The following is a 72,089-nucleotide window of genomic DNA, read 5'->3' as shown; positions in this document are numbered from 1 at the left end:
TATATCTACTTTTGCAAAGATTCACGCCCAGTCCCTCTAGACAGCCTCTAATCCATGGGGGAGCTGACCAGTGTATTGCTTTGCCAAGGACTTTCAGGGCTGCCTGCAGCCAGGTGCTTTCCAGGCTTGCCTGCAGCCAGGAGCCAGTTCAGGGTTTTTTCCTCAGCAACCCTGGGTTGTCCAATTTTTCCAGGGGTATCATATGCCCCTGTTCCACAAGGAATCCCTCTACAGTTCTTCAAGTATTGGTCTGGGGACTACTCTTGCTAAATACCCTTATTAATGGCCTTGACACAAACTGTAGAAAGCTCTACAGAAATTTGCATATTAAGTTAGAGATCACAGAATTACAAAGTCATTAAGGTTGGAAAAGACCTCTAAGATGAAATCAGTAAAAGGGTTAATGCAGCGTCATTGTGTTCACCACTAACCCATGTCGCCAAGTGCCATATGCAAATGACTTTGGAACACTTCCAGGGATGGTGACTTCACCACTGTCCTGGGCAGCCTGTGCCAGGACTTCACAACCCCTACAAAGAAATTTTCTCTAATATCCATCGAAACCTCCCCTGTTGCAACTTGAGGCCGTTTCCTCTGGTCCTGCAGCTAGTTGACAGGGAGAAGAACCCAACCCAGTCCTTGCTATAACCTTCTGTCTGGGAGTCGTAGAAAATGAGAAGGTCCCCATCAAACCTCGTTTTCCCCAGGCTGAACCCCTCCAGCTCCCTCAGCTGCTCCTCATCAGATTTCTGCTCCAGATTTCTCCCCAGCTCCATTGCCCTTTTCTGGACACAATCCAGCACATCTACAGAATATTCTAAGTTGGAAGGGACCCACTAGGATCATCAAAGTCCAACTCCTGGCCCTGCACAGGACAGTCCCAAGAATCACACCATGTGCCTGAGAGCATTGTCCAAATGCTTCTTGAACTCTTGTCAGTCTTGTGCTGTGACCACTTTCCTGGGGAGCCTGTAAACTGAATCACCTGCAAACTTACTTAGTATGCCTTTGAATCCTGCATCCAAGTTGTTTATGAAGATGTTGAAGAGAACTGGGCCAAGGATGGAACCCTGCAGAACCCCACTAGTGGCCCGTCACTAGCCTGATGTTAGACCATTCACTTCATGCCTGACCCATGAACCAGCTGCTCACCCTGATGATACCATGATAAACGCATAATGTATTTATCCAGCTGTGGGCTGAGCTGTCTAGAAGGACCCTGTGAGAGGCAGTATGTTACAATCTGATTATCAGAGAGAGATGCCTCTACCCAAATTAAGGTGCAAACAAGACCAGTTAATAGTATGGATTTTATTTAACAGTAAATGTGAGTTAGAGACAGATTTTAAAAAAAAGATAGAAAAGAGAGCAGGGGGCAGAGAAAGAGTGAGAGAAAGAGACAGATGAAGTGGAAAGATACTCACCATCCCTGTGGATCCAGACAGCATTCCATCGGTCCTCTTCACCCTGGGCTTCTTAGTTGTAGGGGTCCTGAGGTCGCTCAAAACTTTTCACCATTTATACATATTAGCAACAAAGAAATTAATTCTCATTGACTATGCAGTTCTCTTATTCAATTGCTTAAATTATTCTTTTTCTTCTGCTGCTAATTAGTCTCATGCTCAGTCTTTCTCTTCTTTTGTTTCAGTGGGTTTCTTGTCTTCAGTCAGTGGGCTATGGTATTCCCCTGACAAACCTGTGAGAGCTGATTTTCACCATAGCTGCTGACTGCACTTTCCTTTACAATCTCCCAAAGGCTGGTTTACCTTTCCTTAGGCCTGACATAAACAGACAGTAGTACCACCTTTGTCTTATCTCTAGTTCCCATTAGGTGGCTTAACTCACAATTCAAATTCCAGGCATATTTGGGGTGGGGTAGAATGGGGGAGGGGGAAGGGTGGGTGGGGAAAGGAATGGAAGGAGTGGGTTTTGGTGGTTACAGATGAACAATTGCACAGTTTGCTACAGTAGACAGAGTCTTCAGTGATCTTGGTGTTTGAGGAAATTGTGATCTTTAAGTCTCCTACACAGTATCAAAAGCTTTACTTTATCCAAAAAGATTGTTTCTACTGGCTTCTCTTGATCATCTACGTGGATTACCTTGTCAAGGAAAGGAAATCAGATTTGATAAGCAGGACTTAACTCTCATGAAATCATGCTGGCTGTTACCTATGCCTGTGTTGTCCTTCAGGCGTTTTTTAGTACCTCCCAGAATGATCTTCTCCATAACCTTATCAGGTACTGCAGGGTCATCCTTGCGCTTTTTGAAAATTAGGACAGCTTCTACTCAACTGGGACCTCCCCAGACTTCCAAGATTGTTCAAATATTGAGAGAAGCCTCACAATGACATCAGCCAGCTCTTTGAGTATTCTCAGATGAACCCCATCAGGCCCCATAGATTTATAGGGATCCAGCTGGTGCAGCAGATCCCTACAACTTCAGGATCAACTGTGAGTTTATCATTCTCAAATCATGGTCATTCAGCTCAGGGCACTGGGACTCCCTTAGCCCATGTTGAAGAGATGTAAGGAAAACATTAAATATCCCTGTCTTGTCAAACTCCCTGTCTGTGAGGTGACCATCCTCATTCTGGAATGGGCCAATGTAATTTCTGCACTGCTTTTTGCTGATGTATTTAAAAACCCTCTTTTTATCATCCCCCACAGTTCTGGCAAGTTGCAACTCCAGTTAAGCTTTGGCTGCAAAAATTTTCTCCCTGCAGAGCAGCATCTCCGTGTTCCTGCCACATCACCCAACCTTCTCCTGCTGGGCATACACCTTCCTTTTCTGCTTTATCTCCAATAGAAGATCCCTGCTCAGCCAAGCCACCCTTCTGTCTCATCTGCTTGACTTTCAGCATTCTGGAATTGCCTCTTCCTGTGCTGTTAGGAGGTGATGCCTAAAATGTGACCCATAGTAATGGACCCCAGCACCTTTGGAAGAATTTTCCCAGGGATCTTGCTCACTATTTCCCTGAGCAGCCTAAAGTCTGCTCTCCTCATGTCCAAGGGTGAAAATTTTCTGGCGCTTTTCCTCCTAGCAACAGAGATTTTAAACTCAATCACTTTGTGGCTGCTGTAGCAAAGATGGCCACCAATCATGTCATTCATGCAACCCTCTCTGTAAACAAGCAACAGATCAAGGAGGGCATCTTTCCTAGTCAGCTCTCCTAGTACTTGTATATGAAGTTGTCATCCAGGTGTTTTAGTAATCTTCTGGCCTGGATTGTACCAGCTGTGTGATGCTCCCAGTTGATTTCTGACAGATTGAAGTACAAGGACAGTTCACTTGGACGCATCCCTTAGTTCCTCAAAAAAGGGATGCATCCCTCAGTTCCATTGGTGTTATTGTCTGGGCCGGGAGATCTACAGTAGACTCCCTTAGAGACATCTGAATCATTTGACTGCCCCTTGATTCTTACCCAGAGGCTCTCAACTGTGCCACTGCCAGTTGAGGCCTCCCTACATTCTAACCCTTCTCTTACATACAATGCCTCCCTCAGCCTCATCTGCCCTGCCTGTTCTTCTTAAAGAGTCTGTAATTGTTCAATAGGGCACTTCAATCACAGGACTCATCCCAGTAAGGTTTTACTTATGCCAGTGATGTCAAATCACCTGGACTGGGCCAAGGATTCAAGCTCCTCTTGTTTCTTCCTCATGCTGTGTGTGTTGGAAGAGAAACACTTCAGGTGTGGTTTGTTGTAGCCAACACCTCCCACCAGCACTCAGTTCCTCAAGTTTAGGTGCATCACCGCACTGCCTCTCACTACCCAGCCCAGTTTTGTCCCTTTCCTATTACAGCTGGTGATGGGGGTCAGCGGCTCTGACCCAGGAAGAGGTGACCGGTCGGGGGAGATGGTCCCGAAAGGAATCGCCTTCCCGAGGCCCAGTGTCTTCCCTCAGCTGCTGGGAGGAGGCCCCTTGCAGAGACTGTCAGCTCTTTAGTGATTATCAGCTCGTGATTCCAGCTCAGCTCTGCAAGGCAGCCTCCAGGCCAAGCCAGACCAGAGAGAGAGACGAGAAGGCTCGTGTGGCTGGTTCCGCACAGAGGTAGTTTTATTGTGGGTGCCCTCTGGCAAAGGGGAGAGTCACGGACAAGAACCCTCTCTGAGCCACAGGGGCCCAGAGGGCTTGCTTTTATAGTGATACAGGGGATCAGTAAAGGACCAATGGATTACAGAGGATCTGGGATGGGTACAGGCCAATGGGTTACGAAGAAATCTGCATAGTGTCTCCTAAAGGATTGTGGGTCTGTCTTTTCTCAACGTGACCAAAGTGGTTGCCTTTCCAGGGAGTCCTGCTGGGCGACTGCGAAATCTCTTATCTCAGCAGAGATCCCTCCAGGGCAGGGGCTGGGCATACCCCACACTTTCCCCCTTCCAAACTAGTTTAAAGCTCTATCAACAAGTCCTCCTAGTTCCTATGCTAGAAACCTTTTTCCCCTCTGAAGGTGCATCCCATCAGGTGTCAGAAGACCACGCGTTGAACAGACATCCCATGGTCAAAAAACCAACATTATTCTAATGACTTCAGCCCCAAAGCCCAGTGTTGATCTGATGATATGCCTGATCCTTTGAATATTGTTTCTCTGAGTATTATTCCTTGGTACTGGAAGGTCCGTGGAAAACACTACCTCTGGTCCTGATCTTCCACCAATTATCCCTAGGTCCTGAAATCCCTTTTAACTGCCCTCAGACTTCTCTTTGTTGTCTCATCATTGCTGATTTGAAGAACCAGTAACAGATAATAATCAGAGAGCCTTAGTAGACTGGAGAGTTTTCTAGTAATGTCCCTTACTTGAGCTTCTGGAAAACAGTACACTTTCCTGTAAATTGAGTCTAGTTTCCATATCGAACCCTCTGTTCCCCTTAGAAGGGAGTCATGAGAACTATTCTTCTTTTCCTCTTAACAAATGAGCATGTGACACAGAGGTAGATTGTATTGCCCTAGTTGGCCCCTCCATGCCAGAAGTTCCTTCATCCACCTCAGCAGTTGACTGTCTTTCTGGTTCCAGGCCTTCCTACCCATTGTAAGAAGTGCCAGTCCTATTTGTCCTCGTCATGTTTTCAGGAGGAGGAGCTTTTCTCCTAGATCAGGCAGTGATCAGCTTCCAGCTCTCCTGTTCAACAGATCATTGACTAGCTATGTGACAGCATTCTGAATCCATCTGGCTCTCTACTACAATGAAGTTCAAGACTCCTGACACTGTAGCACCTCTGAGAATTCATTACTCTCTCATTCTCTTGAATACTGTGTATTTACCTCCCCTCATTTCTTCACCTGGTGATGCAGCACATCGACAACAGCACACCCAAAAAAGGAATGGTTGTCAGCCTCAGCCTCACAGAGAGGCATCCAGCACTCCTCATAACCTGAGATGTGGAGAGCTGCATTTAGCATCAGTAGGTCTGGCTGGCTGGAGGCCTCTGATATGGCTGGTGCAGTGACTCCAGCAGCTACAAGGGGCATGCCAAAACTATACCTGAGAAAGGATACATTAATACTGGTGCTGAAAAGATCTCTTTGCATCCTTCACCAACTACTTGGTCTATTTCCTGCCTCTATTGGCTGCTCCCAGACAGCTGAAGAGCAGCCCTTCTGCTCACCTCGTCCATAGAAATTGACATGCCACAACCCCATTTGCTCATGCCTGTTCTGCTGGTTCTGGGTCGTTCACACTCCCTAGAGCCATTTCAAATCTCCCTTGCTGCTTCTGGCACTGCCCCCTCCTTGCTGGTTGGCTGCCAAGGGTTTCCAGGTTTGGATGGGGCTGGGGGCTGCTGCTCAGATATCCCCAATCTCAGGAACCCCCTGATTCTAGAGCTGATTCTAACTCTCACCCCTAGACTTACCTCAGTTGCCACTGATGCTGCCTCATCAACAGACAGGTGTCTTTCTTGTCATGATGGACCCAAACCTGAAGATGATTGGATAGGAACAGAAAGGAGGAACTGAGAATATGTGCAGCAGAAAGAACATGAATATCCATAGCACAAAGTACTAGGAGCAATAGTTATGGTAGAAAGGGAACAAAGAGTGTTGCCATTGCATGAAGTCCATACAGGAACTTACAAGAATAGGGACCACTTGATCACCTGCTTTTAAAGGAAGATGAACCAAGATCACCTCAACACCAGGATGATGAAATGGAGAGTCAAGATAAGACCCCAAAGTTTGGTGAATTCAGTCTTAAAGATCATACACTGGTAAGTTGTAATTACGCATATACTTGGACAAATGGTAGTATCATGAAGAGATAAGACTTAAGCTTAATGGTAACGCCAAGACAACGTCCATGGACAATTATCATGATTTCATCTCAGCTGACAACTCAGCCTCACGCAGCCACTTGCTCACTCCCTCTCAGTGAGAGGGGGGAAAGAAATGGAAGGGTCATAGTTAAAACCCTTGGCTTGAGATCAATACAGTTTAATAGGTGAAGATAAAGCACACAAGCAAAGTAAATCAAGGAATTAATTCCCCACTTTCCATGGGGAGGAAGGTGCTCCGCCAAACCCAGGACAGCAAGACTCCTTCATGCCTAACTGTTGCAGCGGGGATTACTGCAACAAGTATATTTCAAACCAGGAGTCCCGTGGAAACCGAAGTAGATATGGACAGATTCGTGGTAGATGTTTCAGAGATGTTTATTTCTCCAGCCGCATGGCCGGGGCTCCGCTCAGGAACTCCCCGGTCACGGGACCCGAGGGTCCTTGGCCACACCGGGAAACACAAACCAACCAATGGGAAATGAGACTGACCAGGGGCAGGGAAACCCCGTGTCTCCCCCCCAGGGCCCATCTCCCGGGGCTCCATGGCAGGGGAGGAACCCCAACATCTCACCCGTTTTATTTTAATAAAAGGAGAATGAAAACAACTGGATAAACATAACAAGAACAGTTTCAAGACAAAACAAGCCACCCTCCTGAGTCTTTAAATGTCCAAACAGATTCTCTGGAACGTCTTAGGGCTGACAGAAGGGAGACAGAACTCTCCGGGCATGCTTTGTGGGGAAACTGAGGCAGGAGAGGGTTTAATTTCTTCCCTCCCCTTTTTCATCCCCCCCTCGGTAGCGGAGAGGAATTGTAGGGAAATGGAATTGTATAGGGAAGCCATGGGGTGAAAAACGGATTAGGAATAAACTGGGGATAGGGTAAACTTAGGAAGGGGTTCATATTGGGTATAGGGTAAAAGGGGGAAGTAGGCTGTGGGTAGGGAAATTGCTGGGATGGATATTGTTTATAATTTTGTGCATAACGGCTGCCTTTGACTGGAATACCCCCAGGCCCAGTAACATTTGCTGCTTGTAAACCCTTCTTTCCTTGCACTATATCAAACTGTACAACCTCCCCATCTCCTACACTTTGCAGGTAATTTTTAGGGTTATTCCTTTTAATGGCAGTTCTATGGATGAATAAATCTTCGCCTGTATCATCTCGTGTTATAAATCCATAGTTGTTTTTGACATTGTACCATTTCACAGTTCCTGTGACTTTCGTGGCTATAACTCCTCCTATCACGCGCTTGTGTGTTCGTCGTGGCTGCTGGTCCCGCGTGGCCGCCGCCTCGCCGGCTCCGACGTCTCGGCCGGGCCCCCATGCTGTGGCTGCTCTGGCGCGTGTCTGGGCTCTGCACGGCCCCGCGTTGCCATCGCCGCTGGCTCCGTGCCCTGTGAGCGGTTCTGCTCGGCCAACTCCACGCTGCTTTGGGTGCGGCCCCGTTCCGGCTCGGCGCTGCGCTGCGCGGCTTCTCGTGTCGCTGTGGAAAGCGCCGCTTCTCCCTCTGCAGGGCTCTCCGAGCCGTGTGCTCAGAGCTGCCTGCCACGCCGATGCCCCGTTCCTGGCTGCTCGTGGCCCACGGCACCCGCGGCGCCTGCGGCATCGCTCCCTCACTCGCGGCCGCGTGGCCGGGGACCCCGAGGCAGGGATGGGGTCCGTGATAAGGAGCGCCCTCCCGAGGGGGCCGGGTGCATCCAGTGCAGGCACCTCCGCCGGCACGGCTGCAGTCATGTGCTCCCGGGATGGCGGCCGCGCGGCCTCGGCCACGGGATAAGTAGGATCCTCTGCTTTAGGGGTAATGGGACCGTTCAAATGCTCCTCAAGAGCTTCCCTGATTATAAGGTATGCACGGCAAGCTTCTCTTTGATCCCATACTTTATCCCAGATCTCATCCCAGAAACACCCCTCACAAGATACAGGAGGTTCGATATTAAAAAGTAAGTCTCGAGAAATACAGGGGAACCTTTTGAAAAGCCAGATGAAAAAGTGTTCTAGATCTCCCAGTTGCATTATTTTTTTGTTTTGTTGTTCAAGGATTCCTTTTACTTCTAGATACATTTTTCTCTGTGGCTCAGAGAGCCCCATTTCCCACGATTCTTCCATAGTCCAGAGAGAATATCCAAACCAAGATGAGAAGAGAGAGGTCTAGAGTGGTTATTTTACTCACGAATCTTCCTCAGGGATCGGTATCCTGCCCGCATTCGTCCACCAGTTTGTTGCAGCGGGGATTACTGCAACAAGTATATTTCAAACCAGGAGTCCCGTGGAAACCGAAGTAGATATGGACAGATTCGTGGTAGATGTTTCAGAGATGTTTATTTCTCCAGCCGCATGGCCGGGGCTCCGCTCAGGAACTCCCCGGTCACGGGACCCGAGGGTCCTTGGCCACACCGGGAAACACAAACCAACCAATGGGAAATGAGACTGACCAGGGGCAGGGAAACCCCGTGTCTCCCCCCCAGGGCCCATCTCCCGGGGCTCCATGGCAGGGGAGGAACCCCAACACCTAACCATGACTCAAGAAGACAAATGCTGTCCCTCACTTCTTCCTTCTCCCCTGTGTTGGTTTTGCATGGCCTGGTTTTTGGTAGTGGGGGGCCACAGAGGTAGCTTCTGTGAGAAGCTGCTAGAAGCTTCCACCATGTCTGGCAGAGCCAGTCCTTGATGGCTCTGAAGATGGACATGCTGCTGGCCAAGGGTGGGCCAATTAGAGATGATGGTAATGCCTCTGTGATTACATATTTAAGAAATCAAAACCAAAGGTGGTGGCGCAGTTTTAATTCCAGCTAGGGAAGAGGAGGTGAGAACTTGTGAGGGAAAGAACATGGACACACCAAGGTCAGTGGAGAAAGGAGGGGGAGGAGGTGCTCCAGGTGCTGGAGCTGAGATTCCTCTGCAGGCTGTGGTGATGACCATGGTGAAGCAGGTTGTACCCCTGCAGCCCATGGGGATCCACGGATGATGCAGAAATCCACCTGCAGCCTGTGGGGGAGATGCCAACGCCAGAGGAGGCTGTGATGCTGTGGGAGACCTGGTGGAGAGAGGAGGCCCCTGCTTCCAAACTGGAGCAGCCTGTCCTTGAAGGACTGCACCCCATGGAAGAATGTCCCACACCACAGCAGTTTTGGGAGGACCGCTGCTTGTGAGATTCACATAGCTCCTTTATCTGTTAATCCTTGATTTTGCCTTTGAGTTCCACATGAGGTCAGCTGAAATAGATTTCCAGCGATGTGAGTAAAAGAAATTACTGATAGAGTAGCAGCAGTTTGGTGGAAAAAAAACAAAAAAAGGCACACATGATTCTTGTTTCTTGCCTGTTTTCTAATTCCTATCACCAAATGTTATGCATTCACAGCAAGGAATATTAGTAAAAAAATTCAGGACAGTAGCCTATGAAGAACCTTTTTTCACACATCAGACCTTGTAAGACAATGTGAATCATATCAGTGATCTTTAGCTTTAAAAGAATGAACAAGACATCCTAATTACTTCTTGTCTGTTCACAACATCAGTTTTGTCACCATAGGGAGAAGATAGTTACACACAATGTGCTTTTAAGCAGTGGCAGTTTGGGTTTTCCAGGATACTTCTGTAGTTATTCCTGAATGTAAAACACAAGGAATGCAAAGTAAATGTTCCAATTCTGCAGCCCTTGGGCTTTATGTTTGTGATTGGTGATTTAAAACATCATGCTATCAATATGCCCCCTTCTATCAGCCCTTCCATCTTCTACCTTATTTCATTCTGATCAAATTCCGGGCAGAAGCCAAATTCTTGGGGAGAAGTTTGTATTGAAATGAGAAAGCAAGGAAAATCAGAGATCACATGATACTGCAGCACCCCGGAGTCAAATCAGCTACAACCCTTGGCTGCTCCACCAACACTTTTAGCTGATTTCCAGCTGATATCTGATATGTAGCAGGCTCAAATTTCAGCACACAGAAACCAAAAAGGAGTTGTCTTGGAGTGACTTCATGATGTGTATCCCATATCGCTGCCCTATGCCCAGAAATTAATTTTTGTGCCTTTCTATGCCTTTAAACTGAGCCTGAGAGGGGGGAGGAAAAACTGAGCAAAACTTTTTCAAAGCACTTTGCAGCTTGTTCAAAGTCACACAGAGATAGAGACTTTTTTTTTTTTCAACTGCGGGAGGCGAGCGAGAAGGAAGGGAAGCACCCGGCTTGCTTTTCTTTCCAGACAGCTTTCGGCAGTTTTTTTTTCCTCAGCTCCTTTTCCTCCAGAGAGTTGAACTTTTGTTTTCCTGGGACTTCATTTTTTTTCCTTTTCTCTCTGCTGGACTGTTTCAACATCAGAATACATTGGGAGGAATTTCCACCAAGGCCTTGGCCCTGGAGGTGGGCTCACCACGCCATCCCAGCTCCAAGGAGGGGGAGAGATCTACAGAAGGACTCTGAAATTTTCCTAGGTTTCTTTCAGCAGAGCAAAAGGTTTTATTATTTAGCATTATTATTCCTTTTCCTGTGTGTTTGTTAAATAAATAGTTTTTATCTCTCTCACTCTCCTTTGAGGAAAATTTATTTTTTCCCGAACCTGGTGGGGGAGGGGTGGTTATAGCCTGCCTTTTCTCAGAGGATGTATTTCTAGATTTGGCCAAACTGGAACAGGAGTGTTATGTTGCAACTGGGAATACTAGAAGTATTTAAGTGCTGATATGAAGATTTAAGTACCAATTTATTAGAAAAATAAGTTAGCTATGCTTTCAGCAAGACTAATTCATGTGTCAGTCACACACTACATATGAGATCTCCTGCACTGGTATGGGCATCACCATTTACATTTCAGTACTAGCAGTTAATAGATGTCAAAAGCATAGTTACCTACTACAGCAAGGCATGGTCAATGGTACCCCAGAAACCTATTCTGGACCCTAGCCCACTGACCCCATATGGTCCCCTGCTCACCGTCTGGTCCAGCTTGGTGCTCACTGCAAGCATGTACCACTTGCACACTGGCCCATGAGCACACTCCAGGCTTCTGTGTCCCCCTCAAAACCAGCACCCACCCTCTCTGCCTGTGTGACACCCCTGCCCAGACCTGAGGCCTCCTGCTTACTTGCTTATTTGCTGGGGAAAGCTTCTCATTTGCTGGGGAATATATATACACACCTGGGTTGGGGGGGACATAGCCAGCACCAGGCTGAGACCCCTGTGCATTGCCCCATCAGCTGGCACCATTGCACCAGCACTCTCAACACCCCAGACTCTCAAGATTCCAGCCTTACCAAGTGCAAGCTTCCATTTTGATGCGGATTCCCCAGAGCCCCTGCACTTGCTGTGACTGACAGGGTTGTTTTGAAGTCCTTCTGTCACAGACTAGAATCATAAAATGTGTCAAGTTGAAGGGACTCATAATCATCAAGTCTTACTCTTCTCACAGGACTGCCTCCCTGGAGGCATCCAGGGATCCATTTGCATCCCTCCATTTTAATTTCGGACTTTCCCACTTTTCCCTAGTATCCCATTTGACAAGGTCCTTGATTAGATAACCTTTCCAAAGTGAACATGACCACGTTCCACACCCTCTTATCAATTACTGTGACTAACCACCCCTGGCTCTCGTTACTACCTCTCTTACCATCTCTCAGGTGGGTTTGTGTCATTGTTCATGCTGTCCTGCTTTTCCTACTAGTTCCTTCTGCATCTGAAAGGTTCTTGACCAAAAACATTTCAAGGAGCAGCAGTTCTCTGCTCTCCCTCCTTGCAACCATATCTACTTTTTCTTGAAACCTGCTAAAAATGTTCCTGTTCCTTTACCTGTCTATGCAAAGCAAAGAGACAACTTGGCTCTGAAAAAAAAATGGATGGATACCTCTATCTTGATACAGACAAAATAACCCTCCAGTTCCTGAGGTAATCGTCACAGAGAGTAAGCAGCCAGCTTTCATTAGCAGCCATATCTCATGTCTGTCACTGCAAGCTTCCAGCAATACTCAGCTCTCTCATCCACCCAACCCTTGGGTGGATGTGCCACAGACTTTAGTTAAGGGGCAATAACATGGTGTTTACAAGCAGCATATGGCAGTTAACTCCAGTTTAAGAAAAGGCTGCAGCACACCATCAACTTGTCCAAGTGTTGTTGGATGTCTTTGCCTAGAGAAAGGCTTCAACATGTGTCTTCCCACTGCTGTTGCTTGGGCTTAGCCTGGTATGGTTTCTGCTGTAGCACAACTAAAGACAGAAATAAACACTCCACACGACACCCAGCACGAGCATAGGGAGATATGCACCACTTTTAAGGTATGATTGCAACCCCCCAACCAACTCTTAGATGTTGTCGCTCATTCTGCATATTTCAAGTTTTATTTCTGGTGCTTAAGTTCTCTTAAATGTGTCACTGAATTCCTTGTAGACAGTTGGGTTACAAATGTCTTCTCCATTCGCAACAGTTCAAAGGTGGTGTTGTTCTTCAGAGATCCTCATATCATCACATTAACACAAGAGCATCAGAAAGTGCACAGGCTTGTTAAGCATCACTGAGGCTTCATAATGAGATAGCGCAATGCTTTATATGGGATCGGTTTAAATTCTAGTTCTCTTGACTTCACATTTATTGAAGCCCATCCTATTTTGTACAACACTGAGCATATAGTGTAACTCTGGGAACCACAGCTGTGACTTAGTTAATGATCTCAATAAATCCTACTTAAGCAGCGACAGGAAGAGAATTATGCAAATGATTATTACTGTGCACCATGCACTTGATAACTGAAGACATCCCACAATGAGCTTCAGCACATAAACACCAGTACTTTTTTAACCCAGATACGTGAAAAATATGCAAGCGAGGGAACGGCTTACAGAATTCCGCTTCAGAAAAGTTGCAGTTGCAGAACATTTATTACAAACCTAATATTAAAGGAAGCATACGGAAGGAATATGTACAAAGAGGGCTGGTTAAAAACCCAAGATGACAGATTTTTCACATATAGCTGTGACTGTGACAAAGAATTACTTCTCTGAAAAGACCTTTCTAAAACATTGTGATAAAAGACTCTGCCACTCACAGTTGACAGCTAGATAAGATGTCTTCCATCAGTCTCTTGTAAACCCAGGCGTCACCTTTAAGTCGTTGTCGTCGGATACCCACTGCTTCAGGCTTAGTGAGCCAACACACTTCTAACTCAAACTCCATAGTTACTTTACCAAAATCTGACAGTGTTTGACATTTCAGGGTATAACTGTAAAACAGAAGGGAAAACAGAATACTCATTGAACCATTTCATATTTGTTTTGTAATGCAATTTTAAATTAATAAAAGCACATTAAAGAAAATACCCCATTGCTGTTCAGAATACTGTGAAACAATCCACAGTTTAGTCACCTGAGAGCTTTGTGAATACTGTAGTTTCAGGGCACTATATTTATGATTATGCCCTAGAACCAATATGGAGCACCAATGTCCTACTGCACCACAGGAACTTCTGCTAGCCAAAGACCCCCATCCTCAGAGCTGGATTGATGGAAATTTCCCATGTTTTTCCTAGACAAGATAACTCTCATCTGTGCTGAGGTAATCGTCACAGAGAGTAAGCAGCCAGCTTTCATTAGCAGCCATATCTCATGTCTGTCACTGCAAGCTTCCAGCAATACTCAGCTCTCTCATCCACCCAACCCTTGGGTGGATGTGCTGGTTACAGCTCAGCTGGTGTGAAAATAGGAAAAACTGAATGCAGAGTTTGAATTATTGCAACGGGAGCAGGTGCTACTGTGCAACCCAGCATCCTTCCAGATTATGAGTTTGGAAATACATCAGACGTTGATGTATACTCTGATGTTCTACCAAGACCCGTCACTGAAATACTCAAGAACTTGCAAAAATGCATATTGAAAAGTGAGCACAATGGTTATTTCATGCATTGGGAGTTCAGAAAATAGTCATTCAGTTTGATCAAAAATAAGAACCAATCTAACCAATCAGTAGCTTAGTTTAGCTAGTAAACTGTACAAATTCAAATAATCCACAAAAAGGTGTGTGGCTTCTGCACACCTTTTAAAATGCACTGACCTCTTGTCTAAAGGCTAATGTCTTTTAACTGCCAAGAACGAGAGCTAAAAGATATCCACGCTATTTTCCAAAATTATCCCATTTGGTCATGTGACTATAACTAAAACAATTTTTTGTATTTAAAATTTTCCTAAGAGTTACCCTACTACTATTGGTTTACACCTGTTGGTGAAAGAGCTCTGGTAGAACACACTTAACATAGTTTTGCACTGTGTGAGGAGGTTTTATTGTACACATTCATTTCTGAACACTTTCATTCTGTACACTTTCTATAAAGATTATTTCAATAAAGATTATTTTACAGTGGGGTCAAGAAGCGAAGTTTAAATAATTGGCATTTAAAGGACTGGACTAGTGACCATTTAGTCAAATACGAGTTGAAGCCATCACATTTCACACTTACCCCTTCTGAACATATTCCACATGCTTCTTTGAAAGAACAATGATTATTTCATTCAACAGTTCATCTGGATTCAGTAGATGAGTGGTGGTAATGTTACAGTGTGCCTAAAAGTAGTCAGCTTGTTAAAACAATTTAAGGAATAATAATAATAAAAAAAATATCTCTTTTAAAACTGAAGACATTGTAAAAAGTTTTCACTAAGGAAGTTTCAGAACAGCTAACCATAATGACAAATGCTTCAACATCCCCAAACTATCACCCTGCTGTATGCTCGAGTTGGGAAATGGCCTTAAGCTGAGACAGAGTACTTCTGATACCAAGGAATGGGCATAGCACCATGCAACTTTTCATGTATAAAGAAAAGAGGTTACTTACTACTTTTAAATTTACTGTTATAGGGGCTTTCAGTCACATCTAGTACTTCATATAACAGTCTTGTGTACTAAGTGACCTCTTGAACAACTAGCAGATGTCCAGAGGTAGCGGGAGAAAGTGTATGACAATTTTAACATGCCAACATGTCCTGTCTGGTTTCTGAAGTCACAGAAGCAGCCAAGAGAAGACAAGACTGAAAAACAGCTTGAAAAATGAAACATAGGTTGAGGATGCAAAGTCAGTAGAAGAGTGGTTCTTGTGGTCCTTATTCAGATTTAAATGTATGCAATTCCCTGACATACCTGCTGTAACACTGTCTTGCTGTACTGTAATCCAGTGTCTCTAGACATGCCTCAGAAATTTTGCATATACTATAGTCAAGAGAAACTGAGGGTGGAGGCTAAAGGCATTTAGTGACAGAATAGCCAGCTTCCAGTTGCTCAGGTTCCTGAACTATTTGCACAGTCTACACTCCTGTCTGACTGGCTGGTCAGGTTTGTACAACAAACATGACCAACATCGTGTCCTGAACTTGTGCGACTGACAGACAGCTCTCAGTATGTAGTAGTTATCCCAGCAGCCAGCTAGCTGAAGGGACACATCACTGGCTTCTACACAATTGCTTATGCCTTGGTAAACAACCTGCCCTCTTTCATGGTAATTACATTTTTCAAACATGTTGCCTACAGATTCAAGTACAAATATTTCCTTGTATAGCTTCTGAAGTATATAAGTTGCATTTGAGTGATGTATACAGAATTACAGAATCACTAGGGTTGGAAGGCACCTCTGGAGATCAAGCAAACCAATCCCCTTGCCAAGGGTCCCCTAAAGCAGGTGACGTAGAAATGTGTCCAGGTGAACTTGGAATGCCTCCAGAGATGGAGATTCCATGACCACCCTGGGCAGCTTCTTTCAGTGCGCTGCCACCCACAATGTAAAGAAATTCTTCCTCATGTTGAGGTTGAACTTCTTGTGGTTTATTTTATGGACATTGCTTCTCATCCTGTCACAGGACACCATTGAAGAGAGTCTGGCACCATCCTTTGACAACCCTTAGAGGTATTTCTATGGATTGACGAGATCTCCTCTAAGTCTTCTCTTCTTTAGACTAAACAGGCTCAGCTCCCAGTCTCTCCTCATAAGAGATGCTCCAGCCTCTCATCATCTTTATGTCCTCTGCTGGACCCTCTACAGCAACTCATTGTCTTTCTGGAAGTATGGAGCCCAGAACTGAACACAGCATTCCAGATGTAGCCTCACCTGGCCAGGCCAGAGGGGCAGGATCCCCTCCCTGACCTGTTGGCTGTACTCTTCCTGATGCACTCCAGGATCCCACTGGCCCTCCTGGCCCCTAGGGGCACTCTGTCAGCTCACAGTGAACTTGTCATTCACCAGTACCCCCATGTCCTTCTCCACAGAGCTGGTCTCTTGTAGGTCATTCCCAATCTGTTCTGGTACTTGGGGTTATTCCTCCCTTGGTGCAGGACCTGTACTTGCCCTTGTTGAACTTCATTAGGTTTCTCTCTGCCCAACTTTCCAGCCTATCAAGTTCCCACTTGAATGACAGCCTCCAGGTGGATCACCCAGACCCTCAGCTTCAAGACTGAGGCAAAGAAGGCATTCAGTAATTCTGCCTCCTCTGTGTCTTTCATTGCTAGGACACACATCTGATTCAACAGCATCCCCACGTTTTCCCTAATCTTGTATTTGCTGCTGATGTACTTGTAGAATGCCTTCTTGTTTTCATTGGTATCCCTTGCCAGACTCAATTCCAAGTGGGCCTTAACCTTCCTACTTGTATTCCTCCATATTCTGACAATGTTCCTAGTCCTCCCACATGGCCTGTCCCTTTTTTCACATCTTTTACATTTCTTTCTTCCATTTGAGTTTTGCTAGAAGGTCCCTGCTCATTCATGCATATCTCCTGCCCCCTTTGCCTAATTTCTTTGTCACAGGGATATGATGGATTTGAGCTTGGAGGAAGTGATGCCTGAATATTGACCTGCTCTCTTGGACTCCCTTCTCTTCTAGAGCCCCATCCCATGGGATTCCTCTAAGTAGATCTTTGAAGAAGTTGAAGTTAACTCTCTAAAAGTTTGGGATTCTAGTGCTTTTACCACTCTGCTTCCTGCACACAGATCCCATGTTCTATTATCTCATGGTCACTACAGTGAAGGTCACTACAGCCTTCACATCCTCACTCAGTCCCTCCTGGTTCGTTAGTACAAGGTCCAGCAACACACCTTGCCTTGTTGGTTCTTCCACCACTTGCGTCAAAAAGTTATCCTCAGTAATCTGCAGGAATTTCCTGGACTGTGTGTGCTGTGTCGTGTTGTCCCTCCAAGAAGTATCGGGGTGGTTGAAGTCCCCCAGGAAAAATAGGACCTGTGACCACAAGGCTACTTCCATCTGTCCACAGAAAGGTTCATCAACTTCCTCCTCCTGATAAAGTTGACTATAGTAAACATGCACAACAGTGTCACCTATTTAAAACTTTCCCTTAAATTCTCACCTATAAACTCTCAACTCATTCACTTGACCCTGGGTAGAGCTCAATACGTTACAGTTGGTCTCTCACATAATGAGCAACTCCACTACCTCATCATACTGACTTGGCGATCCATGACAACATTTCAGTCACATGATCTATTCCACCATGCTCTGTCATTACAATGAGATCATGACCCTGTGACCATACATAGATTTCTAGTTCTTGTTTATTGCCCGTGCTGTGCATGTTTGTGTCCAGGCATTTCATAGAGATAATCAAGCAACTGGGTTGCACAGAAGGGGTGTAAGAGCAATAACCACAGCCATACATACCCTCAGTGTGGTCTGCCCTTTGATCCTCATCTTGAGAGGTAGCCAAAGAACATCTGCACTGGTTGGTGTCACTTAATCACCAGGAGGAAGCAATGGCACAAGCATTTTGAATCCCACTCCCAAGTCCTTCAGTTTAAAGTCTGTCTCTCCAAACTGGCCAAGGGGCTGCCAAAGATTTTCTTGCCTGCTTTAGACAGGTGGATCCATCCCATCTCTGTTTAACAGGCTACAATCATTAAAGTACAACCCATTGTTATAAAAGGCAAAGCCTTCTCAATGGCACCAGCCATGAAGACAGAAGTTGATCTGCACTATGAATCTGCTTCTGGCTGTCCCCTTTTCTCTAACAATGAGAAGATGACTTGGGCACCAATGTTTTCCACCTGCCTCACCAGGTGTTAATAGTCTTCCTTGATCCTGTCTGTTGTTTGGCTTGCAGCATCATTGGTTAACTCACATGATAAGGGAGTAGGAGGTAGTAGTCCGTGCTCTTGAGAAGTTGGGGTACCCTCTCAGCAACATCATAGATCCTACCACCTGGTAGGCAGCAAAGTTCTTGTGACTATCAGGCCAGCAGATGGGTGTCTCAGTGCCCTTTAACAGAGAGTCACCCACTGCAAGTACTCAATGTTTCCTTTTATGGTAACCTTGCCTGTAGACATCTAAAACCTTTAAAGCATCATATCTGGTTTTGGTCTGAATGTTGGAGTGTGGAAGTTGAATTGGAGCACTGCCTTTGTGGGTCACAAGGGCTCAAGGTGTCTCCTGCTCAGTGGTATCCATTGTAGGTGGAGGGTCCCAAAGCCATGATTATTTTCATTTCAGCCCCTCCAATAAATGCACAGCCTGTTAGTTGTATCTTATTATTCAGCCGCTTGTCACAAGAGGCCATCAACCTGTGTGCACTTCGTGCAGATAGTAGCCTTTTCTCCAGTAGAAAGAAGCCAGGTTTTTATTGGGAGATCTCTATAGAAATAACATAATTTAAAACTGTCAGGTAAGGCTCCTTTAAAACCATGCTGCTTCCTTCACATTTGGTTTAGATGGGCTATAAGCAGCAATGGCCAAACTCCTCCTTGGATCTGTTGCCCGAACCCGGACTAACGGATAATTGAATGTGATAACTGGAGCACTGTCCTGCTATCAGCGATGCTGTTGGAGCACTCTACTATAGAATTCAGGCAAGACAGGTCACAGAAGCTTTCACAAATCCATTTCTGAAGGTATTGGATGTTAATAATAAATTATTGCAACATAATTATTAATATATAATAAATATAATTAATTAATATTATAATAATACTTGTTCTTATGTAAGATCTTTGCAGCAACCATACCTTAAGTTTCCTTGGACAGTGTCTAGTGCATCGTTTCTTCTTGCTTGGTGTAAGCATTGTGATCACTTTATCTAGGCCTCTTTCAAGACTTCCAAGTATTTTTGCTTTTCTCTTCTTTTGGCTGCTATCCACAAGTGCAAGGTTGAGATCTAATTCCACTGACTGACACCTGTTACATGAACAAATTAATCTATTATTTTTCCCTCAGTGTTAAAAACTAATTATTTCAGAGATGTCACTAAAATATTACCAGACGTGGCAGAACAAAGAAAACGAAATCAAGTGCAATGTATTATAGAAGTTTCTGTTTGAAAGTCTGTTGAAGTTCAAACCTAGAGATGTATCTAGAAATGGAAGTCCTTTGGAGATCTGGAATAAGAAGGCAGCTACATTATTAAAAATAGGTGATATTGAGTTACATAGTTTTAAAACTTTTCTCTATCTTCATTGTTTTCTAGTGACTGTAAAAAGAGGTTTTAGAAAGGTTTTCACCAAGAGAATAGGAACAGCAGCTTGCTATTGTAACAAGGCTTCTCAGGCAGCATATGGATTAAGGTAGTCCTGCTCTAAATCAGGAATGTACACAAATAACTGGACACTTACCTTCTTTCGGGAAGAATCTCAGCTGCTGCCAATTCATCTGCATTTGTTGGGTTTGTGAGTTTCTTAATTGGGGTGACTGCAGTGAACGGACTCTCTGAAAGAAAACATCCAAGCCAAACCAGGTATGTCTTTGCATAAAAGGATTTTCTTCAGTGACGATGTCTCATTATTAAGAATTTATTTCTAACACCAGACCCCCTTTTTTATCTCAGGTCTATATTTTGGGAATTATAAAATATGTTTTTAATACTACCTCTACTCTACAAATTAAAACAGTGACTGATTTCCCCAGGGCTCTACAAGTCAAACCTTAAGAGTAAGCAATGCAGTTCAATATTAGAAATTTGAGGATTAGAATTGCTTTCTTGCTCTGCCACTGTCCATGAATAAATACTGAGCAATCCACTGCATCGAGTAGTTGTATTCTTCACTGATCCAATTCCCTTATGTGAAGTGTGTAAGTTTATATAGTCATGTTGAATACACAATGTACATGCTACACAGCAGCCTAAAAAGTGGCTGCAGAGCATGGTTTTAAAGGTGCAGGAGACAGCACCAAGTGAAACAGTCAGCAAAAAAGTTGTCACAATTAAACCCAACTTCAATGTTCAAAGTTTCAGCTCTCTACAGAATTGCATCTGACTCCAGACAAACAACCTCAAAATTTCCAGTGGATACTCCCACTTCCTCATTTCCTGAAACAAAGATCTTTCAAGGCATCAAAGAACTAGCTTTCTTTGTTCAATCCTCAGAAATGTCACTAAATAAATGACCTGAAAGTGTTTCTACATTTCCCATTTCAAGAAGTATCTCTTCTGTTTCTAAATATACACAGACATCAGATGTTACAAGTTATCATATACAATCCTAGGGCAAACTCATAAACTAGTCTTTGTATTGCTATTCTTTATGAATGATCTCATTAAACAGCAGTATGTTCAAGATCCCTTATTCCTTGAAGCCTGCAAAGACTTACTGTTCCTGAACAATGCTCCTTAGTACCTGAAACTTTGTAAAGAGTCTCCTGTTGCAAGGAGCCCTTGGCATTTGAAGGACAGAGTTAGAATTTATAGTATCAACACCAAAACTTTTATGGTAATCATTGAAGCAAATGGTAATGTACATATGGGATATGTACACGACTAGACAGGCTGATTACAGAAATTTCTGGTAACTCAGAAAAGCTGACATAATTTAGACAGATTTCTGTGGTCTATTGCACAGCTGCAAGACCTACATGTTGTTAACAGAAGCATTTTCACTGCTACACTAGACTGTTCCTGTGAAAATGCTGATATGCAACCTTAAGAAATCCAAAAGTTAGATTTCTCTTAGAAGCAGCAGTTAAAGCAGATTTAACTAAAAGTATGCTTTTATTTTCATTCAAGGTAATCACAAAGGAAAAAGAGTGTTGAGGAAACTGTAATCTCAACCTTCATGGAAAACTGGAACCAGGTGCAAGCTTTAAGAACACAGTGCTTTGCTCCATGTTAGGGTGTACCAAAAGGAGTTCACATATGATAATTGAGAACAGCAATGACTCCTGTAAGTAACACACCAGTAACATTCCCTAATGGATGGTTAAAACTCTCGCAGCACCCACCAGATGTACTAGAAGAAACAGAGTGGTACACAGGACAAAAAAAAGTTTAGTGTTCCCGAAACAGATGTATTGGATGAACAAGTATCATGCTCATACTTGAGTTTCAGTGATTCCAAAGCAACATATTTGTTCTTAGCTTTCATTAGTTACATTCTACATACCTTTGAAAGCAGGTGCCCTAAGGGGAACAGCTTGTACCTGCGTCTCAATCTGACTCTTTGCAAAAGGAGTCTTTGGAGTAGGAAGTGCAAAGGGCATTTCATTTCTGAAAGCTGACACTGTCTCAACATTCTCTTTGTTTTTATGCTTCTTTGATGCCACTTTTCTTGTCACTGGAGTTGACACTGTGAATTCTGTATCCTCCAGTTGGGCATCAGGCCTCGAATGCTGTAAGAGATGTAAAGAAAAGAAAAAAGTTATCCCTTGATGTATTCTGATCACATTCAGGAACGTTACAGACAAGGAAATTCTGAAGGTTAAAAATACCGTACAATGCTTGACTATAGAGCAGTAGTTAAAAACTCTTCAATATTTCTGATTCCCACTATAATTTGCTCACAAGGTTTGCAAGTAATTTGCCACTTCTTTACCTGCTCTTCTAAATTCCTTAGCTTGCATATTTAAGACTATTAATCACCAACTCACCTAAGCACAGCTAGGAATTTTCATTTGGCTTAATTGTTAAATTTTAATTGCTTCATTTGATTTTCTTGTCCAATACAGACAGGTTGCACTTCTTCAGATATTTGTCCAGCTCTATCCTAGGTCTGAGACCTTGTTTGTTGCACCTTATTTTTTCCTGTTGGTTTTAAAATCCTTATTTACTCGTTTTCCAGATGCTCAAAGCTTAAGTTTTAGTCAAATTACCTACAGCTAGAGGAAGGCACAATGTATGTTCAGCTATATATTTAAAACACTTCTTTACTCAGTTTGTAACTCCACTAGGCTAGGGTCTACCAAACACTTACATATACAATAATTTTTATGTACAATGAGAATAAGATCTTTTGGATTAAGAACACTGTATTAAACACCTGCTTCATTCCATGAGTATTTATAGTAACTTCTTCTAACAGAGATTCTTCAAACAGTGAAGCTGTATCTGTAAATTCCATTAATACAAATGCACATGGTACTTCGCTACAGTCTAGCATATCTTCACACACCACAGTTTTTTCAGACTGAAAAGAAATATTCAGTTGAGATTCCACTGCACATTTAAAAGTAAGATTTTGTCAGAAAAGACTGCCATTAAAGTCTAAATCTAATTTCTTTCTAAGTTGCTAACAATGGAAGTTCCAATTGACGGTGACCTAAGTTTTATCATACGACTTCTAATATTGTTGTTGATTTGTCATTTGTATCAAAAGCAGATGTGTAACTATTCTCAAAGCACCACTGCCAAATCATCTTTCTTGACCTGCGTCAAGAAGAAAAGCAACTCACAGAAATACCCACGTTTGAATTCAAGGCTTGGACCACAACCTCTTTCTACAAAAAGCCCTAATAATCTGGAAAGAATCCAAGAGAAGAATGGAGTAATGTCCAGAGGGACTGGATAAAGGTAAACACATATATCCAAAATATATGACTACTGAATCCACAACCCTAATTGGAACTTGCATTTGGAACCCCTCATCTGGCTAGCTCTGTCCCCTCAAAAGTTGTCATTTATTAAATCAATGTATTTGTAACTTCAGCCAAGGTTGCTAACCTTCACGGTTCAGACCACATACAAGCAGATATATATCAAAGCATCCTTAGTTTCTAACACCTTCTGTTATTTACAGGAAACTGTTCCCAAGGATTTATTTCATACCATTTCAGTGAAACTGTACATAGTCATTTTAAATTGTCAGTCTTTGGCTGGAATGGATACCGTTTTAGGAAGCTGGAATGACATTTTAGTAACCTGTGTTCTGTGGGCAGGTAAGTTTCTGCTGCCCCATATCGAGGATATCACAATGAACAGATCTCTCATTACTACTGGAATAGAGAGCTCTCTGATAAGCTGCCAGAGGCTTCTATGATGCCTTACTCAAAAGCCCTTACCAGAGGGTTGCTAACTACAAGAAGCTAGGAGCCTGATACTGTAGTTGAAATCACATTCCATTAAACATGTATGCACGATCAGGACACCTTGGCTACTGTGTTCTAGATGTAATCATGGCATCGTGAATATTTGGCAATATGCTTCTACATCAAACTGCTTGAAAACAAGCAGTATTATGTAGAAGATTGTGCCAAATTCAGAAATGGATAAGTTAAAAGTTCTGTTGCTTGGTTGTCTTCATCTTAGACCAGGTCCAATTAGAGAGCTTTGCTAACTGTGTGTTTCAGCAAATTCAGTTGATATTCACCCAGTAGCTACACTCAGGCAACTTAAATGTGTCCTGAGAACTGCAGGAGGACCAATGGATTGCCGTATTGCATAGACATGAATTTCACCATCATCTGGGAAGGCATAACGCATATGTTAATCAGCATTTGCCAATTTACCTTGGACATCACTAGAGATGAAGTAGCTTCACAGTATCAGCACAACTGAACCTAGTCAACCTCCACCTTAGTCATCGGCATGAAGAAAGCTAACCCACCATGATCATGGAAATCACATTATGCATATTCAGGAACACTTACGATTCATGATCTGTTATGCAGCTCTAGTAACCCTAGAATTCTCATCTCAAAAACACTGTATGGGTGAACTGAAAAGATTTACATGCAACTAAATCAAATACATTAAGTATTTATTCTGAGTGCTTTCCTCTACACAGAAAGCAGGACACTCAGACCATTTCACAGATGTTTTGTCTCAAGGGGGAACAGCTAACACAAGTCTGCAATTCCACTGAATGCTTTGGAATTTGTTGAAGAGACTAGTATCACTGATGTCACATATAGCTGCATATTTATATTCAACATTGCAAGGAGTTTAGCAACTTTAGCCATGTTCTGAAGGGCCCTATTGCTACCAAACTACAGGAATAGAAATTCCCCCAAGATATACAAAACTGCTTCAGAATTCAAATAATCAGAAAAACAGCAGCAACACATTTCTTTACTCAAAGTAAACAGAGTCCTCCCTAGGATTCTGTTTTCAAGTGAAACAGATGAGAAAGGGATGACTCCCTCTGCTTTGACCACCAGCTCCCAGAGTGCCCATGTTGTCTCAGAGCATACCGCCCAGGTAACATACCATGATGTATCAAAAGATTTTCCTTACTAAATGCAACCCACAAGGTACAAAAATACATAAAAACAAATACAGTGTGCAGTTAATCATTGCAGAACAAGGTCTGGAATGATCACCCAGGCCAGAGAACAGGGGATTTGAGCCCATTAACAAGGAGGGACTCTTTGCAGCACCTGATGCATCATACCCTCCCAGATGGCTATTCCAGTAAAGCAAATCCATAGAAGCAGCCCAGCTTGCTAAATCATGTTAATGAGAAGATCGAACTGTTTAATGACCAAGACTGTGGTTGACTGCGTACATCACAGAATATTCTGAGTTGGAAGGGACCCTCAAAGATCACCAACTCCTACTCTTAAGTGAACGGGCCATACGAGGATCAAGACCACCTTGGCGTTATTAGCACCATACTCTAACCGGCTGAGCTAAACTCAGGGTCATTTTCTCTTCCTGATGTTTAGAGCACCAGAATGTTTCTCCAGGCAGAGCTTTGTCAGTGCAGAGCAGGATTTTAAGCAAGAAGCTGTCCTGCTGAACTCAAGCTTACCTCAAGGCCTGTCGACATCATGGTACTGGCATGCCCTGTTAGACATGGAAACCTTAAACGAATGCGCTTGCCACGAGCCTTCTTGGATAGAAGCAAGAGGTATGTTGCTGACATGTGGTCATATTTCCACTGTGGGATCAGGAAGAAATAAAGTATTTTGTATTTTAATCTCCTCTTTGGAAACATTGCAAGTACAAGTCAAGCTCAGCCTTCTGAAAATTTCTATGTCTTTACAAGCTTTTCTACCTGATATGCAACCATCATTACCCATAAGTGTAGTTTCAGACTTCAAGTGATTTGTATTATGTGTCTGAGATCAAGAAAAAGGCACTAGGTTGGTTGTTCTTTCCAAGTTAGTTTGTAGTTCATGCAGTAGCATGGAAATGCTGGAATAAGGATCTTATCTCCTGAAGTGAATGCAAACCTAGTAATTCAGCTTATTCAATACTTCAGCCAGAGTATATACTTGTTGGCAGTAACTCCTGCCCATTCTTCCCCAAGTGCCAACTTTTTGCATGATTTTCAGCAACTCTGTGTGTGTGAGGAACAGAGAAACCACTTCTGACGGGTTTGCAGCATAGCACAGTTAGTTTGAATAACTTATGAGGGATTAGAAGTCTTCCAGTAAAGCATTTTGCAAATATCACAAACCCATTTGGAAGGATTTTTCCCTCTGTAGACAGATTATTCTGATTATTTGCTATAACTGAAGAACAAGGAGAATTAACTCCACAAATCTATCATAAGTATCACACTCATTTTAAAAGTCTGTTTCTACTACAGTTATGTGGAAAACCCAAGTGTTTAAAAAAACCCAAAACTATTGTCACTGCTAACAAGTACAAAGAAGCGGAAAATTCAATTTTAAGGAAGAATTTTCAGATTCAGGTAAAAGATGGAGTTCACATCCTGCTTGAAGTCTTTTCTGCAGCCTGCAATGTTATTGCTAACATTTGCACAATTCTTCTAGAAGTACTCAGTTCAACTTTTGTCATTTGTAGTCAAAAATTAGTAAACATACTCACTATTTTTAAAAATCTGTGAATAGTAACTCAAAAAACCCCTGTATTTCGCAGACTGCCAGGGTGTTGCTCTAATATTTTTTTCTTTTTTTCTTTTTCTACTCTTTATTGAACCATTTCAAAGCAAAGACTTAATCCAGCAAATGGTATCTGTTGTTCAACTATAACTTTCTACAAGTCTATTCTGACTTTCAGAGATTCAGAAGGATTTTACCATAGTGGGAAATAACAGTAAGATTTAGGAAACATGAAGATCGCAATTAAAGGAGAAAAAGAAATAAACAAATTTGAACTTCTGAACCAGTAGCCTGTAGTTACAAGCTACAGCCAGATTCTAGAGTCCTGCAGGGGCTCCTTAAATCTGAAATGTATGTAAAATATCATACTTAGAATATATACGTATTGGTCTGATAACAGTAAACTTATTTACTCTATTACTGTATTTAATTGCTGTAAATTACTCACATACACTTCTTACCTCTGTTATTAATTGCAATATGGTCTCCCTGCTCTGCTCATGAAACACAGAAAGCTCTCTTACACAGTCCTCATCAAGATGTTCCAGCTGCAAGAACACAATGGCTATTGAAGTGTGAGGTTTTCAAGTTGCCCCATAATCCATATCTGACAGTGACACTGTTGTGAAACCCAGTGGGCTGAGTAAATCATCAACGATGATTTTAGACCTTGTATTTCAAATGTTTAGCATCACAGCTAAACATTGTAGGAAGCAGACTGAAGAAGTCATACTTCAACAACTTCACAGCCTGGCTCCTCACAGGTGAGAGCTTATGAATTCAAATAAGCCATCCAAAAGCAGCTAAGATTTTTACTAGAATGGAAGCTATGCTTTCATCTGTCTATAAATACCCAAAGCTACGAGCCATGCCCATCTCTATGAGAACCAGCTGGCACTGATGGTGCGAGCACAGTCAAACTGTTCTTTACCTAGAGTAACAGTGGCATCTGGTGGCAATGGGAAGCATTGGTTGTCAACATGCAGGAACTTCTCAGCACTTTCTGCTGACAGCCAGATTATTTTGGATTTTTTCCTCTCCATACTGCCTTTGTCTCTCACACAAGAAAACAAGTGAGAGTGACAGGATGAATATTCTTTCAATGAAATTTGAATTTTTATTCAAATTTTCATTGAGGACTGCATACAGGATAAAACATAGACACATCTAGCATCCTGAGGTGCCTTGAGGTGATGTTATGAAGCCGCTTTATTCCTTAACCGTCCGCTTAATGCCCAGGGGCACTGTGCCTTTAAGATGGACCTGTGGGGAGGGGCCATGGGACCCTGGTGCAGGTCAGTTGAACGTTTGATGGCTGGGGCTGGGGGCTCCAGGGGCTCGGGATGAGTGTGCCGGGAGTGCTGTGCTGCTCTTTGGGTTTCTTTTCTGTTCCAGATAGCGGGAAAAAGGTTCTGTTGGTTTTTTTGTTCTTTTTCCCTTCCCCCCTTACTTCACTGCCTCCCTTCCCTCCTCGCCTGCACATTGGCCCCGGTGGGCCTGTGGGGTGGCCCCGGCTGGTCCGAGCCCATGTCTCTGTTCTCTCTCTGGGAATTTGTTGTATTTTGAGGGGTTTTTCCCCTGTTCTACCCTGTTTTTGTTCGGAGTTAATAAACAGTTTGGTTTTTTCCACTTTCCCTTGCTGTGACCCACTTGTCTTATTGGTGAAGGAAAAGGGGAGGCCCTTTTCCCTTTGGAGGAGACTCTCTCTGGAGCGTTTCCTCCTGAAGTTTTGTCTCCAAAACCAAGACAGCACATTACATGAAGTATTGCTAAAGCAGACTAGAGAAGGAGCTGGTCATTCATACGTGGAAGTACTTCATGTTTTGATGAGAATTCTGTTATTCTGCGGATTCAGCTGCAGAATGTAATGAAAGCACATTTTAAATTTCTTCTCAAGAGAAATCAAGAGCAAGTAATATTCTGACAGCTAAAAGAATCAGAAAAAGATCACAGCCATCTCGAAGTTCACCTTGGAACAAATAATTTCATACCATGCACTATGAGGATGGTAGTAAGCCAGCAAATACTATATGAAATGCTCTAGTATTCATCTGACCAGAGTACTTACTGGGTATTTACTTTGCCACTGAACAGCATCAGAAAAACCTTGCATGAGCCAAGGGTGACTTAACAGGTGTTGGACTGTAATCCGCTTCTTTGGGTCAACCTGGTGGGCAATAAAAATCAAAGTGATACTTAAATTGTGGAGAAAAAGTGAAGAAACAATTCATCTTCTACACAGAATGTTAGGAGGGTTAGGGACAAAACGAGAAACCAGTACTGTTTCAGAGCTTCACCAAAAGGAAGCTCATGCTCAAAGATCTTAGCTGTGAAGAGCAATTATAGAACCTACTGTTACGATAGATCTCCCAGGGATATGCAGCATTGGCTAGATGCCTTAAGTGTAGCTCAAATGTATATTTGCACTACAAAACAGCTCTTGTTTTTATAGCACATCAAGAACAACCAAACACATGCTGTTTGAAGACTTTGTTAAATCATTTCAACTTTGCTTAATTACTTTTGTAATCAAACATTTTTCTCAAAGATTTTTCAGCTGAAGGGAATATTAATCTTTTCTTCCAAAATTTGTAAGAATTAAACTTCTTATTTAAACACAGAATGTTTTTAAAATATTTCATTGATGTAATGTTTTGAACCAATGCAACAGTACTTTATACATCTGTTGAATAGAAATAATACCTTTACCTGGAGCATTTGGTCAAGGAGCAGTGTACTACTAGGAGAGAGCCACTTTGGAATACTGTATTTTCCTCTCTGCAAAAAAGAAGAGGATTTAGAGCTAACACTGAACCTCAAAAGGAGCTACCAAATTACTTGGACAATAGTGCCATCTCCACTTTGTTAAAAAAAAACAAAACAGCAGGAACATGTGAATTTAGCTTTAAGAGTGACTTGCATAAATGTCATGGCAGTACTAAAACCCAGCAGCATTAGTTAGGAAAATGTCATGTTTGAATCACCAGTTGCAGTTTTCATCCAATCTGCTTGTGTGACACTTGCATCTCCACCCACTTTGGCAGCTTATCTGCTCCTTCCTCCATTGCCTTGGTTCATCATATCAACTCAGAACTGAAGTTGTAGAAGCGCAAACATACTGGAGTATGAATGACTGATATTAGCACTTTGAAAACGTGAAGATTCACTGCAGTCACTACTTTTCAGACACTAAAAGTACACCACCCTCAGTATTAAGATATTGTTTTCTGAATACGTGACATCTAACACTAAACTTTTGATCTCATACAGTAGACAGGAAAAAAGTTACAGATCTAGCAAGTGAGATTTCTTTCAATATAATTATTTACTGTTGGTTTTTATTTAATTTTTGATCAGAAGAAAATTGAAAACAGCTCCCAGATGTGAGGTGTAACAGTAGCTGAAAACCAAATTCACCACCAAAAATCATTTATTTCTCAACAAAAATTGAGAAAAAATAAAAAGTAGTAAAAAGTCATTGTCAAATAACATAGCTATCATTTTGTAATGGCAGTTTTCTTTCTACAGATAAATGCATTAATACAAAATAGTTGGTGTTACATGCGGCTACATTTCTAAGCACAGCATGTATTGCTTTGACATCACAGATTAAAGAATTTCAGTTACATCTTTACAGACACTACTAGTAAGTTATTTATGAGTAGTTCTGCAAGCTGTTTTACAACACCGCTTTACTATGAAACTAAGTAACACAGGTAATCTACATTTTGTTTTTAGTGTATTGCTACAGAACATGACATAACAAAAAGAAATTCTCATCTATTGTACTGTAGGCAGTACTGGATGGTACATAGGTTGTGATATCTACCAGGTGCATAATGTCATACCAGAAGCACATTTTTTTTAACAGAAGTTACATCACAGCTTAATTTTTCAGCCAAAAAGTCAAGACACTGATTTAAGTATTCACAAGTGAAGAGACGTTGAACATTCCAGGGAATTAACACTGCATGTAAGTCATAGGATCTTAATTAGATTCAAGCAGCAGATTTTGACTTTGTTGATTTGAGCAACAGGTTTGAGATGAGACTACAATAAATTTCAGGGTTTAAAATGTGTGACATTTAATTCCACAATAGTGGGTGTCCTCATTTCAAACAATTTTCAATTCACAACCACATAAAATTAAAACAAATTCAGAGTGGAAATAGCAAGCACGCATCTTAACACCTGCAACATGATTGGGTTTTGACTACTCCCAGACTAAGGTTTAAAACCTCATTTGTTGTTTCAAGCTCACTTCAACACATTCCACTGGCAAATATTGTGTCACTCCAAACAACTCAATTCATAGTTCCCGTCCATGTTGGACAACTGTACACTGAATCATCTTTGATATTCTTAATTAAGGTCTCCATTTCACATCTGAGTTCTCTGCTCAATGAATGCCTTAAGCAGTTGGATCATTTAGCGGGTTCTGCATCTTGGTGTAATGTGCAGCAGAAAGGGTTTTGTCATCCTATGACAGCATGCTTGTAAGTGGATACGTTCTCAATGTACACTGAGCTTCTGGGTAGACAATGCAGTTCACACCACAAGCAGAGAAGGAAAGGCAGCTCAAGTCTACTGACAACCCAGCTCTTTCCACTTCATAGCAGTTTTACTGAGAAACTGTTAAGTGCTTGCCTGCGTTATTTGGACAACACTTCTAATCATATAGTTTAGTTTAGGTAGTCTTGCAAAGAGCAGGGAGTTGGACTTGATGATCCTTCCAGCTCAAGATATTCTATGACTATATGAGTAGGGAAGTCATGTAATTTTAAAGGCATCTCATCTGAACATTAGCACCTTTACACAATCTCTTTGGATTAGATAGTTGTAGTGGTTTGGTCTGAAATACTCATTACTGTTTCTCTTCTGTGAGATAAGAAGTAGGAGAAGTGCAAAGCAGGCACCAAACTTGAAAGAATATAAAGAGGGAAAAAAAAATTATACCACCTTCAGAACTCTCCTCTTCCCCCCACCTTCCTCCCTTCTTCCACTGACAAGGTAAAAAGACAACCCTTAAGATGTTCAGTCTGTTTACCACTGCCATAATAACCTTGTTCAGTCCATTTAGAAAGAGAAGTCTCTTCTTGCTCGTGCTATGAAAACAGTATCACAACGATCCAGCCGCCCACTTCCAAATATTGTTCAGTCCATCTAGGAAGAGGTCTCTCTGTTTGTATGTGAGTACCTTCCCCCGACTTGCAGCTTTTCCCACAACTGCTTTTGAGGGTCCACTCTTGAAGTTTTTTGGGGTACAATTTTAAAGTTGAGCCATTCAGAAACAAAAAACAGAGGCCCTTCTCCTTCCCTGGGAGCAAAGGGTCTTCCTCATCTTCATCGTTAGGACTATCTCTGGGAGCATCTCTAGGAACTGAGGTTTTCTCCTTTCCCGTTTGGAGCAAAAGTCCTCATCTGGTCCATCTCTCCCTGTCCAAACTTCTCATAAAATTACAGCTGCATCAGCATCTGCCTATCTCGGCGCAGGTGCTTTTGCTCACGAGTTGAACACTCCACCCCCCATATCTTCATGAAATTACAACGGGATACTCTGATATATCATAGCTTCACAACAGAATTTCAGCTTTAAGCATCTCCTCTCTTTCTCTTCCCTCAGATTTTCAGCTCTTCACAGCAATAAAAGGGTTAATCTCACCTAGGCCTTGCAGCTGTGTGGCTTATGCTGTTGGTCACCTGACCTCTGCCGACAGAGGTGCCGCTTTCCCTGAAATCTTGGCCGCAGTGGAAAGGGGGGCGGGGGTGGTTCCGAGCCACTCTGGCTGCCCACAGCCCTGCTGCGGGGGTCATCCTGGAGCTGTGACCTGGTCCGGCCTGGCCCAAGCAGGGCCTGGGCCGGGCCCACTGGGCCCCGCTCGGGCCCCCGCAGCCACCTGTCCCAGCGCTGGAAACGAGAGAGAGCTTGGCGGGGGGGGAGTTTGTCTATTCTTAAGTGTGTATCACAGAGGTGGTCACAACTTTAAGTGGCTTAGAGAATTGTCCATATTCAAACTGGCCAGCTGATAGGTTCTATCAGGTCCCAGAGGAAACTGTAAGCACCCCTTAGCAAGGACATCCCTTCCGGGACTATGCTTGCTAACCTATGACAATAGTCTTCGCTTTTTTGGTTTCTTCCCTTTTTTTAATTTTTTGAAGTTCTCTCCAACAACTCAAACCAAGCTTCCTATAGATTTTCTGTCAAGGTACTCACGTGTACTCCAATTCCAGATTAAAAATCCACACTCTTTGATGAAAAGACCAGGTGCTTTGTAGAGCTCAGACTGTTATACACCCTGAAAACACTCCCTGTGCAAACCAGTGTCAGTTGCCTCCTGCCAAAGTAGTCCTTGAATATTCTCAAGGAGGGTTTTTTTGGTGTTTTTTCAGACATATCAGACTCTTGGTGAAAGGAGAATGAGGTAGAGGAATCCAAAGCCCTTACTCTACACTGTTGTTCATCATCCCACTCACTTTACCAGAGCAAGCTTTACTAACATAGATTTTTATGGCAGCTCAGAAGTGGCTGGCAGAGGTGCATGTGTGATGAGGAACATCACTGTTTACCCAAATCAACAGGAGTTTACAGGGAAAGAAACAGTAACTTTAATTATACTATTTACTATTTATTCAACTCCTTTTGGGATAGGAAAGCATAATAGCAGATGCAGAATCCTGCTTTTCCTAGACATGAGAATGGCTGACATTTAAGAGTACTTTTAGTAAATCCATACAATACAGGGAGAAGACAGATAAACACTCCAGTATAAAAGTCCAGCCCACTAGCAAGAAAATGCTTCTTCTGAAACTCAGTTTTCTACTGTATCATAGGACCAAGCTAGAGTACTGCACAGGCTGAGGGAAAACAGAAACAAATCCACAAAATACTTATCAAAAGAGTGGCAAAGCATAACAAAATTCAGCAGATAAGCCTTTTTGCTCAAGGCACAGCTCAATAGATTCTGGCATCAGAAAGCAAAAATCTCCCATAATGCATAGTGATTCCTGTTCCTTGTGTATTCTAGTACCATCAATACCTACCATGATCTTCCTGTAGACAGCCATGACATTATCATCATCAAAGGGGAGAAAGCCACACAGCAGAGCATACAGCAGTACTCCCATACTCCAAATATCTGCCTAAAAAATAAAAGTGAGAGTTCACAAGGCTCATCTGTCTAAAACGGCTTAGAGACAGATAACATTATCTCCTTTGGCAAAGCCCACATGCAACTCTTGGAAAGTAGGCTCCTTAACTCTGGACAGAAAACTCTTACAGTCCAAGTGAAAGCATACAATTTTCAATTCACTCAGACTAGAGCAGTAGTAAAACCATTACCCTCTCCTTAGGTCGCCAAATTGCTGCATTACTTTCAACCTACAAGGATTTCGCTGAAAAAAAGGAAATCAAACTCATCAGAAGGGATTTTGTACTCAAAAGTATTAGTGATTATGACAGCTGTCAGTACAGTTACAATCAGCTTTAAAGCCCCACTGGTTCTTATCAGTATAGATATGACAAGGCCTACGTGCCTCATACTGCAACTCCCACTTCAGTCATAAGGATAAAGGAGGTTTGAGAAGCACTGACTTTGTGGAAAACAAAAAGAAAGCAAGAGTTAGAGGCCAGAGACAGTGGTGCAAAGGAGGTAAAGGAGAAAAGACTGACTATCCAACAGCACAGACAGTTGGGAAGTTTGAGGAGATTGCAATTGCACCATTTTGAATGGATTGACAAGGGCATGTAGAATGTTCTAGACGTGGAATCAAAGCTGGATAAATGCCCCAGTTTTTCTTCTGTCTAATTCTCCTACACTGCACAGTACAAAGAGCAGGTTTTTATACAAAATTTCAAAGGCAAAGTACACGAGATATTGAGACTGCACAGAAATTTGCAGTAAGACTTGGAAAATTAACAGAACAAATTGCTGCTTGGAATAACATAGTAGGAGGAAGGAATTTAAGTTATCTTTTGCAGAGCAACACCTGGGGACAGTGAAGGATTAGTCAGGGATGAAGAAACCAGGTGCAGAATCTGTGGTCAAGAGCTATTCCAGGCTGTGACTGCTCTCAGTCACACAGCTTCTGAGAGCCACTGAGGCAATGTGACATTGAAGAAGGACACTAAGGGAGTATATCTGAATCCTACCACCTTTAAATACATGGTGGGCAGGAAAAAAACCACCCTAACCCACAATTGTGACATCTACCTCTGAGCCAATGTATGCTTTGCCCTGAATCAGCTCTGGTGCTGCATAAGCTGGGCTTCCACAGCAGGTGTTCAGATGGTAATCAAGGCCACCCTAGAACAAGACAGAAAACTGATGACACAGCAGCATTGGCTCTAACACATATAGTGACTTCTAGCAACAACATATTAAAGGCCTCAGAGGCTTCATTTTCCAGTGCTGTGTATATACAGTCACCTAATATTTTGCTTTGGTATAATATATGGCTTCACTAGGCAAAAAACTGTCCAACACCAGGAGAATCCCACAAATGTTCAGATGCCAAGCTGCTCCTTCACATGTTATCCCAGCAGCCTTTTCTGCAGCTCCTCCTTTGATAGGCACACTTCCCTTTGTGCCCACAAAGAGAACAGATGGAACTTGGGAATCAGTAATCCAAGAGCTACTGGGCACGAGGCTGGTTGGATATTTATATAAATATTTAATGCAATAACTTCATGAAGAACCACGAAAATGCTTCCTTATTAAAAACATGTTATTCCTTAGCCTGGGCTTTGTTCTAAGCAGATCAGAGTGAGATAACATTGTACCAACAAGATGGTGGTCTAATACTCCTGATTTCCTGCAAGGTGCTTTAACTTGACTCAGCTAAAACAATCTGAGGACTTTGGATCAGTAAGACCTTCTTCCCATCAAATTCCTTCTTACCAGCACCCATCTCCTATGTGAAGACGACAAACAGAGCAGTAATCTAGAAACCAACTTTATACTTGGTAAACAACTCAGTACAACCATGTGGACCCAGAGGTTTTGTAAAGGTAAGGGGAATCTATTGGATTTGATCCACAATCTCCACACATGGACAAATCTTATGAAAATGACACATGCCATTGAAAGTTATTGGGGAAAAATGGACACCAACATCATCTTTACAGTGCAAGCCTTTGTGGGAGTAGGTACTCTACACACAAGGCAATCTGAAAGATGAAGTGTAAGAGGAGAAAATCTGATATTCTGCTCAGAAAATGCAAAACTGTCTCACACGCTTAAAGGCCTACCAAGCAATTAGCAGTGGGACAATAACTACACAAACAGTTCAAAATCAGGGCAAGGCTCTGCACTGCACCCTGAAGTCACACCTGAAATTCTTATGTACGCACTGTAGCTGATTTAGCTCTGCTCTACGAGAGCAACTGACACCCTTACCTTTGGCTTTGCACAAAGTCCAAAGTCTATCAGCTTCAGATTATGTTCCTCATCAATCAGTAAATTTTCCTAGTAAAAGAGAAAGTGGTAATGAATTTTTCCGTAACACCAAGTATCCAAGAAACCATATTTTCTTACATGTTATTTTTTCTTGCCATTACCAACCAGAATTTACCTAACGTTCTCCCCTGGAGATTTTGACCTGTTGCTAATGAATATATCCTATATTCCAAGTGGGGAATACAAGCTCCTACCTGCTCAGAAAGGCCTGGGGGGCTGCTAGACAGAAAGCAAAAACTGTGAGGCAGCAGCCTGCCCTGGTAGAAAAGGCAGCCAATGATATCCCAGGTGGTGTGAAAAGAAGCAGAGCTGGCAAAGTGGGAGAAGCCAGCTGCCTTCTGTTCAGCACAGTGAGAACAGCCCATCAAGTTTCTGCCCACCCTCTAGCACAGGAAAGACACAAAACTGAGGTAAGCTCCGTGGATGGATACCAGCCTGTCCGGGGTGCTGGAGCACTTGTTCCATGAGGAGAGACTGAGGGAGAGATGGTTGTTCAGCCTGTAGGTGATAAAGCTTCAGTGAAGACCTCATGGCAGCCTTTGAATTCTTATGAAGGGGGCACAGAGATAGAGTCAGACCCTCCATAGAAGCACATGGTGGGATGATGACAGTCAGTAAGGATCAGGAGACATTCAGACTGGTACTAAGAAAAAGCCTTTCTCATAAAAAAGGAAGTGAAGAGCTTAACAGGTTTCCCAGCAACATTATGCTGCCTCATCCTAGGGAGAGGTCCAAGATGTGACTAGATGAAGAAGTTTGGTGTGAAGTGTTTTAAACAGGAGATAAAAGCAGAAGCCACTAGAAGTCACTTCCCAACCAAGTTATCTCACAATCCTATGAATCCGTCAGGTCTCCGGCTACAATCCAAATCCTTCCAAGAGGTACACAGAAGGCTTTGCATGGGGAGAAGTCCTTTGGAGACAAGGATTTCATGAGCTGTCTAGTAAAATGCCTGTACCCTAAGGATTTGCTTTTCTCAGTTATCAGTGTCTCTGAACATGCAAACTTCTAACCCCTTCTAGGAGAAATGGTCTCAATGCTTCCATTCCCTAAGCCCACACTTAATTCCTGTGGTGACAGTAAAGCCACAGCATCAGTGGTACATCTCTCTCCCTGCCCAGTTCTCACTTGTTTATGTTGTGGGAGTCACATTTTCCTTTGACTGTCAGAACAGAACAGCTTGCACAACAGAGAGAAACTGTAACAACTCCCCTTGGGTATAAGCTGGAATAAAGAGGATAGTAAAAATGCCTAACCAACAGCCAAAGTCAAATCCGTGTCTGCTCCACTCTCAGCTGGAGTGCACTATTCTACATCTCTTCCAGAGGAAGCTCCTTCCTCAGATACAGCTTCATCCAGCTCAGTTGAGGTACAAAGCAATAAGTAGAAATAACACTTTGAGCAAATGTTAGCTAAAGACCTCTAAGCACAGGAGAACAGAGAAGACACAACTCACACCAGCTCCATTCAGACATATAAAAGTGGGTCTTCATCAGTATTTGTGCAAATCTGACTCCTGTTCAAACTTACTGGTTTGAGATCCCTGTGGGCATATCCCTGACTGTGCACATAAGCAATTGCTGAAACAATCTGCCGAAAAAATATGCGAGCTTCTTCCTCGGAAAGGTGGTCCTTAGAAATGATGTAATCAAACAGCTCTCCTCCAGGACAGTACTGCATGAAAGCAGGAAAAAAAGAATACATTTGGGATACAGTCAGGATATCTAAACATGAACAAGGGCACTGGACAGCAGGAAGGCACTCTTCTTTTTCCTTCCCTCTGCTTTATTCCAGCAGCAACCAGGCATGCCCCAGGCCAGTGTGCAACAGATCCAACAAGCCCAAGAGCTCGACTCTTTCCCAGTGCTTGCCACAGCCATATCACACTGCCATCACAGGCGACAGAAACTGCCCAAAGGTGACAACTCAGTGGCACTTCTCAGGTTCCATATATTCTGCTGGTGCTATTTTTGGAGTGTGAGGTGGGAATTAAAGTCAGTTTGCTTATTGCAAACAGTAAAAAATGGCTTTTATGAGACAGAACACATTGTCAGCTTCATTTCTAAACTATGGCATCTTGAACACACTCACCATTGAGATAATTTTCTAAGAATTGTTTCATTTGGACTCTGCTACCATCTACTGCTATGACTAAACCCAGAGATCTTCACCACAGCAGAAACACCATTCCTTACCTCTAAAACCATGAATATTTTCTTGGGTGTCTCAATCACATGATACAACCGACAAATGTGCTGGTGACTCAAGTCCTTCATGGCATCAATTTCTAATTTAACACGAGGCAAGTCATCCTAAAAGATCACAATAGCAAGGTATGGAATTGCCAATTAGTTTGACAGCCTGTATATCACAGTAAGCCTGCACATCAGAACTGCTCAAACTCAAACCAGCACCAGCTCAATCACTGCTCACCTGCCCTCCTCACACACTGGTCAGTAAAACCCAAAGGGGCAGATGTACAATAGCTACTATTCTCATCAGCATTCCGTTTGACTTACAGTAGTTTATTTAGTTATTTAGTATTTAAAGCTGTAACTGCCTCAGTTTTACAGCCAGAGAACATTGCCCTCTCCACATGAGGGCACAGGATTTGTGGTGCCATTAAAATTATTTCAAATCTACAGCATCTACCGCTAGCCCACAGTGACAGGTCGCACCCGTGTTCCTGAGAACGCGCACAGGAACAGCATGTTACCAACTCTGAAGTATCTTTTGGATTACCTGTAAAGCAAGCTTGTCCATGATTTTTATTGCAACTTTTTCACCAGTGAGACGATGTCGCGCAAGTTTTACCTTTGCAAACCCACCTAGAATTTGAAACAGAGACATATAAAGCTCTGCATGGTGACCAACTTTCTCATCCTGACGACGGTCTCAGTCGCTCTGAAGCAAATACCATATGCACAGCATGTAGCATCTTTTCTAGAGGAAGAAGCAATTGCTGCCACCACATTCCATTTACATTCCCACAGTTCTGCCCCGCAAAATTACACCGACAAAACATGACCCACAGACTCTGAAGTAACAGTTAATCTCTCAGATAAACACTGAGGTGAGCGGACACATCACACACACTTGTTTGCATTCACAGACTGAGCCCACCTGTACCGACTGTTCCGTGTAACTCATAGTACTTGAGAATTTCCTCATAGTCACCTCCGGCCATTCTGCGACCCGCAGGACGCGGGCAGCTCTTCTCAGCACCTGGAAGGGGAGACCGCAGATCGCGCTCATGTTTTCGGGCACAGGAAAGGACTCAGCTGCAGCCCCCGGGGAGGGCGGAGCGGCTACTGCTCTCACGGGCCAGGCACGGCTGCCCGGCGATAGGCGCGGGAGAGCCGCGGTCCCGAATCGCAGCGGCCAGAAGACCCTCGAGTCCCATCCCATTCCCTGGGGCGCTACGGCCAGGTGGCCCCCAAGTCCCACCCCGTTCCTTCGGCCGCTGCCGCCAGGAGCCCCCCCGAGTGTTACCCCGTCCCGAGGCAGCGACCGAACAGTAGAGCAACCTAGAGAGACCGTTACCGTTCAAATGTCCCGCTTCCGGCCGCCGGGATCGAAAAGCCAATCTCCGCGCGCCGCCGAACCGGAACAGGCGTGAAGGGACTGGCATGCCGGGAGGGAGGGAGATGGGGAAGCGGTGCCGCCACAGTGGGAAGGTCTGCGCTGCCGGCTGGTTGCTAACGCGGGTGGCCTCAGCCGAGACCATACCGTACGGAGACAGAAAAGAGCGTCTGCCTTTCCCAGAAAGCGCGTACCCAGGCGCAGCCGTCGGGACCGGAGCGGAGTCGGCGCTGCAGGGGCTGGCGCCACGCACACGATGGCGGCCGAGGCCGTTGCTCCGAGGAGGTGGTGCCTTTCAGCGCTCCCCTCAGGCTTTCTCGCCAAAGCCCCGGCCGCCCGTGGCTGCCATTCTCAGTACCACCCCATCCTGCCCGAGGCACGGCGTGTTTCTGGCGCGGGGCAGGCGAGAGTCTCCGTTGTGAGGTATATGTTTAGATGACCACTAATAGACAATAGGTTCATTACTGCAGTATTGCAGCTTTGCTCTGTACACGCGAAGAAACACAAGTCAGTTTGTACCTCCGTCTGCCAGTTTTTTAAAGAGGCAGGAAATGTGAGGGGGACAGGGCAGGACACATGAGTGAAAAAAGGGAAGAAAACATGAGGGGAGAAAGGGCAGGAAACGTGAGGGGGAAAGTGTGAGAAACTAGAGGGAAAAGTGGGAAACATGGGGGCGGGAAATGTCAGAAATATAGGGGTAAAAGGACAGGAGATCTGAGGAGAAAAAAAGGGCAATGGAACAGTATGGGGAAAGTGCAAGAAATGTGAGGGGGGAAGGGCAAGAAACATGGGGGTGAGATTGGGTTGCAAAATAATCAGCTTTTATCAAAATGTCCACAGCAAAACCACCCTGTGTTGCTCCCTTAGGACTCTGCACAAGCTCAGGGCCAGCTCCGGGGACCAGCCTGGTGCTGGCAACAGGGCACTAATCCTCTGTCCATGCCTGTGCCACCGTGCAGAGCCTGGAATACCCTCCTGAAGCAGGATGGCTGTTGCTGGCGAAGAGCCCACTGCGTGCTGAGGGCATATGTGTCCATTTGGCAAGGCAAGGTGTGGACTGGCTGTGCAGGCCAAATACCTGTGCCTCTCAAGGGGCAGGATCAGAGAGCCCCTTTTCTGTAGAAGTACATGATCTTTGTTCTCTTGGGACAGCTATTTGTCACTTTCATCTTTCCATTGGTACTAGTACTGGATACTATAGACTTCCTCTAGGGACAGGTCTTGGTTGATGTGGTCATTCCACTCTTCTTTCTCCTTGGCAAAGGTTCCATCCTTGGTCTTCGGCACTAACAGGTCTGATACCTCCATTGTCCCTGCCCACTGCCTGCTGTAGGCATGGGCTTTCAACAGGCAAGGTGAAGGACTGAGTAGCAGGGGCTGTGCAGGGCAGCTGCCTGGCTCTCTGCCCCTGCAGCTCTCACCTGCACACTGAAGGCCAGAGAAGGTGTTGTTATTGCCACCTCTTGTGCCTCAGCAAGAGGTGCATGGTGCTCCCCTTCCTCGGGACCTGTGGCCAGAGCTGTCTCAGAGGCTGTGGCACCCACTGGAGCAAGAAATGCTCAGGTCTGCCTCTCCTGCTGCCTCTGTGCCCATGCTGCTGAGACAGCTAGGCCTCCTCTGGGAAGCAGTGTGAGGGTCCTCATTGTTCACTGGGCCCAAGGAGTTGTCCTAGATGTTGTAGCTGACATCATCTTCCCATTGGGACAAGCTCTTGGTCTTTTTTGTCTTGTCCATGAGACAATTTTTTTCACTGTCGTCTTCCCCTTGGGAGAGCTCTTTATCATTGCTGTCTTCCCCTTGGGACAGGTCTTGGTCTATCCGGTCTTCCCCTTGGGACAGCTCTTGGTCTCTCTCCAGTTCCTGTTGGGACATTGTCTTTCCTGTAGGAGACCTCTTTGTCATTTTCCTACTGGGACGTGTCTTTGTTGTCTTCCTGTTGAGTAACTCTTCTGTCATTGTCCTCTTCCCTTTTGGAGAGGTCTTCATCTCTCCTGTATTCCCCTTGGGACATCTCTCTGTCATTCCCATCTTCCCCTTGGGACATGTCTTTGTCATTGTTGTCTTCCCATTATGACAGCTCTTTATCACTGTAATTTTCCCACTGGAACAGCTCTTCATCTCTCCTGTATTCATCTTGAGACATTGTTGTCCTCCCTTTCAGCCAGTTCTTGCTCTCTTGTCTTCATTTTGGGACAGCTCCTTGTCCTTGATGTCTTCCCTTGGCACAGCTCTTGGTATCCATCATCTTTCCACTCTTTCTCCTCCTCATATAAGGTGGCACAATTGTTTGGAAAATTTGCTCCCAGAAACTCCAGCATCCTCTGATAACTAATGATTTTTCTCAAAATCCTGGAAAATTTGTCTGGCTTTCCCGAGCGGGGCTTTTCATGTTCAGTTCCTGCGAAGGTTCTGTCTTGGACACAACACTCAGATCCTTTGCAGTCTTGTGGTGCACCAGCAGAGACCTGCTGGTGAAGTTGCACTTAACAACGCTTCTCTGTCCAGCACCGTGTCCCTGCATCTCTGCCCAGGGAAGCTGATGTAGCCATGCTGTGTGCCCAGTCCCACTGTTCTGCTGGCTGCTGGCTGTGTCTCTGGCTCCCCATGTAGTTCTTGTGGGGGATGTCATGCATAGGGATCTGGCTCTCGTCCTTCAGACCTGCAGCATAGGCTTCAGGGTGGTGTGGTGCAACCCTCAAGCTCCAAACACCTGTGGCTGTGCCCTGCTCACTGTGGGTACCCTGAGCAATGAGACCAAGCAGTAGGTGGCTGTTGCTGGCCATGGTGATGGCCATTCTCCTGCCCCTGGCAGAAAGCAGTCAGCTGGCAGCTGCTGCTGGAGAGGAGGCAGCTTGTGTGTAGCAGAGTGCTGCCGCCTGTATTGCTGGCAGATGGACTGTCTCTTCGTGAGTCAGGTATGGCTGGGGCAGTGACACACTGTGCACCAGGCTGTTCATCTGCAAGAGAAGCTGAGGAGGGAGGCTGCCTGACTGTGGCCCTTGCCCCTGCCTCCTGCCTGTGCCCCCTGCCTGCCTGTCAGCAGTTCCTGGGGGTGGGAAGATGTTCAGCCCTATCTCCCCCAGTCTCTGTACATCAGTGTGATGTTCCCAGTGTCCTGTGAGCTCTCTGGGCAGGGAAGGCCTGGCACCCTGTCCCCACAGGGGGAAGAAACCTGACTCTGGCTGCCTCGCAGTGCTGCCCACATCTGCCTGTGGTTCACCTGTGTCTGCCTCAGGTCCACCTGTGGGCAAGTGGAAGCATGGGATGGAAGTGGCTGCTTTGGCCAGCAGCAGAGCCCCCAGACAGCTCCATGATGCCCAGTCTGTACACACAAAGATACAGAAGCCAGTTTTTAACCTTGTCAGTTATTTAAAAGGTGGGGAGATGTGAGAGGAAAAGGACAGGAAACATGAGGTAAAAAAGGAAAGGAAATGGAAGAAAAGGGCAGAAAACAGGAGGAGAAAAGTGTGATAAATATGAGGAAAGAAAAGGCCAAGAAAATATAGGGGGGAAAGGCTGGGACACATGAGGAGAAAATTGTGAGAAACGGGAAAATTGTGGGGAGTATGAGGGGAAAAGGTCAGGAAACGTGAGTGAAAAAAGGGCATAAAATGTGAATGTCTTGGTTTGAAAGACAGGTGTCTGTCAAGGAAGACAGGAGCCTCCCTCGAAATGGAAAATGTAACCACCTTCCCTCCAAATTATGATGATTTTGAAATTAAGGAGCTTTCAGGCAAATATGTAAGGAATAGGAATAACAGTTGTTTACTTATATATATGTAAGTATAACAGGGCAAATAAACAATAACTATGGCAGTAACAACAAACAGAACCAGGAACCCAGTGACAGCCTTCTCAGCTGTCAGGCACTTTCCCCTTTGGTGCAGTTAGGGTCGCAGCTGGCAAGGGCGCTGGTGGCTTCCGGTGAGCACGGCACATGCAATGGTTTCCCCGCAGCTGCAGGGGGTGCTCCAGAGCAAGCTACGGGGTAGTGTAGCATGGGGTAGTGGCAGCTTGGGATCCCAGGAGGGGATGGGCAAAAGGCTTCACAAACCCCCTGGGCAACCGATCTGGGTGCCCCAGCAGGACCCTCAGGAACAGCAGGCTGGAACAGCAGGGACGAGCACAAATCCTGGGTGGCAGATGAGATGTATCAAACTCCGGAGCTGCGGCGGGAACCCTGGAGGTCTCAGCAGGCAGGGCGTGTGGAGCTATAGTGTAGCGAAGGCTCAAAGCAACGGCAAAGAAATGGCAGGGGCAGGGCAGCTGCCCGGCTCCCAGTGGGGCAGGAAAAGGCAGGCTTGGGATCCCAGGGTTTTCCCTGAGACACCGGAGCAGATGGTGAAAAGGTCCCTCTTTTACTGAGGTGGGGTGTTAGGGTCCCAGTGTAACAGCCGCTCCAGCGAGCAAACTCCGCTCACTGTAGAAGGAAGGCAGCAGAAAGCAGAAACCTGCAGCGGCAACGAACTCTCTCCACAACGACGGCAGCCCTCCCCCTCCGAATGCCGGGAGAGTAAGAGCCCTTTTTCCCAGTTCAAATCTCACAGCATCTCTGCCCTCCACGAGAAAACCCCAGGTGAAATAGAGTAGCCAGTTGGACCCCTTGCACTGTGGCCAGGTCTTTTGTCTCTCTTAAGTACTCAGTTATTTGTCCCCCTGGCAACATGTATGGGGAAAATTCTTTAAAAGTAAACAAAAGGAGTGACACAGCCTGCTGTGTCGGCCCAAGGACCAGTGCTGCAACTTCCTGAGCATCTGCAGGGAACCCGGCAATCTCGGAGATGCCGATTGCCTGTAGAAAACACCAGGGCGGGCTGCGGAGCCCGCGCACAAACACCCACAACTGCCTGCGCAGTGAAAGGCACGATCACACAAACAGGCAGAAATCCAGGATGTCAACCGTGGATAAAGGAGTTGAGAGGGGCCTTTCGTATGGGTTCCAGCAGATTTATTTGGTGGAGGGTCCAGGGACAAAAAGACCAAGATGTTGGAGCGTCCAGGGGTTTTATAGAGGGAGGTAGAATGGGTGGGTAGGGCAGCATAAGCCAATCAGGTGAGGGTCAAGGAGGCAGAGGAGGTACAGAGTGACAACCCAAAATCCAATAGGGAAGGAGAGGGGAGGGACAAGGGAACAGGGAGCCAATGAAGCATCGAAGAACAGAGAACATTCTGGAAATTACACATATTAAACAGGGGACATACATATTATAGCATATATACATAAAAAGGGATGGAGAGCCAATGGGCCAACCAGAAACTGACAATTTACATAGAACCACAAAGGGCCATGGGAGCTCACCATAGGTTGGAGGGAGATGTTCGACTTCGGAGCTGGCCCACCATGAGTTCAAAGCTGCACTTGGACCTTGCGTCTCTCCAGCCACTCTGGCAACAAAGGAGAACTCCTAAAACCCCAACAGTGAACCTCCCACTCCAGGTCCTATCACCAGCTCTGGACCCTACCACAGCCCCAGACCCCCCAGCTCCCATCACCCAGCCCTGGACCTTGCAGCTCCTTTCTGTTCCCATCAGGACCCAGTCAGCTCCCATCACCCAGCTCGGGACCCTCCAAGCATCCAGCCCCCAGTTCCCAGGCACTCCAAATGTCCCAGCATCCTCAGCACCAGAAACCTCACAAGTGTCTAGTGTTCTGAATGATGCCCTCACTCTTCATGGGCAGAATGATGTCCCCCCACTCCACAGTCCGTGGAGTGGCACCCAATGCACCCAACACTGCATGCACTGGGGGAGAAACCTCGGACACACCCGCTACCCAACCTGGGGATGCCCCCAGTCCAGCACTCCTTCCACCCACCAAGTCCCGTACCCACCCAGGGACCCCCACAACACCCATTTTGGGACACCTCCCATGCTCTTCCCTACCTGCTCCTTGTGAACCTTTGTCCTTCCCCATAGCACCTAAACAGATTTGGGGTGATGGCTGCTGGGGGATGGCACGGGGAGGATACCCACCACCTGGCCTGGTGGCTGAGTTCCCACTGGTTGATGATGGACCACTGTGGAGTCACACTCCTGAAAATGAAGGTAAACAAGGGAATGGCCTTGATGGGGTCAGAGACATGGGGGACATGGTGATGCCAGGGGACACAGTAGGCCTAAAGGCTATTGCTGCCTCCCCCATATGTCCCCTTGCTCTCATATGGCTTCCCGTGTCTCCTGTGTGCCCCCAGTCTCGGCTGGCACCACACATTTCTTAAAGCCCACCCTCAGCCACATACAGACTTTGAAGCCTCTTACAGCCCCTTCCAGTCCCATAGGGTCCCCCTTGTCCCCCATCAGATCTCCCCTGGCCCCACTGCAACCCCTGATGCCATCCATCCCCATGTGGCACCTGTGACATGCAGAATCACAAAATATTCTGAGTTGTAAGGAGCCTACAGAGGATTGAGCTCTATGGTGTGTCAATACCATAACTGAGGAAGCTTACACTAGAACGCTAATAAGACTGGGGATGAAAGGATCTCTTCAAGGCTCTTCTTTACCAGCTACTGAGCCTGTTTGCTGACTCTGTTGGCTGCTCTCAGATGATCAGAATCCTTCCTGTTTGCCCCACTGCCTGCCCTGCCTGGATGAACTGTGTCGCGATAGAGGGGAAGCTCAGACGCTCAGTATGAGTGATCAGCAGGAATCCGATTTATTGATCATACCAGAACTCCTTATATACTAACAATAATAGGCTTTATGCATATTCGTAACGGCGCATTCTAAGTGGTTCACGTAGACTAAGCTGATCCTAAACCCCTCCTTAGTACCCCTTTTGTGGTCAGCAGTTCTGCCTTTTTTCCCTGGCCTTCTAACCACAGATGTCTATTGTTTATACTGCCAAAACCTAACCTTGCTGGCTCTGCAAATAAACTCATAGTTCAGCAGTAAGACTCAATGGTGGTTCAGTTACTGAGCAAGATACATGTAATATTCTGTAACTTCAGTTGTTACACAGGATGTGTGGTGCATTGTCTTATGAGACCTTGCTCAGCTAGCTGCAAGGGTCTATGTGCCCGTTCTCATGTAGCCAGCTTCCCAGATCAGTAAGCTGCAACGAATCTGTATATCCTGAATCTATACGTCCCTTTTCACGTAACCAATCTTTCACAGAACTGCTGTGCAAACTGGCATGCCATGCCCTCACTGCCATTCCATGCCATTCCCTGGGTTATCCACTCCCGTTCGCCTCACTCTGCGTCCCTCACGCTTCATAGAGCTGTTTAAATCTCCCTCAGAAGCTCCTTGCACCGGTCCCTCCTCACCTGGTTGCCTGCTGTGGGCTTCCAGGTCTTGATGAGGCTTGGAGCTGATGCTCAGGTGTTCCTGAGCTCCATAACACCCCAATGCAGCTGAAAGACACACCAAGATACGTGTGCCCATCACCCAGGCATCCTGCTCTTCTGCTTCTTTGTGCCTCAGAACGGGACTTGTAGCCGTGGTTGTGACATTTCAGAAAATTCTGTGAGCTGAGGCCTCCCAGTGGCTGGGGGCCCTGTTCCTCCCTGTTCCTCCCTGTTCCTCCCTGTTCCTGGGGACCCAGGAGTCCCGCCCTTCTGGCTCCAATTCCATGTCCCCATGGGGATCCACCAGCCATCCTTGTCACTGCATTCTCATGAGGACCCACCAGCCCCCCCAGTTCTATGTCTCCATGGGGATCCACCTTTCCCCTTTGTCCCTGTGTCCTCTGTCTCGGTTTTGGAGACAAAATTTTAGGAGGAAACACTCTGGAATGAGCACCTCCTCCAAAGGGAAAGGGCCTCCCCCTTTCCCCCACCAATGAGACAAATTGATAATAGCAGGTGAAAGTGAAAAAAACAAACTTTATTAACATAGAACAAAACAGGGAAAAAAAAGGAAAAAGAGCCTGGAGAAGGGCAGATGGACAAAAACCCCCTGTCAGTTCTCCGGTCCTCCTCCTCATAGCAGGCAAAACTGGAGAACAGATGGAAAAACCTATTGCTTCTCCAGCGCCAGTCCTCCTCCTTGCAGCAGGCGAAGCTGGTGGATTTCTATGTCACTTTGCTCACCAGTTTGGCCTTCCTTGGGGTTTGGACCAGCTGGGGCCACCCCGTGGGCCCGCTGGGGCCACCCTGCAGGCTCCCCGGGCCGGAGAGAAGGGAAGAAAGGTAGGGAGGCCAGGGGGAGGAAAGAAAAAAACCCACAAAACTTTTTTCCAAGCTAGCGGGAACGAAAACCCACCAAAGGAGCAGTGCAGCATCCCCAGTGCACTCACTCCAGAGCACGGTGGAGGCTGTTGGAGCCAGAGCCATTGGACAGACCCATTGAACTGACCCATACCCGGGGTCCTGCAGCTCCAGCCCCACCCCCCAGGTCCATCTTAGAGATACAGCAGCCTTGGGCATTAAGCGGACAGTTAAGGAATAAAGCAGCCTCATAACATCACCCCAGGACAGTCCTCATAGGGACCCACCCGGACTCCCAATCCCCATGTTCCAGACATGCTCCTTGTTATGAATGTATTGTGATGTTGGCTTTTCGCATATTACATAATGTTAGAAAAACTTTACCTAGGTTCTGTAATGTAATACATGATATAGAATGTCTATTGTTTATGTAGTCAATTTAGAAAAGATAGGCAGAGGAAGTCTTCACATTCCTGGAGTATCTTATCACAGAAGAAGAAAACCAGAAACCAGAGAGAAGAATTGATGGAGGGAGCAAAGACATAGTGGAGCCAAAGAGGGAAATAAGGCTGATGGGATGATACACAGAAACTCCAAAGAATTTATGAATCATGCATGAGTTTGATGAATATGCAATAAGAGATGTACTTTTAAGGACAATCTTTTGAAAGTAGAGGTGTGCCTTTGGCTCTTTGCCAAAGCACCTGGCTGTAATACCCTTTTTGCTGTTGTCTCCTAATGGTCCCTTTTATTAAACTTTTTTTAAATTTTACAAACAGTGAACCTCGTTTTTCACACCCTTGTCTCCCATGTCCGCAGCGTTCTCTGTGGGGCTGGAGGGAGTCTGAAGAGTATTGGGACCCACAGGGACATCAGTCATTCCTCTCAGTCACACGTGGCCCTTCGGCCCTTTTTGCAGTGCTTTTCTTCTCCTTTGCACATGTGACCTTTGCATTTCTTTTATAAGACTATCTTGACCCACAAGGTGTTTTCCATCTTACTTTACCACATGTACAGGCCCTGGCTGGGAAGCTCCAGAGGGGTTACCCATGGTGGCCCTGTGGCTCTACAACCCTCACGACCTTGTCCAGGAGATGCAGAACCTGTGCCAGGCACAGCAGCAGCAGCCCTGACTGGCGAGTTTTCCCCAGGGATCCCCAGGCTGGATCAGATGGAGAGGCTGTCAAATGTCACAGCAACCATTCAAGAACCAGCTCCCGCCATAGTGTAAGCTTCCCACCTTGGAGCCCCCCAACAAGTGGGCCTTCCCCACCTCACTGTGTCTGCTGCCTGAGGCTTGGAATGTCTGCAGGGTGATACCAAGAGAACATTTGGATGCTCATCTGAACCCTCTTATTCGCATTTCTTAGAGGAAAATTAGTGAGACAGCAACTCATGTTATGTACAAGAAAGAAGCTGTGTAACAGAGGAAAGAGGAAACATTTCCAAATCCCAGTCTGGGAAAGCAAAACATGAGAAGGAGTGCCTGCCATGTCACTGAAATGTCAGGAAGAATAAAACTCTTTAACACTGTAATTTCAGTGTTAGGAAGCAGACATTACTTTTTTTTTGGTGTCAGATGTGTGGGGGACCGCTCTCCTAATGCATACAACACACGCAAGATTCCAGAATTATCACTTATCTATACAAAGCATACATACTCATCCAAATTCCCGGAATTCCTCTCCCCTTGTCAGAAGCCATTTACATATGCAGAGGTGTACACCTTACAGTGGAGCATGCACATGGAATTTGGACAATGGTCTCAAGGGAGTCTCTGGAGATTGTCGGCAATTGAATCACGGACCCAGACCGGCAGGGAATTGGAATAGTTTATTCAAAGGAACGAGCTGGTTTTATACACTTTTCTAAGGCACAGTATTTCCTTATATGGTAATCCTCACTACGTGACCTGTGTTGCCATATCAGCAACACATTTCTTTCTATGGGATGATCACTTGCTCTTCACCCATCTGTCAGCTCCTGGCAGGCTGCTCTCCATAGTGGTCTGCTGTGTGACACTTCCTCCCCCCAGGGTCTGGTGGAGACAAGCCTCTCTGCGTGCCGCCATGTGCTCCTTTGTGCTGCCATGTGCCTCTGCAGGCAGGTTTTACAGCTCACAACCCAATTCTATCTCATTTCTCCCCATAGAAGATTGTTTGGGGAGTAGCCCCCACCTTACTTTCTCCTTTCTTTGTCACGAGTGTTACGAACCAGTTTAAACCCAGAAGAGGGAAGAAGACTAAGTCTCTATGTATAAAATGGAAAGAACTTTGAAGACTCACAACATTCCCAAAAAATGTGATTAAAACCAAATGAGATTAAATGTTGATGCCAAAAAATTGCTATCTTTTTATGTAACAATAAGAGAGGCAGAGCAAGAAAGAGAAAAGTAGAGAAAAGTTAGCTAAGGTTACTTTAAAGGCATAGGATAGGTCGCCACCACACTGTTTACTACGTTGCTGCTGAGATGGGGTGGGGGCAGTGAAGCAGTTTTTGCCTTTTTTTTTCTACTGTTTGAAGCATCTTATCTGCTCTCTCCGATCTCTAGAGCAACTTGGCTGGAATGTGGCTGCCAAGATGCAGGCGTGGTCGTGGTGGTCGTGGTCAGTCCACTCGTGGTGGTGCTCTCACCACAGGACAGAGCAGGGGTACGGGTTCCACAGGTCTCTCGTGATTTCAGTTCAGGGATGCAGGATTGTGGAGGGGGTTTCCTCAAGCTGGCAGCGTCAGCTCTAGGAGGCCTCAGTGCATCATGCAGCAGGCGATGGGGCGGGGAGGGGGGGGGGGCGGATTAAGGCAAACGTCAGCAGTTCTGCCCTTCACTTTCCCCTCCACATTTTGCACCAGTTTTGCCTTCCTGTTTATGGGCCTCAAGGTGGGCCACTCACAATTATTACTGTATCCCGCAGCTGTAGGGAGGAGAGGAGAGAGATCCAGCAGGCAGGAATTGTGCAGCAAGATTGATTTATTTAATTATTTTACAAACTCTTTTATAGACTTTTTTCTTCATAGTCTAATTGGACAAAGGATCAGCCACCCCCTGGGTTGATTGGCTAGAAATCCTGAACATCCATTGTCAAAATATTTTTCCACTGTACCATAAACAAAGCTCTGCAAGGTCGCAGGTGTTCATAGTTTATAGAACTCTGCTAATACCTTCGTGAGAGAGAAAAGTATCTCATGGGCTTAGAAAGAAGCAGGAAAATTTCTTGCTAACAGCATTTTTGTATTCACACACAATCTATCCCACACGTAGTTTTCAGGTGTTCAAGAGTGATTATGATAAGCAGACATAATGATGAAGCACATTTTGAAGATTTTCTCTTATTATCAGGCTGTCACAACAAGTCATCTGAGAACAGGACTCAAGGATTGTCTCATGTCCTGCTGGCTTGGTTGAGCAACTTTTATCCTTGGTGATTAAGGCAACCTTTTTATGGTTTGTAAAATTTAAACAATGTGACTCAGTTTCTCTTGACCCAGTTGAGATACTGTAAGCAATATGCCTTTGGAGTATTTATGTCAGCCCTGCTTGGGAAGGGTGTCCCCACCCACAACCACCAGGACTGGTGTGAGAGCTGTGCCTCAGGAGCTGGTGCTGGGCACAAGATGGTGGCCAGGATGCCATCCCAATGATGTGGTGCCTCCCAGTGCTCCCTGCAGCCGCTCCTGCCCTAGCCTCAGCCTCCCAGAGTTGCTGTCCCCGGAACAACCCTAGGGCCACCTATGTCCTGCCTGAGACGCTGTGTCTCTCTGCCCTGGAGCAGTGCGGGCATATGTTCAGATGACCATTAATAAACAATAGGTTTATTACTGCAGTATTGCAGCTTTGCTCTGTAGACACTAAGAAACACAAGGCAGTTTGTAACCTCATCTGCCGGTTATTTTAAAAGGCAGAAAGTGTGAGTGGGACAGGGCAGGACTCAGGAGTGAAAAAAGGCAAGAAAACATGAGGGGAAAAAAGGGCAGGAAACATGAGGAGAAAAGAGTAAGACATCTGAGAGGACAAAAAGGCCTGGAAATGTGAGGAGAAAAGTGGGAGAAACATGAGGGGAAAAAGTGTGAGAAACTTGAGGGGAAGTGTGAGAAACATGAGGGGGAAAGTGTAGGAAACATGAGGGGAGAAAAAAAGCCAGGAAATGGGAGAGGAAAAGGGCATGAAACATGACAAGGAAAGTCTGAGAAACTTGAGGGGAAAATTTTGAGAAGTGTGAGGGGACAAATGTGGGAAACATGAGGCGAGAAGTGTGGGAGGCATGATGTGGAGGCTGGTGAGCCTATCAACGAAGGAGCTACAATGGCCCCCTGGATGGATGAGCCCTAGGGTTCTATTAGGTTAGGGCAAAAGAAAAGGGTCTCTCCCATGAGGCTTTGCGTTAATTATGTTAATTATGTTGATATACCCCAGTTCTGTTTTCCTGGTTGGCCCGTTAGCCTCCCTGCCCCCTTTTTACCTTATATGTCTTCCCTCTGGAAAGTTCTCCTTTTCTTGCTAACAGCATTTGGTTCTCCCATTGGCTTTTGTTCCCTTGCTCCTCCCTCGCTACTGCCTTACTGGCTCCCCTACCTTAACCATGTCTATACTCCACTCCTGTACCCCCCAACCATTGGTCCCTGGTGTTTTCTCCACCTCTATCCAGTCCCATATTTAAACCTTGGACCCTCCATTGTTCCTTTGTTTTCGTCCCTGGACCCCTTCACCTGCGTGGCAGTAAACTACCTTGTGGAACCCCACACGAAGACCCTTCCCTGCTCCTTGTCATTGGCCTCTTTGTGGATTATAAGCTATCCGGCGTGTGTGTGCATGGCTATGTGAGAAGTGGCCTGCCGAGCGGCTCCCTTTGTCAGAGGCGCTTCCAGAAGGTTGTGGCATCTCACCAGCCGCCCCTGCCGCAACACCGTGAGCGCAGGAAACATGAGGGAAAAAAGGGTAGGAAGTGCAAGAGGCAAAGTGGGAGAAAGGTGAAGGGAAAGGGTGGACAATGTGAGGGGGAAAACAGCAGGACAGCTGAGGAGAAAAAAGGGCAAGGAAACATGATATACAAAATGAAAGAAACATGAGGGAAGAAGAAGTGAGAAATGTGAGTGGATAAAAAAGGAAGGAAAAAAAGGGCAGGAAATGTGAAGGGCAAAGTGGGAGAAAAGAGAGGGAAAAGAGTGGGAAATGTGAGGTGAAAAAGGGCAGGAAACCGTAGGAGAGAAAAGGGTAGGAAATGTGGCATGCAGAGTGTGAGAAAAATTAAGGGGAAAGCATGAGAAACACTAATGGGAAAGTATGAAAAAAATGAAAAGGACAGTATGAGAAAAATGAGGGGTAAAGTGCAAGAAATGTGAAGAGGAAAGTGTGAAAAATGTGAGGGGAGAAAAAGGGCAGGAAATGTGAGGGGAAGAAATGCGAATGAAAAAAGAAATACAAAATTAAATAAATAAACAAATAAATGAATAAATAAATAGTAAATAAATACAGACCCCTGAGCACTCTGCAAAAAACTCTGGAGGACACTGCTTAAAACAGAAGGAAAAGAGTTTCTGGACAGCTAAGACTCCTTTCAAACCACTCACTGTATTAGGTAGCAAAACTAGGAGGTTTTGGAAACCATTTCCATGCTGTCAAGGCAAGGATTCACAGACATAAAGTATTTTCATATTCAGTTCCTGCGAAGGCTCTGTCTTGGACACAACACTCAGATCCTTTGCAGTCTTGTGGTGCACCAGCAGAGACCTGCTGGTGAAGTTGCACTTAACAACGCTTCTCTGTCCAGCACCGTGTCCCTGCATCTCTGCCCAGGGAAGCTGATGTAGCCATGCTGTGTGCCCAGTCCCACTGTTCTGCTGGCTGCTGGCTGTGTCTCTGGCTCCCCATGTAGTTCTTGTGGGGGATGTCATGCATAGGGATCTGGCTCTCGTCCTTCAGACCTGCAGCATAGGCTTCAGGGTGGTGTGGTGCAACCCTCAAGCTCCAAACACCTGTGGCTGTGCCCTGCTCACTGTGGGTACCCTGAGCAATGAGACCAAGCAGTAGGTGGCTGTTGCTGGCCATGGTGATGGCCATTCTCCTGCCCCTGGCAGAAAGCAGTCAGCTGGCAGCTGCTGCTGGAGAGGAGGCAGCTTACAGGTACACTGCCCCTTGTGTGTGCCAGAGTGCTGCCACCTGTATTGCTGGGAGACGGGCTGTCTCCTCCTGTGTCACCCTCGTATGGATGGGGCAGTAACAGACTGCACCAGGCTGTTAGTCTGAGAAATATTAAGGGAGAAGTGCTGGAAACATGAGGGGGGGAAAGGGCAGAAAATGTGAAGTGATTCCTTCCTTCAGTTGCCATCAGCTTGATCTGGAGCTGATCAACTCTTGTCACCTAGCCCCAGACACCCCTGTGTCCATCACCCAGCCTCAGATGATGCCAGTGCCCAGAACTAGACCTGGATCTGATCAGTTCCTGTCACCCAGCCCTGGATCTCCCACCTCCTGTCACCCCTGAATCACCCAGGGTGCTCCTAGGGGCCTGTGAACCCAAATACTTGCCTGCCCATACACCCTCCTGTGCCCCCACCCCACAACCCATCTGGCCTTTCTCCAAGGAACCCCCTATGGGGATTCAGAGTGTGCCACGGAGAATGCCTTTGGTTGATGTGGGGCCTTGGGAGACAAAGATCAAGAGGCAAGACAAAGAGCAGGAGGTGAGACAAAGAGTAGGACAGTTAACGGGAGATTGGGTGAGAAGACTGTAGTCGTTGGAGATGTAAAACATGTAACCCTAGAAGCTGAAGTTTGTAGCTGCTGAACTGTTGGTTTGTAGCAGTATATAAAGATATGCCTTGTACAATAAAATTTGGCTTTGCCTGCACCCGGCGAAGTCCGTCTTCAGTCACCGACACCCTCCACTATGACACCCCTCTTCCACACCTTCAAGAGTCCCTTAAACCTGAATCACAGGATCTCCAGGTTGGAAGAGATCTTCAAGATCACTGAGTCCAACCGATGCCCTAATGTTGCCTTTCCCTGGTCTTTAAATTCAGACCCAAACTCAGTTTAGGGAAAAGGGGGTTTTACCTCTGTATTTATTTTAAGGATCCTTGAGGTGCACCACTTCATCCAGGTGGAATGCGCCAAAATGCACACAGATGATAGATCACGTATAGAATTTATAGACCATGCAAATTACCATATCTATCAAAGATTCCCCAATGAGAAGCTTAAATGAACAGTGTGATATCCCCCCATCCCAAGGAATTCCCCCCTGGATGGGCCTATCTTAGTTTGCAGGATGTGTTCTAGAGAAGACCTTGGTTTCTCAGGATAGCATAGAACTTTCTGGCCTCAACTGCGAGGCCTCCAGGATGTTTGGTCTCCTGGATTAATGGAATATTAGGACTATGCTAAGTTTTCAGACTTAAGGAATTACAAGTATGCATGCTAAAAGCACTGAGGCTACATAAAAGCTATATAAAAGGGTATATAAAAGGTGTATAAAAGAAAAGGCAAAAAATCATCATGGCAGCAGTAACACCGCCTCAACTAAACCATGGCACTGGGTGCCATATCCAGTCTTTTTTAAACACATCCAGGGATGGTGACTCCACCACCTTCCCGGGCAGATGATTCCAGTACTTTATCACTCTTTCAGTAAAAACTTTTTTGTAACATCCAACCTAAATTTCCCTTGGTGCAGCTTAAGACTGTGTCCTCTTGTTCTGTCAGTTGTCGCCTGGAAAAAGAGATCAACCCCCACTTGACTACAACCACCTTTCAGGGAGTTGTAGAGAGTGGTAAGGTCACCTGTGAGTCTTCTTCAGGCTAAACAACCCCAGCTGCCTCAGTGGTTCCTCACAGGGCTTGTGTTCCAAGCCCTTCACTAGCCTTGTTGCCCTCCTTTGGACATGTTCAAGCATCTCAATATCCTTCCTGAACGGAAGGGCCCAGAACTGGACACAGTAATTGAGGTATGGCCTCACCAGTGCCAAGTACAGGGGAGCAATGACTTCCCTGGTCCTGCTGGCCACACTATTCCTGATACAGGCCAGGATGCTGTTGGCCTTCTTGGCCACCAGGGCACACTGCTGGGTCACATTCAATCAGCTGTTGACCAGTACCCCTGGGTCCCTTTCTGCCTGGGCACTGGCCAGCCACATTGTCCCTAGCCTATAGCATTGCAGGAGGTTATTGTGGCCAAAATGCAGGACTCGGCACTTGGACTTGTTAAACTTCATCTTATTGGACACTGCCTATCAATCCAACCTTTGCAGGTCTCTTTGAAGAACCCTGCTACCTTCCAATAGATTGACACATGCTCCTAGCCGAGTGTCATCTGCAAATTTACTAATAGTAGACTCAATACCCTCATCCATGTCATCAATAAAAATATTAAACAAAACTGGCCCCAGCACAGAGCTGCCAACTGGCTGCAGCACCGTTCACCACCACTCTCTTGGCCCAGCCACCCAGCCAGTTCTTAACCCAGCAAGGAGTGCACCTATCCAAGCTGTGGGCTGCCAGCTTTTCCAGGAGTTTACTGTGGGAGACATGTCAAAGGGCTGTCCAAATAGACAGCATCCACAGCCTTTCCCTCATCCACCAGGCAGCTCACATGGTCATAAAAGGAGATCAGGTTGGTCAAACACAACCTACCCCTCCTAAACGTGTGCTGGCTGGGTCTGATCTCCTAGCCATCCTGTAGGTGCTACGGGATGGCACTCAAAATAAACTGTTCCATTACCGTACTGGGTACCGAGGTCAGACTGACTCTGACCTGTAATTTCCAGGATCCTCCTTCCTCCCCTTCTTGTGAATGGGGGTCACATTGGCCAGCTTCCAGTCATCTAGAACCTCAGCAGTGAGCCAGGACTGTTGGTAAACTATGGAGAGCAGCTTTGCAAGCTCATCTGCCAGCTCCTTCATCACCCTGGGATGAATTCCATCTGGTCACATAGATTTATGAACATCCAAGCAGCTCAGCAGTTCTCTGACTGCTTCCTCTTGGATAACAGGGGGTCCATCCTGCTCCCTGACACCATCTAGCAGCCCAGGAAGATGGTTATCCTGAGGACAAACCATCTTTCCAATAAAGACCGAGGCAAAGAAGGCATTAAACACCTCCACTTTCTCCCCATCTGCAGTCACTAAATTCCCTCCCGCATCCAGTAGAGAACCAAGGCTGTTCTTACCCTTCTTTTTCCATTCATATATTTGTAAAAACATTTTTTATTATCCTTCACAAAAGTTGCTAAATCAAGTTCTAACTGAGCTTTGGCCTCTCTAGTTTTTTTTCTACATGCCCTAACAACTCCATTAAATATCTCCTGAGATACCTGGCCCTCCTTCCAAAGATGATGCATCCTCTTTTTATTCCTTAGTTCCTTCAAAAGCTCCTTGCCCATCCAGGCTGGACGTTTGCCTCGTTGACTCATCTTTCGGCACACAGGGACAGTCTGTTCCTGTGTCCTCAAGATCTCTGTTTTGAAGTATGCCCACCCTTCCTGGACTCCTTTGTTTTCAAGGGCTGCTTCCCAAGGAACTCTCCGAATAAGTCTCCTGAACAGACCAAAGTCTGCCCTTCAGAAATTTCGTGTGAAGGTTTTATTGATTGCTCCTCCTTATTTCACCAAATACTGAAAACTCTCTAATTTCATGATCACTATGCCCCAGATGGGCTGCAGCCACCACATCTCCCACCAGCCCATCTCTATTTGCAAACAGCAGGTCTAGTGTAGTCCCTCCCCTGGTGGACTCTCTCAGCAGCTGTGACAAGAAGGTGTCCTCCACACAATCTAAGAACCTCCTGGACTGCCACTTCTCTGCTGTGTTAAGTTCCCAGCAGATGTCTGGTAGGTTAAAGTCACCTGCAAGAACAAGGGCTGGTGATCCTCAAACATCCTCCAACTGCTTGTAGAATAAGTTACCCACCTCTTCTTCCTGGTTCGGTGGTTGATAACAGACTCTTAGCAGGATGTCAGCCTTGTTGGCCTTCCCCTTAATTCTTACCCATAGGCATTCAACCTCATCGTCATTAGTTTCAAGTTCCATGGCATCAAAAGCCTACCTAATATAAAGGGCCACCCCTCTTCTCCCTCTCCTGTCTCTTCTGAAGAACATGTAGCCATCCAGTGCAGCGCTCCAGTTATGCAAGTCAACTCACCACGTTTCCGTGATGGCGACTACATCGTAGCTTTGCTGCTGCACTTGGGCTTCCAGCTTTTCTTTTTTGTTACCCATGCTGCGTGCATTAGTATACATGCACTTCAGCTGGGCTCCTGATTTCACCCCTGACTCTGGCTTACCACCCTTGGGCTTGTTTCTGGAGAGCTCAGTTGTATCCTCTTCCCCCTTCAAACCTAGTTTAAAGCCCTCTCAATGAGTTCCGTCAGTTCATGGGTGAAATAAACAACTTGCCAATTAAAATTTTAAACAGGAAAATTTATTAATTAGAGTAATTGTGGACAATTAGAGACCAAAAGATGGCAACCTGCCAAACTACAAGGCAAAGGAACAGCGCTGGGTGCTTAGCCACAGGTCGGGTGTGGCCAGAGGCACACCACAAAGTTGGGGAGATACATTTTATACCCCAGAGCTGAGTATGGCTCCTCCTTTGATTCCACCCTCTTAGGCTATTCTGGTTAGCTTGTCTGTATCCAGAGTTCTTTTAATTGGTTTGTAATGGTCCAATGGGGTCTTCCACTCTCTCCCTTTATGCTAATTGTGATTGACACCCATACCACTCCCTTTCTGCAAAATCCAGAAACTTCTGTGATCAACCCCTTAATACATAAGTCCCACCATTAAACAACAATGCTCATCATACAATGTCAACTGACATTACAATAAACTCGATAACCTTCCAGCCTAATCAAAACCCTTATTAACCTATAAATGAACCCAATAAATTCATAATTCAATTAACAAACTCATCGTACGAAAGCCAACTTTCTATTCATATTTATAACAATGGGTTAAAATCCTTTTGCCCTTAACAGATAGATGGAGCCTGTCTAGCGCCAGCAGGCTAGTGCCACGAAAATTGCCCCATGATCAGAGAACCCAAAATTCTGCTGATGACATCAACCCTTGAGCCACTTGTTGATAAAGTGGGCTCTCCTGTTCCTTTCATCATTTGTCTCTGCCACCGAAGGGACTGAGCAAAACACTATCTGTGCTCCTGCCCTATCAACCACTCAACCCTGAAGTCCCTTTTAATTGCCCTGGTACTCTTTATTTCAGTCTCATCACTGCCAGCCTGGAGTATCAACAGTGGGTACTAATCAGAGGGCTGAATAGACCCAGGGAGTCTCTAGGTAGTATCCCTGTCTTGGTTTGAAAGACAGGTGTCTGCTAAGGAAGGCAGGAGCCTCCCTTGGAATGGCAAATGCAACTTCCCTTCCCTCCCAGTTATTATAATTTTGAAATTAAGGGGCTTTCAGGCAAAGATATGGGAAATAGGAATAACAGTTCTTTACTATGATATATCTATAGGTGTATAACAAGTCAAACAAACAACAATAACGATGGCAGTAACAGCAAACAATCACAAACCCAGTGCCAGCCTTCTCGGCTGTCAGGCCCTTTCCCCTCGGGTGCAGTTCCGCTCGCAGCCGGCAGGGGCGCTGGCGGCTCCCGGTGAGCGGGGCAGGTGCAATGGTTCCCCCATGGCTGCAGGGGGCGCTCTGGAGCGAGCTCGGGGAGCACACGGCACTGGTAGCCTGGGATCCCAGGAAGGGATGGAACAACGGCTTCACAAATCCCTGGGCAGGCGATCCCCGTGTTCGGCCGGACCCTCAGGAACAGCAGGCTGGAATGGCAGGGACAAGCACAAATCCCTGGTGGCAGACGAGATGTATTCAAACTGCAGAGCTGCGGTGGGAACCCTCCAGAGATCTCAGCAGGCAGGGTGAGCACGGCTACAATGCAGCAAAGGCTCGAAGCAATGGCGGGGGCAGGGAGGCCACCGGCCGGCTCCTAGCAGGGTAGGGAGGGCAGGCTTGGGATCCCGGGGTTTCACTGGCAGAAGGAAAAGCAGTCGAAGAAGCAGCCTCCCTCTCCGTCCAAATGCCAGGGACTGACTGTCCACAAACCCAGGTGAAACAAAAGAGGGGTGCCAGATGCACCCCTCCTCCACTGGCTAGGTCTTTTGTTTTTCTGAAGTATCCAGCAATTTGTTCCCCTAGCAACACATACGGGGAAAATTCCTTTAACAGGAAAAAAGCCAGGAGATCTCCTAAAACCCCAACAGTCCCGTACCTGTGCCCCAGGAAGGCAGCAGACCTCCCTGTGGGATGGGTCAGTTCAACACACAGAGCCCTCTATTCTACTCAGAAGGGACTCACCTACCACAGCTACCCTTCTTTTCTTTATAATACTACAGGTAGTGATCTGTCTGACAGACCAAGTATAATTGGGAGGCTCACTGGGCAGATTTATTTTTTTCTGTGTCATCTTGCTGATCCTCTTCATCCAGGGTCTCATACCTATTCTGAACTTGCACCTGGGTAGGTGATGGGTTGGGTGGAATTTATATTACCTTCCTGAGCAGGAACCCCTTTCCACTCCCCTTCATCCACCCGCCGTCCTCCTATTGCCTGATGGTGGGAGGCATGTGTCAGAGACTTGTGGTGGTATGGTGTTTTACTATATGTCTACATGTTTCGTATGGTTTAACCCTGTTACTCCTTTGCCCCCATTCCCAGTTGGTACTCCCCAAACCCTAGCTGCTCCCCGAATGCTCCCTACATGGTTATTCTCCTCCCCATGTTCTAGTCAGTTCCCCATCAATCACCCAGACCCCTCCCATTGATCCAGACAATTCCGTGTCCATCACTTAGGCCCTCCCTGATTGCCCCTATATGGCACTTCTCAGTCCCTGGAGACCCTGCCCTTTCTGATACCTCCCCTCTGGAAATTCCCTAAACCTCAAGGCCCCATTGGGGCATGTGATTCCTTTCCTTCTGCCCCTTAAGACCATTGGTCTGTGTGTATGTCTGTCCCTGTTCATATCCCTCCCTCAGAGATCCTTATTGGTCCCTGGTCAGGCCACTCCCTTTGTAACACCCTCCTGTATAGTTGTTGCACAGCCATGGTCGGGGCTCGTTCTCCCTGGAGTCTTTCCTGGGAATGAACTTGGAACTGTATCCAGAGACAGGCCTTCTCGCTACCTTTTGTCTTCTCCCTCATCGGGGCTGCTGGCAGCCGCAGCACCTGGAGCTTCAGCTCCCCTGGGCAGAGCTGAACTCCAGAGGAGCATCTTTAAAGCTTCGTGCCTTCGGCTGCTCCCCACTCCTGCCGCACACCACAGGTGCTAGCTGGGCTGCAAAGAGTGGTCACTACAACAGAGACTGAAAATGCCTCAAACATTGATACATACACATTGATATAAAGTTTTGTTCATTATAAAAAAGTTACAACCAAAGAAGCTGTGGAAACCATGTTTTTATTAGAAAATGGACATATCGTGAACCAGCCTTATGTCCCTAGCAGTTCAAAATGCTAATTCAGCGTGGAGAAGAATTCTGATGGCACTCCTTCGCACTGCTTCAATAGTAGATATGGTGGAGGCATGTGAAAAAGTCAGAATGCTGGCAGAATGCGCTATCGTAATGGCTGAAGCATTTGCCGAGGCTGTAAAGCCGCTTGTAGAGCAAGGTCAGGGAGATAAAGGACCGCGTTGTTTTACAACCTCTGTTAGATTTATTGTCAGGAGGAAGGAGTTAATGCTCCTCGAAACTTAACTGAAGCAGCACAAAAGGCTCTTGAAAATATTGGGCAACAAATCATACAAGGCTATACATCTCGCTAGAATTGAGACTTGAATATTGCAGTGTTGGAGTGAAAGCTTCTCTGGACTCAGGCCCAGAGGAAAGCCAAAGCACAGGGGTTGAATTAAAACCTTTGGATAAGCTGAGATACATGAAGTCACACCAAAGTAAAATAGAAATACAGATTTTTAACTTTTAGTAGAAATATATGCTAAGTGCCTTAAACATTAAAAAGCTGCAGCAGAGACCTTGAACACAGTTCTTACTGCAGCAGTTACCTTTTCACAGAATTTCTTTGCTTTAGACAAAATATAGATAGAACTATACTGTTCACATTTTTCAGATAGAGCGTTCACATAAACAGAGAAACTATATATGCAAATCTGTGTAATACCTATGTAACACTTGCGTAAGACTTACGACTGTTACAATTAGACCAGGATAAGTTAAGAAAAGGAAAACTAGAATCATGGGCTAATCTTATGGGTCAAACAACAAATATAATCCACACTTCTGTAAAAAAAAGATATAGAAGAAACTAGAATTAGAAGAAGAAGCTGTTTTCTGCCTGCTGTTTGCTGTTGCTGCTTGGCCTTATCACGTAGCCCTCTTGGACTCTGCATTCAAGAAAGCTATGAGACTATGAAATAAAGAACTTAGTAGAACAGCAGTCTCCTCTGCTCTCTTATCCTGGTCCGAGAAGGAAGGGTATCCCATCAAAAGCTCAACATTGCAGTAGCTGTATTTAGCCAAAAAGCTCATGTGTTTGCAATTATTTTTCAATGGCCCCAACAGCCAGATCTGTTGTGTATATTGGAATGGATCTTTTTGCCAGCACAACCAAAGAAATCTATAATGACACATGTGGAATTATTAGCTCATATTATAATGAGAAGTCAAAACCAGGTAATAGAAATACCCGGATCTGAGCCTGAAGAAGTTATTGTGCCAGCAACTAGAGTATATTTAAATTGGATGCTAAGACAATTTGCAGAGACTTGCAAATTGCGACTTCAGAGTTTACAGGCAGACTCAGTGTTCATATGCCAGGACATAAAATGTTCACATTTGTAACAAATACTGAGATAATTTCAAAATCCTGTCTTGGTTTGAAAGACAGGTGTCTGCTAAGGAAGGCAGGAGCCTCCCTTGGAATGGCAGGTGCAACCCCCTTTCCCTCCAAATTATTATAATTTTGGAAGCAAGGGGCTTTCAGGCAAAGATATGGGAAATAGGAATAACAGTTCCTTACTTACATATATATATATATATATATATATAAACAAGGCAGGGAAAAAACTGATTTAAACTGAGAGTCAGATACGACCTGACCCTGTTAGTCAGGGTAGCAGTACCAGTCCGATAGGGTGGTGGCTGCAGTCCTCCTGAAGTGAATGGATGTGGTTCTGTTGAAGTGATGATCCTGTGTAGAAAGATCTGGTGTTCCTCAGAAGGTCCAGTGGTAGGTATGTAGCTCTTGTCCTCTGGAAATCCAGTGGGAAATCCAGTGGTCTTCAAAAATCCCAGTTTATATCCAGGATGGGATGCTTGGTTTCTCCCTCTGGGTGGAGCATCTCATGGTGGAATGATGAGTCATGAGATAAGGCACTGATGGGCTATTAACAGGACGTAGTCTTGAGGGAGGAGGCAGGGAGAACTGCCCCATCTGGTTTTAACAGCTCATGAAGATGGTGATAGAATACATGCTTGTGGGCACACCTTACATCGTAACCTTGGACAATCCCTTTGTTCTTCTAAGCCGCTTCATGGAATAACGATTTTCACAGATGCCAGTGGCAAAACTGGAAAGGCTGCTTATGTTTGGAGAGAGAAGGGGCAGTGGAAACAGGAAGTTTTACATGAAACAAACGGCCACTCTGCTCAGTACTTAGAGTTAGCAGCTGTCGTATTTGAAAAATGGAATGATCAACCAATTAATGTTTTATGTGATTCACTTTATGTGGTAGGAGTAACCTGTCGCTTATGTGAAAAACGAGGTTCACTCTTGGTAAAATATTAAGAGAAAAGTTTAATAAAAGGGACCATTAGGAGAAAACAGCAAAAAAGGGTATTACAGCCAGGTGCTTTGGCAGAGATCCAAAGGCACACCTCTACATCCAAAAGATCATCTTTAAAAGTACATCTCTTATTGCATATTCATCAAACTCATGCATGATTCATAAATTCTTTGGAGTTTCTGTGTATCATCCCATCAGCCTTATCTTCCTCCTTGGCTCCATTCCATCTCTGCTCCCTCCATAAATTCTTCTCTCTCTGGTTTCTGGTTTTTCTTCTTCTCTGATAAGATACTCCAGGAATGTGAAGACTTTCTCTGCTTGTCTTTTCTAAATTGACTATATAAACAATAGACATTCTGTATCATGTATTACATTACAGAACCTAGGTAAAATTTTTATAACATTAAGGGACATGAAAAAAAAAGCCAATATCACAATACATTCATAACACTTAGAACATGCATTGTTAAAGGAATTGAATAACCATGACCTGTATTTGCTTTTTCACTGGTTGCTTTTTGCTTTATCAAAAAGACACTGGATTTATTTTGTTACTCATATTCATAGTCATTCTAAGTTACAGGGTAGCCTTGCTGGAGGCAATGCACAAGCAGTTTCTCCTGCCTGGGCTGGTCCTGCGGGAAATAAGTTTCAACAAGCAGAGCAGTCGCATCCATTTTTTTATCAATCAGCAAAGGTCCCGCACCGACAATTTCACATTTCCTGGACTGATGCACGAGCTCTTGTGTCATCTTCCAGTGTCAACATTATCCACTGGGAGCAGCAGTGAATCCTAGAGGACTTGGACCCTTGGAATTATGGCAAACAGATGTAATGCATTTTCCAGAGTTTGGCTGACAATTTTATTCTGTTGACTGTTTTTCTTTTGCAGTATGGACCACTGTACAAACAGGAGAAACCACAAAACATGTTCTAAAATATTTAAGCACGGCTGTTGCTGCCCTTGGGGTTCCACGTACCTTGAAAACTGACAACAGCCAGGATTATTCCAGTTGTAATTTTGCCACCTTTTGCAATTTATGGGATATTGTTTATATCACTGGGACTCCACATTCTCCCACAGGGCAAGCTATCGTGGAACACACCCATCATACCCTGAAGCAATTGCTTCACAAACAAAAAGGGGGAGATTTATCCCTTTCACCCCAAGCCGGCTTGGAAAAAGCTGTCTATGTAACGAATTATATACATATCCCAAGTGATAATCTTGTTCCTCCTGGGGTAAAACATGGGGCAGGACTAAAAGGGGACTTAAATTAAACTCCACGGGATAGCGGGAAAGTATGTGTTGGGGTTTTAGGAGTTCTGGGGTTTTTTTCTGTTAAAGGAATTTTCCCCATACTTGTTGCTAGGGGAACAAATTACTGAGTGCGTAAGAAAAACAAAAGACCTAGCCAGTGGAGGAGGGATGCATCTTGCTACTCTTTTGTTTCACCTGGGTGTGTGGACAGTCAGTCCCCGGCATTTGGACGGAGAGGGAGACTACTTCTTTGGCTGCTTTCCTTCTGCCGGTGAAACCCCGGGATCCCAAGCCTGCCCTCCCTACCCTGCTAGGAGCCGGCCGGTGGCCTCCCTGCCCCCGCCATTGCTTCGAGCCTTTGCTGCATTGTAGCCGTGCTCACCCTGCCTGCTGAGATCTCTGGAGGGTTCCCACCGCAGCTCTGCAGTTTGAATACATCTCGTCTGCCACCAGGGATTTGTGCTTGTCCCTGCCGTTCCAGCCTGCTGTTCCTGAGGGTCCGGCCGAACACGGGGATCGCCTGCCCAGGGATTTGTGAAGCCGTTGTTCCATCCCTTCCTGGGATCCCAGGCTACCAGTGCCGTGTGCTCCCCGAGCTCGCTCCAGAGCGCCCCCTGCAGCCATGGGGGAACCATTGCACCTGCCCCGCTCACCGGGAGCCGCCAGCGCCCCTGCCGGCTGCGAGCGGAACTGCACCCGAGGGGAAAGGGCCTGACAGCCGAGAAGGCTGGGACTGGGTTTGTGATTGTTTGCTGTTACTGCCATCGTTATTGTTGTTTGTTTGACTTGTTATACACCTATAGATATATCATAGTAAAGAACTGTTATTCCTATTTCCCATATCTTTGCCTGAAAGCCCCTTAATTTCAAAATTATAATAACTGGGAGGGAAGGGAAGTTGCATTTGCCATTCCAAGGGAGGCTCCTGCCTTCCTTAGCAGACACCTGTCTTTCAAACCAAGACAGTATGGAAAAAAAATGGGACTGCATGGTAATGGGAAGGACCGATGCAATTACTAACTTGGGGAAGGGGGTATGCATGTGTTTCCACAGACATGGGATCACACTGGGTTCCTGCAAAGTGGGTGAAACCGTGGCTTGAGAAAGACAGAGATCCCAACCTGTGTGCTAATGCCGAAAATTGATGCCTCAGCTACAGCTCAAATGTCCTGATTCAGACTGTGGGAAGTGTAAACCGTGGATATTGCGTGTATGTTTAACTTGTGATGCAAGATGGTATCGCACTAGTATTAACCTTGTTACCAAAAAATATAAAGAAATACATACTGCAGAGGAATATAAAGTAGGATTTTAAAATAGAATTTTAAAGTAGGATTTTTAAAGTAGAAGATTGTGTTCCAACACAATCTTGTGTTGAAACAAGATTCCTTTGCCAAAAGTGGCTAAAGATTGGTGGGTACCTATGACAGCTGGTTAGGGGTCAGTAGCTCTGACCAAGGAAGCTGTGACCAGTCCTGAGAGATGGTCCCAAAAGAGATCGTCTTCCCGAAGCCCGGTGTCTTCCCTCAGCTGCTATCGAGGAGGGCCCACAACACCAAGTTCCAAAATATTAACCCAGTTTCAAAATACCAGAACACCACGTTCAGAGGTAGCAAAGTAACCCGGTTTCAAATTCCCAGAATATGTTCAAAAATACCAAAGTAACCCAGTTCCAAATTACCAAGTTCCAAAATACCAAAGTTACCCAGTTTCCAAATATCAGAATACCAGGTTCCAAAATACCAAATTAATTCCATTTCAAAATAGCAGAATATCAAGTTCCAAAATATCAAAATGACCCTGTTTCAAAATATCAAATTGAAAAATACCAATTTTCAGATTCCCATACCCACAAGAATGCAATATTGTCAAAATGAGATCTGTGCTACCAAAATGGATATTTTCTCCTCTGAAAAGCTTTCCCCTAATGAGCAGTAATAGATGTCTTTTTTTTAATTGTACAGCCAGATGTACAATAAGAATTATACTTTAAAAGCGAACACTAGTAGTAGTTTTCCGCTTAGATCGTCTCCGCAAGAAACAGCATTCGGGCCAGAGAGCTGCGGATGGGATCGAAGGACGGAGTAAACCCTCTCCCTGCAGATGAACAAGGAAAGACCGAGGAGCAGGGAAAGGGAGTATATATAAACAATATCAATATGTCACTGAAATTCAGGGCGGACCGGCGACAGGGGCGCTTGGGTTTGGTCCGGGCCCGCCGAGATTGGCCGTAAACAACCCGGCCAAACCCTTGACACCCTCAAGGGACGCGTCAAACGCTTCAAAGGAAACCCAAGTCAGTAACTATTACGGAAGAACAATTACCGGTAATCGCGATCGGCGGGGAGTTTCCTCGGTAAGTACAAGCCTAGGATATAGGGAATTTTGGAGGCAGGATCCCAATTTTGGCCACGCGCACCTGGACGAGAAGGCCGTCCTTTTCCACGAAAAGGAAAGCCCTGCACCCCAGTGTTTCAGGGGTGGACGACGGCCCACGTCGGGGAGGGAATGACCAGCAGGACCTTTCTCCCCCTCATCCCCCTGCCCCGAGGTGCAGCAGCCCCAGGTGCGAGCGGTGAGGATGAGGAGGGGGCTGCTCCTGCCAGAGGTCACTTTCAGAGGGTTGCCCGGGCACACCTACACAGGGACCTGCCGGTCGAGAGGGGACAATGGAGGCATCCCGAGAGACGCTCTGGGTACAACGGTCGTGGAACCCGGCAGGAGCCGAGGAGCAGCCGGATGCACCCGGGTAAAGAGCATCGCTTCAAGGAAACGCCCATGGAAAAGCTCTCGTGCCAAGGGGCAGCATCTGAGCGGGCGAGGCAGCACGTGAGGTCCCTTTCATCTTCCCCTTTTTCATCATCGTAAGGTTTAAATTGAGGGGGAAGCCCAGATGTCCCTCCTTTCTAAGGGTTTGAATTGAGGAAAAATCCTCCTTTTTCCAGCACCAGAGAATTTTAAAGTGAGGAAAACCCCTCTTTTCCCAATAGTTTAGGGGCTTAAATTGAAGGGGAGAAGCCATTAATTTGCCATTGTATTGGTTCAAGCAGAGGCAACTGCCCCCTGGTCTCTCATTTTAAGGAGTTCAGTCGAAGGAAGCTCTCCCTTTTTGAGCATTTTAAGGATTTAAATCTGCATTTCAGGGCGCTCCTACCTGAGCCCCGGTACCGAACGTCATATGGGAGCGAGCCTGGCACGGACGTAACCCTAATGGCACCTAGGAGGGTATTAAGAATTCTTATTTGTATTTATAATGTATATAGCCCTAATTAGAGGTCCCAAGGAGAGTTACATTGTTCATATAATTACTATTCTTCTCCACCCTACTTAGTCACGTGTGGAGTAGTACATAGTAATCACTAAGGAGTAATTAAGCAAGTTAACAACAAATTATCTAGCTGCGTTCCCAAAACACAGTGTCGTGATAGAGGGAAAACCCAGACGCTCAATATGAGTGATCAACAGGAATTCGTTTATTGATTGTACCAGAACTTCTTATATACTATCAATAATAGGCTCATGCATATTCGTAAAAGGCGCATTCTAAGTGGTTCACGTCGTCTAAGCCGATCTCTAACCCCTCCTATAGTTCCCCTTCTATGGTCAGCAGTTCTCCTTTTTCTCTGGCCTTCTAACCACAGATGTCTATTGTTTTGCTGCCAAAACCTATCCTTGCTAACTCTGCAAATAAACCCGTAGCTCAGCAATAAGACTCAATGGTGGTTCAGTTATTGAGCAAGATACATGTGACATTCTGCAACTTCAGTTGTTACACATAATGTGTGATGCAGTGTTCTGTGAGACCTTGCTCAGCTAACTGCAAGGGTCTATGTGCCCGTTCTCACGTAGCCAGCTCCTCGGATCAGTAAGCTGCAAAGAATCTATATGCCCTTTCTTACGTAACCAATCCTTTACAACAAAGTTTTGTTTCTTACCGGTTGTCTGCCCTTTCGCTCAATGCAAAAGCAAAAAAAGAAATCAGCGTCATTTCCCTGAAGAGTTTTCTTTTCTATCGAGCCCTTTACTCACCTCAAATTTAAGTCAGAGGAGCCAAACAGTGGCAACTCCTAGGAGGGCTTTTCTACCTTGCTGTATTTGGCTCCTTCCTTTTCCCCGGGCATCATGGGAACGAGAGGTGGGCCCAGCCAGGGGTATATTAACCCCAGCCTTTTACAAGGGGAGTCATTCCCTCTCCGGGATTGAGTGGAGTAAGAGCTCTCCTCTCATTTCAGTGATGGGGATCTTTCTGCTTATCTCAGCTTGTTTTCAGCAGGTTATTTTGTCATCTAAAGCAGCAGAGGCTTCAAAGACACTGGGAAGAAGATACCATGGAACACAGGGAGTATTTAAGTTCACTCATTTGGGTTGCATGTTTAGGAGCGGTAAGGTGCTTTTATAATTTCTGGTTTTGTGCTGAATTTTTTTTTTTAGGAGCAGTGCAACTTCCTGCCATTCCAGATTGTGTTGAGTGGGGTACTTCAAATTTTTTCGGCAAGTTCATTGTGTCCAAAAAGGGATCTGCCCCATGTCATAGATGGTGTCTGAGATTGAGGCTTCCGCTACGGAAGTCGAGGATCGGACTTTTGACCGACGAGCTCAGATTCGCATCGGAATCGCATCTCTCTTTAGAACCATTGAGTCAGAGGTCTTTTCTGGTCTTGTTCTGAGCTGTATTCACAGCTGTGCACCACAGTGATCCATTACAGAGGATTAGGACTTGTCAGAATGCGAAAAGCGGTAGAGGATTCTGCTTGTTTGATTCTCGGGCATCCAGCTTTGCTGTTCTCGGAATAACCCGTTAGCATCTCCTTTGAGCCTCTTCTGTCTTGCCATGATAATCTCGCTCTGCATTCTCTTGGTCCTTGCGGTCATTCTTCTCACCAGTTTTCTCTCTTCATTGCATCTCCTTGTTTGTTATCTCCTCTGTCACAGGTGCCTGCATGTATTTGGTCCGGAGCTGCTCTGCCCTGCCGATATAGTCTGGCGTATAGGTGTAATAGGGCAAGTCCCAAGGCCTTGAAATTTGTAATGTAGGGTATAGTTTGGCCTCTAGATGGTATTCCTAGATTGACACAGGAGGGCTGGAGCTGTTCTCATGCAGGATTCTGACTTTTGTCATCGCTTTCTTTCAGATGCAGACAGATTAAATCCGTGGCAGAGCACCCCATACCGGGTGAGGGGGTTCCCGCAGGAAGGTGAGTCACCGTTTGTGCTTGCAGGGCAAGTGTCAATGGTGGCTATGTTCCAGCATTATTCTTTGTCTTTATTTTTAGGAGGTAAGGCGGATCTCAGCAGTCAAGGTTGATGGAGCGAGGTAAGCGGTGACCGGTGGACAGAATGAGTTGTTCTTGCTCTGATATCAATTTCTGGTGCAGTTATAAGCATCCATTGTCATTTGTGTGTTTTAGGAGGTCCACTTTTTTTATGCCGAACCTACTTGCTGACTTGCCAACGGACCCGCTTCGCCACCCTCGTGAGCTCTCTGGAAGTATTATGGGACTCTGCAATGAAGCCTTTACATTTTCTATTCCGAGGTACCTTCTGTTACATCCATGGCCGAGGAGTTGCGGCGAGTCCAGGAGAGAGGGTCCACTTAAGTTTCAGCAATGCCACACCACCTTGTGTCCTCTTTACCCAGGCATACCCCACGACGACTGCGTCGGCCTCAGAGCATGGCCAAAGCATGTGGCCCGAGGACCCCGGCCTTCTTAGGATATGGTGAATATTGGAATTGTCGGGGCTTTGGTCGACATGCCACTGAGGTCCTGCAGTGATGTTTGGTTTTCTTTATTGTGGCCAACTAGGAGATGACAGCCTGGCGACAGCAGGAGCTTCCCAGATGGCAATGCGGACTTCTGTCATGCCTGAGGAGGATTCCCATCTCCCAGTGTCTGAGATATAAGTTGAGGGCTACAATCCACAGAGGGAATGAAAGCGAGGTGTCAGGTCGGGACTCACCAGGAGGGATTTTTGAGTCAGCATTGGAGGCAGGGATGTCCAGGAAAGGGCCCCTTAACCCACATAAAGGGCAAGTCTCACTTTTGATCTCAATGCCGAGGTGTGCAGAGCAGAGCAGTCCCAGTGCATGTCACTTTTCTATTGCATGTTCTGTGTCTTTTGGGCATCTTGTGTTGCAGGTCTTTTGCCTTAGCCCTTTGAGATGCTTATTGGAAACGCTGGGCGTTATTCTTAGCGTCTCTGCTCTCGGTGCTCCTCAGCCCCGTGTCGATACCATCAATCCTTTGACTTGAGAGCTCGGAGGTGCATCGGAATTGTGTCTCTCTGTACTAGTTTGAAAACAAACCAGTGGGGGGCACCAAGTCAGAATAACAATTTAATGGAAATTAAAGAAAAGTAAAAGAAAACACTGGTTCAAACTGACAGAGTCAAGATACAACCTGAGTCCCTGTTACGCAGGGTGGTGGTAGCAGTCTGGTAGAATGGTGGCTGCAGTCCTCTGAAGCGGTGATCCTGTAGTAAAGGGGTCTGCTCTTCCTCGGAAGGTCCAATGGTGGCTGTGTAGCTCCTGTCATCTGGAAATCCAGTGGAAAGGGTTCTCTCTGGTGTTCCGTCCCAGATTATATCCACGATGGGATGCTTGGTTCCTCCCTCTGGGTGAAGCATCTCACAATGGGGTGATGAGTCATGAGGCCAAGTGTTGATTAGGCTCATTAACAGAAGATAGTCCGGAGGGAGTTATATCTGAGTCATGCGGCAGGACAATGATGGGCCATTAACAGCAAGATAGTCTGGGGGGAGGAGGCAAGGAAACACTGCCCCACCTGATTTCAACAGCTCATGAGGATGGTAATAGAATACACTGCAACCCAGGACACTCTCTTTAGAAGTGTCGAGTCGGATGTCTTTTCTGGTCTTGTTCTGAGCTGTAGTCACAGCTGTACACTGCAATGATCCATTATAGCAGATTAGGACTTGTCAGAATGCGAAGAGCGGTAGAGGATTCTGCTTGTACAATTCTCGGGCATCCATCCTTGCAGTTCTCAGAATAAGTCTGAGTTCTCAGTAAGTTTTCTGTTTTGTTGTCTTAGGTACTGTGAGCAGCTGCGGAGCCGAAGTTTGGAAACAGCAGGTAAGGGATGAGCCTTAGCCCTTAGGAGGGAGGGAGACCTTGCGGAAGGGGTCGCTTTTGGGGCGTCTCATTGTGGTCTGAATTTTTTTCTGAATTTTTGTAGCCACTGAAACAGACTGTGGGGACCGTATTGACATCCGTGGTGCCTGTGTGTTCGTTTCCATCGAGGATGGATTTTGTCAGCTCGTCTTCCAAAAGCTAAGTGTTGGGACCAGTGGTGGGGACAAGGAAAAACCCTTTGGAATTGCAGGAGGCAATTTGAAGTTAGCTTAGAGGAGAGGGCTGTAGAGGGACAGGCCCCTAGGAAGTAAAGGGAGAGGGTTTCTCCTCAGCATCACCCTACCCTTTGCCGGGCAGGACGGTTCCAACCCGTCTCCGTGTTCTCATGAGCTTCACGTCATCACCCTTCTCTGAGTCTCGATGTCGTAGCAGATCTTTTCGCCCGAGGAGCTTGCCATCAGGTCTGGAGCGATCGCCCCAGTCCCCCAGCAGTCGTCACCTTCATCTCTAGGCCTACTGAGCTTCTTGAGCATCCTCTTAACAGCTTTGGTCCTAACTTCT

General features: G+C 45.5%; 1 protein-coding gene across 1 annotated transcript; it reads right to left on the bottom strand.

Annotated features, from left to right (window-relative positions):
* Window positions 1-13,298: 13,298 nt before the first annotated feature.
* MELK (maternal embryonic leucine zipper kinase) lies at window positions 13,299-38,874 on the bottom strand (the record flags this gene model as incomplete). The annotated part of the gene is made up of 16 exons (XM_082301969.1): window positions 13,299-13,476; window positions 14,707-14,810; window positions 19,245-19,413; window positions 19,848-19,941; window positions 21,612-21,837; window positions 25,194-25,322; window positions 26,694-26,780; window positions 28,301-28,399; window positions 28,942-29,010; window positions 33,274-33,372; window positions 34,443-34,535; window positions 35,628-35,696; window positions 37,218-37,361; window positions 37,883-37,999; window positions 38,430-38,515; window positions 38,811-38,874. 16 exons carry the CDS (start codon window positions 38,872-38,874, stop codon window positions 13,299-13,301), a joined length of 1,827 nt encoding a protein of 608 aa, XP_082158095.1.
* Between the last annotated feature and the right edge of the window lie 33,215 nt (window positions 38,875-72,089).

This window comes from Coloeus monedula (genome assembly GCF_965178545.1).
Source record: "Coloeus monedula genome assembly, chromosome: Z".
Classification (NCBI taxonomy): domain Eukaryota; kingdom Metazoa; phylum Chordata; class Aves; order Passeriformes; family Corvidae; genus Coloeus; species Coloeus monedula.
This window is presented reverse-complemented; position numbering and strand designations above follow the sequence as displayed.